Source organism: Ixodes scapularis, unplaced genomic scaffold, assembly GCF_016920785.2.
Source record: "Ixodes scapularis isolate PalLabHiFi unplaced genomic scaffold, ASM1692078v2 PGA_scaffold10__122_contigs__length_95168666, whole genome shotgun sequence".
Classification (NCBI taxonomy): domain Eukaryota; kingdom Metazoa; phylum Arthropoda; class Arachnida; order Ixodida; family Ixodidae; genus Ixodes; species Ixodes scapularis.
In genome coordinates, this window is record NW_024609836.1 from 72,410,088 (window position 1) to 72,481,232 (window position 71,145).

General features: G+C 45.4%; 3 protein-coding genes and 1 long non-coding RNA gene across 7 annotated transcripts; 1 reads left to right on the forward strand and 3 right to left on the reverse strand.

Annotated features, from left to right (window-relative positions):
• Positions 1-3,851: 3,851 nt before the first annotated feature.
• Positions 3,852-28,563, reverse strand: LOC8052911 (protein farnesyltransferase subunit beta). Its single transcript, XM_029974162.4, has 12 exons — positions 28,387-28,563; positions 28,068-28,135; positions 26,512-26,587; positions 25,235-25,326; positions 24,571-24,620; positions 22,578-22,674; positions 22,005-22,088; positions 20,664-20,750; positions 18,419-18,548; positions 16,909-17,153; positions 14,525-14,639; positions 3,852-8,944 (listed from the first exon to the last, which is right to left on the reverse strand). The coding sequence occupies exons 1-12, from the start codon at positions 28,495-28,497 to the stop codon at positions 8,843-8,845; spliced, it is 1,257 nt and encodes a 418-aa protein (XP_029830022.2). The 5' UTR covers positions 28,498-28,563; the 3' UTR covers positions 3,852-8,842.
• Positions 28,564-31,699: 3,136 nt separating this feature from the next.
• Positions 31,700-34,340, reverse strand: LOC8052702 (trafficking protein particle complex subunit 2). The gene is made up of 4 exons (XM_002399586.4): positions 34,050-34,340; positions 33,837-33,981; positions 32,699-32,784; positions 31,700-32,121 (listed from the first exon to the last, which is right to left on the reverse strand). Exons 1-4 carry the CDS (start codon positions 34,140-34,142, stop codon positions 32,023-32,025), a joined length of 423 nt encoding a protein of 140 aa, XP_002399629.1. The 5' UTR covers positions 34,143-34,340; the 3' UTR covers positions 31,700-32,022.
• Positions 34,341-34,625: 285 nt separating this feature from the next.
• Positions 34,626-59,081, forward strand: LOC8052703 (integral membrane protein GPR180). Of its 4 annotated transcripts, none has more exons than XM_042288682.1 (7): positions 34,626-35,315; positions 42,514-42,688; positions 47,026-47,259; positions 51,572-51,709; positions 53,679-53,934; positions 55,492-55,830; positions 57,694-59,081. In XM_042288682.1, the coding sequence occupies exons 1-6, from the start codon at positions 34,843-34,845 to the stop codon at positions 55,668-55,670; spliced, it is 1,455 nt and encodes a 484-aa protein (XP_042144616.1). In that variant the 5' UTR covers positions 34,626-34,842; the 3' UTR covers positions 55,671-55,830; positions 57,694-59,081. The 4 variants fall into 4 exon arrangements, with proteins under 4 accessions (XP_042144616.1, XP_042144618.1, XP_042144615.1 ...); XM_042288684.1 differs by having other exon boundaries at positions 55,492-55,814; positions 57,865-59,081; XM_042288681.1 differs by having other exon boundaries at positions 34,664-35,315; positions 57,865-59,081.
• On the reverse strand, positions 39,338-40,578 carry LOC115309609. Its single transcript, XR_003916726.4, has 2 exons — positions 40,365-40,578; positions 39,338-39,428 (listed from the first exon to the last, which is right to left on the reverse strand). It is a non-coding gene; the product is annotated as an uncharacterized LOC115309609 (long non-coding RNA).
• Positions 59,082-71,145: the final 12,064 nt, after the last annotated feature.

The following is a 71,145-nucleotide window of genomic DNA, read 5'->3' on the forward strand; positions in this document are numbered from 1 at the left end:
TTCTATATCAACAAGCAAGTGGAGAGCAGAAGAGTATGCACTTGAGCTAGTTGGTGATTCAATATGTTAAAGTAACTAGCCCACCTTAATATTTTGGTGATTCATAGTCGAGAGGGTAAAATCACTAATAAACAAAACAAAAACAACAACGGAAATTAACAAAGAAACCGCAACGCGCTATATACTTGCAACTAAAGTTTACTCACGGAAAAAAAAAAAAAAAAAAAAAAAAAAATATATATATATATATATATATATATATATATATATATATATATATATATATATATATATATATCGTGAAATCAAGACATGTGATGGCAGAAATGTGACATTATCAAACCAATGATTATCTACCTGCTATCTACTTTTCGAAAGATATTAAAGACGCCACTTCAGAGTCAAACAGGGGGAAAGCAAGTGTGCCCCGCGTCTGACAGATGCAGAGTTTTATTTTCTTCACGAATAGCCACAAAGATGGTATTTATAGTGCGTGTTTGCTTCAATAAACCTTCATTCGAGGGTGCACTTGGTCCGTCGTTTAGCATGCGGGGACTATTTGTACCGAAGTGACAGACGAAAACACGCTCTCCTCTTACGCAGACAGCTGAAAATGCTCTCTATGCTTCATAAGACACCTTATTCACTGGTTCCAAAACGCTAAGGAATTTTCGTTCGGTGTGTTACTCAGTTTAATACGAAACGGGGGCCTATGCGGACTCTACGGTGCGTGCTCGCACCTTTACCGTTCATTCGGTCCATATGTTCCGAAATAGCGGCTCCCACGTCGCTATTAACAAACGCACAAAAGCAATGAGACGTTTCAAGACGGAGTAAACTGTCGTTTTACTCCCCCCCCCCCCCCCCCCCCCCCCCGCCCTAAAAAAAAAAAAAATAGAAGCATATGAGTTAGCGCCAATCCGTCGTATTAGCGTCGATGCGCTGATGCATAAAAAGAGATAATTAAAAACAAAACAGCGCAAAGACGAGGAAGTAAAAGGTAACCGAGAGGACAGTCTGGTCGGTTACCTTTTACTTTGTCCTCGTCTTTGCGCTGTTTTGTTTTTAATTATGTCTGCATACCAATTAGCCCAAACTTCTACGTTAATCAATCATACAAGGAGCACTATGGACAATACAAGGGAACACGACACACGATACTTGAAGTTAATTGTACTTAAAACACTACTTCAATTACGTTTAGAAAACGTGTTTGAAGTATACTTTCTCCGAGTATGTACTTGTACTTTACTTTGAAGTCTATTTTCTGGTACTTTCCGAGTAAAGTACAACTCTGAACTTCAAAATGCAATGCCCAAATTTGGTCTTGTTAAACTTGTATCACAAAATCACACTTTGTCAACTCTAAAGATATACTGGGAGGGATATTCTACTCCTACCAGAACGCAAGCAAAAACGCCTGTATACCAGTAAAAAAAAAGGGGAAAAAAAAGAAAAGGACAATTGATGATGAAAGGGCATCATAAAGAGAACATACTTGTACTTTACTTTAAAACTATATTGTATTTATAGTATTTCACTTCAAGTAGATTGCTCCCGGTTTACTAATACATCCCTTGAAGTATCGCCTCTAATATATACTTCCTACTTTACTTCAGATACTTTTACTTTACCCAACACTGGTTCTTGATATACTTTCCACGGGTCTCTGTCGTCGGTTTCAAAATTCTCAACGTTCAATTTCGCAGACTCCCAGACGCTACAAGAACACCAAAATACAAAATGAAAACGAGCAATAACTAACCTATAATACATGCAAGGACGAAGTCCAGCCGGAGGTCAGCCCCCGTGGGAGGTACTAATGTGTCGGAGCAGATAGCCGTTCCGAATATGCGACATATTCCCCGTGTCACCTTATACGACGGGACGCAGTGGACGGTACACCAGCCATCACAGCCAATCCGTCGCTGTGGACGTACCACGTGACCACGCACCCCGCACATCTCTGTTCCCCCTCCCGAAGATCACGTGACGCCCGCCCAGCATCGGAAAGGCTTTGATACGGCTCGTAGCGTCCTCGACAGTCCATCGTAAGGTAACACGTAGTCTCCACAGACCGCTGCCGTCGTCGCAGTTGGTCGTTGGGACAAGCGGTTGCGGAGTTGGACGGCGCGCCGTGCGGAGCTGCGCAGCCCACGTGTACGTGCTGGGTGTGGGGGGCAACCTTTTCTGGGCCGAAACGGGAGCAAAGTGGCGTTGCGACACTCCTCCTCGCGTTGCCCTTGTGTCTGGAAAACAAGAGGTTGGCGCGGAGTGATTCACGCTTATTTCCAAGGGCAGGTGACACGGCCTGCTGCCTGGTAAACGCGCGGCGCGCGCTTGAGGTTTGTTTTTGACCGCTGTCGCCGTTGTCTTTGAGCTAAACTCTTTAATAGCGAGTTTTGACAATGCACCAAAATTCGCCTCTTGAACTTAGCGTTAGGGAGGAGGAGGGGGAGAGGGTGACGCGTGCGACGCTCCCATTGGTCTGAAACGCTGACGTCAGGACGCATCAACCTCTCCTTCTCTCCACAGCTCTGACAAACGGACAGACACCGTCGTGTTTTCGTTAAAACGAGCCCTTTGGTTTTCGTCAAAGTCACGCGCACAGCCGGCGCGCAGCCAGAGAAGAGAAGGCACCGCGGAACACCTCATAGATAACAAAGCCGTAGTGTTGAATGAGATAGCGTCATCAGAGAAGGCCAACGCTGGACACAGATGGGAAACGAGTGCTGCGTCAGCTCTCGGCTTCGAGTCAAGTTTGAGCCGAACGTTGACGTAATTGTCGTGTCCAATCTGTGCCAAGCGTTGGCCTCCTCTGATGGCGCCATCTCATCCAGCACTACGGCTTTGTCATCTACATGAGGTGTTGCGCCGCTACGCGGTGGGGTGCGGGCGTGCTCAGTTGCCGCTCTGTCGTCGCCGGTTGTTCTTCGCTCTGGGTCTCCATATAGTGGCGGTGCGTGGGCTGTGATGTGTGTGTGTAGTTACAAGGATGGACGCGGTTTCCTCCAGCAGTGATATAGATGCGGTTCCTTTCACAAGGGCGTCGACGTACTCTGACAAACAGAGTTCAGAAAAGGGGGTGAAACAAATTAGAGAAAGATGCATTGGTGGATTCTTAGGGAATCCGTTAGCATACCCTTGGGAAACGCCACACACGTCCGCGTTGGGGAAACGCTAACTCTAAACCCGTAACGTGGCCAAAATAAGGCAGCAAAACACAGAGAAGCAAGAGAAAAGTGAAGGGGTCAGTGTTAGCTTTTCCCAAGGGCACGCTAACGGATTCTCTAAGAATCCACCAATGGATCTTCCTGTCTTTCTTTTTTTTTTTTATCGGTTTAGAATTATTTTTGAAAGGGGAATTTGCTTTAGGATATTTACGCTTTGGGGCCAATTCGGACGGCATGGCGGACACTAGCAAAGAGGCGAAATGGGTTAATTGCTGATATCATTGTTGATATTATTATCAACACTGAAGTAAGATCAATCGCGGATCAAGAAATTCTCAGTGTTGGTTTAAATAAAGTGAATGAGTGGTGCGAGGAGTGGCAAATGTCTCCAGACTTCAATAAAGAAGTAGAGGGGTGGCAGAATAGAGGAATGGGTGGCACTTTTTGTTACAGTCCGTTGCAACTCAAGAAGGTAGGGAGAGGGGAAGACGGGCCAGGGAGAAGGAAGCAGATGGAACGCTTAAGGTGGTTTCCCCTCTCTTCTACAGCGTTCCGTCTGCTTTCTCCTCCCCGGCCCGTCTTACCTCGCCCTACCTTCTTGACTTGAAACGGAATATACATAGTTCACGGAGTGCAAAAACCGCAAACAACAAAAAAGGAAGGAAATAAACTGACGAATTAATTTTAGTTTTTATTGCAAACATGAATTATAAAGAAAATAAAAGGCGACGAAAACGGCACTTTGATCCGAAAACTTGGATGTTCATGGAGCTTCATCAAGTCTGATAAGGGGAAGAAAAAATAAACCCAATATGGACAAACTTGTTTTCTTTCTTTAAGTCACTAGCACACCACCTTCGCACTCACACAAAATTCGAGCAAATCTGCCCAATCTAAAAGAACAATATCAGGTCTCTCGTTAACAAAAGGCACGTTGGCCAAAACAAGAACTGATTTTCCCGAATAGTCGTGACCTGGCTTTAATCAATGAAGCTAACTCCGATTTGGCCTGGAAAAGTGAGGCATACCACAGTCGAAGAGAGTTGGCCGGCTGCCAAGCCCTTAAATCAATTGTGCCTTAAAACACAATTAAAAAAAAAAGAAAACAACTAAACGAGAAAGAAACGATACACAAGGAGAACTATCTCTAAACTTGCCAATAAGTTGACTCCTTCATTCTCCAGTGTCAATAAACGTCTTTTTACTCACTCACGTGGCGACGCTACACAGGGCCACTGTAACAGGGCGTCGCGTGCCTGGCTGGAAGGCTAAGACTGGAGTCAGTGTCAACTGCATTACTCATAAAACGCAATTCTGCATATGACGGTCTGATCAATAGATCAAAATTCTTCTTTTTTTTTTTTTTTTTGCTGTTTTTGTAGCAAAATTTTAGGAAAACTCGATGATGACATTGGTCGTTCGAGACTGACAAAACTTTCAAAATTCCAGAATTAGAAAGAAGATATATTTAGGAAGCACACAAGAGTTAGATCAGGCGAGACCAACATTTTTTTTGGCAATAGCACCTTTGATATATAAAAAAAAAATTATTTCTCCATCCGAATGTTATGTGAAACAAATACTATATGGAGCAAACCTGGCCTCTAGGTTTTGGTGCCTATTGCCATATATTCAGTGTTGGGAAGAACTTTAAGTATAATGTACACAAAGTACTAACTTCAGGTAGGTCTAGAAAACTTGAACTTTACATTATCTGAGTGTGTACTTGTACTTATTTTTCCTGGTAATTTCCGAGGAAAGTACAACTCGCGACTTCAGAGTACATTCCCCGAATTTGGTCTGGTTAAATTTGTATCACTAAACGATACTTCGTCAATTCTGAAGAAATACTGGGAGGCATATTCTACTCTCACTAGAAGCGCGACTCTCTCAGGGTGAAGTAATGGCGGCTATAAGACTGATACAAATAAGTGCCTTACTAGTTGACTTTGCCAGTGAGAGTGAAACAACTATACTCTGGCCACTTCACTTTATCCAATATTCGCCACCATTTCCAAAAATAACTGATGCACCTCAGTTACCCCTAAAACAATGCATACAAAAATCTTTCAGCCTTTCCACTCTGTGAAGAAGGAAGACCAGCAAAGCAGTACTATGGTGGGACGACCTCAAGGACGACGCTTAGAGGACGACGTCTAGGATGACCTCAAGGACAACTTCTAGGATGACCTCAAGAGCGACGTCTAGGACGACCTAAAGGACGACCTCGAGGACGACGCTTAGAGGACGACGTCTAGGATGACCTCAAGGACAACTTCTAGGATGACCTCAAGAGCGACGTCTAGGACGACCTAAAGGACGACCTCGAGGACGACGCCTAGGACAACCACAGGGACGACATTGAGAACGACCTCAAGGACGACGTTTATGAAGACCTCAAGGAAGACCTCTAGGACGACCTCGAGGACGACGCCTAGAGAAATTCAGCCTTTTCACCCAGGTAAAAACCAGAGTGAAAAGGCTGGAGAGGTTGCCGCCATCTATGAGCGAGGCCGGTAAGCCGGTTGCCTGGTTGCCGCCGTCGCTCATAGATGGCGGTAGCTGTCCAGAGTATTGTGTAGACATTTGTTTGGTACCGGACACGATCCTGGGGAACCTAGCCCTTAACAGCTCCGCTGCAAAAAAAAAAAGATAGGACAGGGGTTTTAAACTTATTTGAGTGCAGAGGCCAGCAGATAGCCTACCCCAAAAGGTTGAGGGACAATGTAAGGGAGGGGAGACAATATTTTGCTATTTTGAAAAAACAAAACAAAAAAACATTAGTGGTGTTTTATGTTGCAAAGCAGCCGACTGTCCAAGAGACACCACAGAGATTTCCTGGACAGTACCTTGTGCTCTCTGTATTTTGTAAGCTCACCATTTTACTATATTTAGCACACAATCCTTGCCCTGTCGCACAATTCACTAAACTCAACAGGCATAGAAATAAAAAAAAAAAACTCTGCATACGGCAGTTTTTGCTTTCCTGACGTCTTTTTATAGCCACATTATAAGAAAATACTTGCATTTTAAAAGCATTTTTGGACAGCTAGAAACCTAAACTAATATAGCTTTGACTTTACCAGTTCCTCCTGTCGAGCGAGAGTTTGTGCAGCTGAGGTGCCTCTTTGATCAAAGAGCTCACGCTTGCAGCCTAGTAGTGGTATTGCCGTGCCAGTTGATTTACACGAGAAAGGACTAATAATCAAATATTTAGACAAAGCAATACCCACAAGAAAACAGAATAATGCGAAACATAACCAAGTTATACGAGCAGAGCTCCTTTTGAAGTGGAAATGAATCGACGATATTAAACTATTGTTTTTCACACATGTTGCGCTCAAGGCATGTAAAGGGAACTCACAGCTGCGGAAACCGCGTGGGCCATGTTCTAAACCTGGGGTCTCAAACATGCGGCCTGTGGGCCACGTGTTTGAGACCCCAGTTATAGGGGAATAAAAGGGCATCATGAAAGATTGTTAAAAAGTTCTTGTACTTCAGTTAAATACCTCGTATTTATAGTACTTCACTGCAAGTACACTGCACTCAGTGTACTTACTACTTTACTTGAGGTACATAACCTTTAACTTACTTTGCACTTTATTTCGAGTACTTTTTAGATGTACTTTACCCAACACTGCATATATGGCATTGAAAAGAGCTGCATTATTTGGTATGGGCTGGATTGTTCACGCAGAAAAAATGGTATAGGTTGGCTTGATCATACAGTAAAAAGGGAAAGCATTTTTACTGCATGAACTAAGACAAAAAAAAAAGTGAAACCGTTTACAACTCCCTGTAACGCCAAATTAGAGCGCAGCTCTTGAGGAGGAGGAGGGAAGGGTACTAAGGTGCACGTGTTCTCAAGGGGGAGGGGTGGGGGTCACGTGACCTCCTCCCCCCCCCCCCCCGAGGTCACATGACCCTCCCACGTGACCTTGGGGAGGGTGGTCACGTGATTTGGGGGGGGGGAGGTCACGTGACCCCCCCAGTGACGTGACCCCCAGAGAAATTTTTCCGCTACATTTAGCGGGGAAATTTTTTCGCTACATTTAGCGGGAAAACCTTTCCGCTAGATTTAGCGGGGAAATTCACCCATAATGCATCGCGCGGTTACGCTGACGGCGACAGCGACACCGCTCAAGCTGGAAACGGACGCATAAGAGCTGCGCTCTAAAAATACAGAAAGGGACCATATTGACAAAACAATAAATGGAGAACTGCCATGACGAATGACCAAAAAAAGAGGAGTCAGTTTTTTTTGCGAAAAATTTTCACTATAACAGTATCTTCACTACATTATAGTACCTCTAATTCAGCTGTGCTTCATTGCAGCCCCCAATCATTTTTTTTAACCTTGCCACAAGGATCGCGAGAACGTCCAAAAATACAAGCTGCTCCCGACCCCCCCCCTCCCCCCCCAAGAAAAAAAAAAGAAAAGGGATCAAGCAGTTGAAATATAAAGATTCCAAGAAAACACCACTCAGTATAGTACCTTGAGGTTTACAAGGCAATACCGAAATGGTGGCAATGTGGTGAGTACAAACCAAGTTCGAGAAATCAAGCAACGAGTTGTAGTGCCCAAATTTTAGTAGCTGTTATACATTAACTTTACGGGGTAAGCAATATTCTATTGAACACACCCAAAAACTTTTGGCATAAACAAAAAAAGAAACGGCCGGTTGCTTGTATCTATATTCTCAGTCTATCGGGCTTTACTATTGAGAGGTTGTGCTCTAAACAAATGAATGAACACAGAAGTCCCAGGCATCAGGCAGTGGCGTAGCTAGGGTCAGCACAGCTGTACCACCCCGAGCGCTGCACTCAAATGGTCTGCCGCGCCCCCCCCTTCTAGCGACGCCACTGGTCTCAGGTCCATTTAAGTTAGTACTCATCACAAAGAAGCTCAAACTGAGGCTATGCGACAGCTTGAATCTTCCGTGTAGCTCAGCCTGAGAAAAGCAGAAAGAGACGCAAATGCATTGCGATTGCTAACATTAAGCCAGTTCAATAACCAACGTAGCAGACCACAGAAAAGAGGTGGAAAAAAAAAGTTTGTTCATTCAGCAGCCAGAAAAAAGACAATTACAGACTTCTCACAAGTTCAGTTTCAAATATACTGGCAAGCCCCATCCAAAAACCAGAAGCCTTGCAAGCCACATCTAATGTGGGTTGTGCAGAACTCAAGCGCAACACCGATAACGAAGAGCTTTCAACACTGCACAACAAGGGCCCTTACAAATTCCTTCGAAAGCTTGTCAAGTTTAGAAACACTTCGACGAAAGTGACCTTTTTTTTTTCCAACGTTATGACGCAAAACGTTTATATACCTTGGCCACCATTTACCATCCGACGCATGTCGACGCAAGTCACTTTCTCCAAACATTACAAAACGTGGTGCAGGTTTAGCAAAACAAACGCCTCGATTCACAGTCGCTGTCGCACCCAATGTTCCGTCACCAGGACTAGGACTTCTATTTGCCAGCACCGGTGCAAACAATCCCTAAAAGAAAAAAAGCATGTTTGTGCAGTGGTGGCAACTTTCTTCCGTCTTAGTAGCTAGAGTGTCAAGAAATGCCTGCAAACAAAGCCTTCCCTCCAGAAAAGGGATGCGCATGCACACAAATAAAAAAAGTCAGCACAGGCGAGGAAGGACAAGTCCAGCAAACTCAGGAATCACAAGTGTCTTCGGGCACGGGGAGGGCACTGAAGTGTTTGAGGGCCGCCATGGCATTCTCCATGCCGATGTTGTACACTGGATGCACAGTGACCTGGAAGCATTGAGTAAATAAGGGCTCAAATTTCACAACAGTCATTTCGATGAACCAGTTTACGATTCAAAACAGATATCCAAGGGACAGTGAAGACACGTCTAAATATCCGAGCCACAAGCTCACAGAAACGGCATGCCGCACTTTAATGTCTCTTGATTCAAGGCTCTTGGCCCACTTTACAACCCATGTTAGAATTAGTGAACTTTAGAGTAAAGAAAGGAAGGGAAAGAAGATTACAAAAAAAAACAAAAAAACATAACCGAGATTGCAGAAGGATGCAAACGAGATCTGAACCGAGGCAAAACGGACGATCGAGCGTGACAGGTCCTCGATTGTTGTAGATAGTTGTAATAGTTATAAATAAATTATGGCAGTTGCTTAAGAATGTTACCTTCATCTGTTTAGAAGCAACAAAAGCCTACATTTGCTGCTGAACAGGACAAAGCAGAACTTACTTTTCTGTAATTTAGTAATAGCTATGGTCATATTTCGATTACGGGCTACAAATATCTCATGGGAACATGCCAGCTAAAGGCTGGCTACACCTGCATTAACCGAAATGACAGCGACACTGGAAAAACCGCAACATGTCACAGCTTGACAAAGCTACTTCTTGCATTTTTTGTCACATTTTGTGAACTTGCATTCATCCTGGGAACTTAGTCAGTCGTGTCATTTCTGTTGCTCTGAACTGCCACAAGATGAATATTTAGTTTATAAAAAAATTCAAGTAAATACCTTGTCAGCTATCACATCACATTTGTGCCCAAATGTCTGCCACAAAATGAATAAATTCTTGACTTTGAGGGCTATATCTTTTAGATTGCTTTCAGTCTAAAACTTAGACCAGTGGGGGGCTGAGAGAAACCACATAATGGGCTGCAAAATGGGTTGTGTTTTAGTCGTGCGAATCAAGCATTTTGAGTTTGAAGCAGCAAATAGTGGTTTTGGCACAATATTTTCAAAATGAAAATCAAATAATTTCCCAGTCTCACTACATTGCATCATGCTTAAACGAAAATTCAGCTGAACTCGTGAAGGTTTTTCCCAACCTTTCCCTTGTCCACTTCTTAAGTCAGTTAATTTTAATATAACTATGTGAATTGTGACAATTAAATGACAGCTTTGTTGCAGCTATCCTAATCGAGGCAATTTATAAATCTGCTAGCAACATGCAAGTATTCTTTCTTCTCTTTCAAGGTTACAAAAACAAAAATAAAAAGCACGAATGATGAACACGGGCTGTCAAGGCATCGCTGCCTAACGTATATACTCTTGCATATTCGCGGCCGATTAGCCCCGTTGAGTGCGCTCCTCTCCGAGCACCTGTGCACTGCGGGGAAGCAATTCCCGCGGAGTCCGCGATCTCCGCGGGTGCTGCCGCTCCGCAGTGCACAGGGGCTCGGTGAGAAGCGCACTTAACGGGGCAAACTGGCCGCGATCAACACTCGTAAAAGTACGAATATCGCAGTTCACCTCGAAGTGATCGCGTGTTACACGCAACTACTATTCGAAAATTTGAATATTCGCACAGCACTAGTTGTGTGCTAAATTAATGGTGAATTAAGGCAGGTTCACACATCTGAGTGTGATCGGCCGCATTGACACAGCTTACGACGAGAGAATGCACTAACGCCACCTATCGCGTGGCCCTAGAACACTTCCAGTCTTAGTAATGTAACTTAACTGGAGACAAGTGTGTTTTCACATCGTAAGAGGCCACAAGCAATTGCAATCAGTTGATCACATTCAAACGAAAATAAGTGAACCAGCTTTTGGCCTTGTACTATTTGAGTGTGTTGGTGCTTTTTAAACATTTAGAAAGTGGAGACACATAAGGGACGATACAGACAGGACAATCTTTGTCCTGTCTGTATCGTCCCTTATGTGTCTCCAGCTATTAGTGTTCTGAACAAACACGAAAAAAGTTAAATGCCGCCTTAATGTCTCCCCTGACAAAGTCAACAAGATAAAACCCGAATAATGGAGAATTATCTGGGAAAGAACTTCCAGATGCTTTCAATAAATATTTCGTGAACATTGTAAATCACAATGTAATGGATAATGATCTTTCCAACATTCCATCCAACCGAAATTCTATTTTTCTTAACCCTGTTGACGGAAATGAAGTACTTACTGCAATTATAAATCTAAGCAATAGCATGGCTAAAGATAATGGTGGTTTTCAGATGAAACCAATTATGCACACTGCAGACTTTCTTGCCCCTTACGTAACGCATATATTTAACCTTTGCCTTAAGCCGTTTTTCCTCGTAAAATGCTGGTTGCCCATATAACTATGTTGCATAAAAAAAGGTGATAAAAATGGCATGTGCAACTATCGCCCCGTATCAATACTTCAACCTTTTTTCAAAAGCACCGGAAATAATTATTTTAAACTGGTTTAGTGACTTTGAGCAGAAGCATAATCTCCTAACTGAATCCCAATTTGGTTTCTGTAAAGGGCTCGGCACAGAATCCGCTTTGCTTGCGCAGAAGGAACTAATCCTGACTGCACATGGAAAAGAAAAATTGGTACTGGGTATCTTCGCGAATTTAACTCAAGCATTCGGTCAAGCAAAACATATACTGCTGGTTCAAAGACTTCAACACTAGGGTTTCCATGGGAAGGCTGCATCCTTGATCATGTCTTAACTACACCGTCAAATCCAAGATCTGTATCGATGACTTCTTCGATCCAGTTCCTGTTTCTTGCGGCATACCACAGGGCAGTATTTGGGGCCCCTTTCTTTTCAACATGTACAGCTGCAACGGAAAAAGAATAACACAAGTGACCGACGACCGGAGCGGCAAAATCGCGATACGCGGCGCTATTGTTCCCGAGCGCGCCGATAGCGAGAGTGCCAGTCACGTTCCATGTCTTAATGCGGGGGTGGCTATCAGAAAGCAGCCCATCCTAAAACCCTAAAACCCAGATATTGAAAGCTATATTATCCCTCAATTTTCTGCCGGCCGCCCCCGCGTTGAGATACGGAACGTGACTGGCACTCTCGCTATCAGTGCGATCGGGAGCAATAGCGCCGTGTGTCGCGATTTTGCCGCTCCAGTGATCGCTCACTTGTGCTACTCTTTTTCCGTTGCAGCTGTACATAAATGACATTGTATCAGTTGGATCTAACATTAAATTGATTATTTATGCCAACGATACCAGCATATTTATAAGTGGAAAATGATCTAATAAAATAGTCGGGGAAGCCAGCTTAATGTTACAAAAATTAAAAGAGTGGACATGCCCAAAGAACTTTAAAACAAATACAAACAAAACAAAAGCAGTCTTATTTTGTAGCAAAGACAAGAATGCTGTACCAAGCCAGCCAATATTGATTCGACTCCTATTGCACTTGTATCCAGTTTTACGATACAGTAATCCCTCCTTACATCGAAGTCAACGGAATGGCAAAAAAATTCAGTACTATAAGGGTTATTTTGATAAAAGCGATAGAGCTAAAAGAAACAGCGCCAGCAGTCTTGAAGGTGAACGGGAACACTACGGAACGCTCTTACCATATATTTAATCATACAAACCTTGGTTATGAACATCTCAAGGCAGCTTTACCAACTAAAACAATATTTAAGAGGAGTTTGCCGATAATTTGATCCAGGCATCAGTTCTCGAACTGCTCCAGGCATCACAAGAACACTGTCACTGCTGCTGCACTACACTTTGTTTCGAAGCAGCCATATGATGTTTTGTGTTTCTACAGTCGTCGGTATTTCCCAAGGTGCCTCTCCGATGTCGCTTCTTGTTCACCCTGGCCACAAGCAAGGTTCATGATCGCAGCATCCAGGGCAGGAGAAACAACGGGAACGACTACATCAACAAGCACGAACGAATCAAAGTTATCCTCGGTGCCTTTGCCAACATGTTTTCACGCAGTCCTGTAGATTGCTGAAGCTCTGGGAATCGTGCGCCGGCTCGGCAAGCATGCTCGCGAGAGAAAACCTGACGTGTGTAAAGCAGTTTGCAATCTTTTACCTTCGGGTCGCATCCCGTCCCGTTCAGTGTGCCTTGCTTGTTCCGCAAAATGCTGGACAGTGTGGAACAGCCAATGCCAGAATGTGAATTCTTTGGCGATTTCGGACTTGAACTGACCCGTTTTCTCAACCTCGCACAACTACTTTCGGTAACACTCCCACTTCCCGATACGACGCACGTGTGCGAGTAGTACGCTGCAAGCGCACCCGCGGAGGCGCGCTCACCCGGGGGCTTCCGAAGGAATGATCTCCTCCGGGCTCCATTGCTCCCTCGACCCGACTGCGACAGGAGTCGGGCAGCATCAACCGCAGGTGTCGTGAGTAGCGTCGGAACATGGACGCTGCTCCCATTGCTCCCTGCCCGCGCCGGCGCATCGACATCGGAAGCGGCGCTCTGCCGTCCCTCACCTGTTTGCTTCGTTTTCTTGTTTGCCTCGGTGGAGAAGGGGGAGGGAATGCAAGGGTCTCCGTGCACCTCTGTGTAGGCTTGCAAGCTTTCGGCACCTCGGCCTTTGTAATAAGCGCGGTCGGCCGCCGATGCACTTGGAATAATCCGGTTCAAAGTGCGGGCAATTCGGTCGGGACCACGTTGAACTTCGATAAAGGCGATAATTTGAAAAATGCGCTTTCGTTATAACGAGGGATTACTCTACTAGGAGTTTTTTTTTGGGAAACTGTCGTGGGATGCACATATTGATTCCCTAGCCGCAAAACTATCCCAAATATTTGGACTTGTCTATTCTAATCGACACCTACTGCCACAAAATATTATATCAATTTATAACAGTTTTGGTCTCATACTGTCATTTAGTCTGGTCATCCACAACATACAAATATGACATAAAATTCACGTTCTGCAGAAACGGTTCCTAAGAGTTGCAGAAAATGTTCCTTCTAACTTTCACACACAAGAAATTGTTAGTAAAATATAATGTATTACCAATCCCAAAATTTAACAACTATCAGTTTTGTAAGGAATTTAAACTCGAGGTCACAACTAAATCATTGTTTTTAAAAGAACTAGCTAACATGCAAAGTAATACTACTGCCTACACAATGCGCCATAGTGAGCCTTGGAAAGTTAGCACTCGTAGAACAATCTACGGGCAAGATATGTCAAATAACAAACTGCCAAGATTACTAAATAGATTAAATGACGAAAATATTTATCCGATAGAAATCACGTTCAAGACATTTTGTAGTTATTTCAGCCCCCAAGCTACTTTTCCTATGTAAAAAAAAAAAAGAAGCTGCGTAATAGTAAATCTTGAGTGTTGCTTGCGATATGCACTCTCTTCTCTTTTTCTCTCACTTGACTATGCCTTAACAGATATCTTTTGCTCGAGTGGCTGTCTGTGTCCATTGCTGCTTCCTTCTCTCTCTTTTTTTTCTTCTTTCTATTAATGCTTGAAATTGTGTTGCATGCTGAATTGTTTAGAGCTGCCGAAATGCCAATGCTGGGGCCTGAGGCTTTGTCAAGCTGTCCTTGTGACAGCTTTATCCACGAGCCTCCAGTATACTGTACGTTGTACCTGAGGATAGATAAATGCCAGTGTCGACCAAGACAAAGTGTGCGCTCACCAGCTCGTTCCTAGGGTCGCCAACAACCCGGGTGGTGCCTAGGATTCCCCCGCCAAAGTGCTGCGCGACGCTCAGCCCGCTGAGGAGGTAACAGGTGTGGTAGTAGTCCCTGTGCCTTTGGAGAGAAAAAATAAGGAGGGAAAACTTTTATTGTCGAAAATGAAAACTTTGCAAAACACTTCCTGGTCAACTCCAAAGGGAGTTGCCCGATTATAACTGCACACTGTACGCCCGCAAATCATTAGTAAAAAGATGAGTTGGTAAATTTTCGAGTGCAGGCTTCGAAGCTAAGGACACTGCAAACAGGTGGAAAAGGTTTGAACACGGAGTGGACAGGTGGGAAAAACGCGAGGGGCCGTGGTTTTAACGTATCTGATGTATCGGTCCCTTTCTGTAACATTCGTAGTATAACTAATAAGCGCGATACACTGACCTCAGCTATAGATATTCAATTTCGCGATCACGAGATCTTTGAGGCAGCACAGTTTTTCTGTTTATCGCTGCGACCGCACAACGCGTCAAGGAGGTGGCATTCTTTTGGCCATTTCTAAATAATTGCCTTCCCAGTGCATTTACATCCCAAGCAACCTGGAAACAGTATGGGCTATTATCAAAATAAATCAGGAAAATTATCATCATACTGCTAGGGTTACTTCAATGAAACCTCCTTACTCTAACATAGTATCAAACACTGCCGCAGAACTCCTGGCGTCTGCATACTAAAAGATCAGCTAATAACCCCACCATCTTTTATTTCTTGTCGCCTCTATCATCTTTACAAGGTTGGCGTCCCACTTTGCCGCTATAACATATTTTATGCATCCTTCATCACAAGAGTGTAAAATGACTGGAATAATTTACCTTCATCAGTCACATAAATTTTTGACAGTGCTCTTTTTTGCTCAAGTGTTAGTAATCACATGTTTCCAAACATTTAACCTTTGTTCATGTTGTTTTTATTGTTTAATTTTTTTTTCACCACTCACCTCTGTAATGCCTTTGGCACTAGGGGTACAATAAATAAATAAATAAAATATGCAGGAAAACTGGCGCCGAATGACATCCCCGCTCCAGGCCAAAACTGATACTGTCTAAGAAACTGACCCAGTTTGCTTGCATTCTAGAACTTATTCATGCACACCATTGCTTTACCTTGGCAGTCCTTATCCGCCGAAGAAAAGCAGAATGATTGTGTGCAGAAGGCAGGTCATCCTCTAGCAGGACATCCACAAGTAGCACATCCATGAGTAAAATGATCACTAGAAGTATGTTTATTAGCAGAATTTTGAATAGCAGGACATCCACTGATTGGGTGTCCTCTAGCAGCATTACCACTAGTGGGATGTCCCAATAGCAGGATGTTCCCTAGCAGGACATCTGATAGCAGGATATCCCCAAGCAAGACATCCTACTCCGTTTCACGATAACTTGGCGAACTGTGGAGGCTAGGGCCCCGCGACCCAATAAGAGCTTCGGAGCGAGGCACATGACCCGACGCCACGGGGCATTCGTGTCACCACGTCAAATGCGAGGTGCACGGCATGGAGGAATGGCTGTCGTCTGCTAGGCAAGAGTCGTCTGCTCCGAAACCAACCAACTTCGGATGAGCGTCCACCACAGCAACATATACGTCCGCTAGAATAGCGAGCACTTTGGGAACAGTTCACGAGACAACCATACGCTCAACTTAGCTGCGAATCTGTGACAGGTGCTAATGCCAGGGCACAATGCAACGCTTTGAGCGAAAACGGCCAATTACGCAGCTGCCGTGGTCGTTGGCAATCGCAACTTATAGCGCTGTGATCGCCAATGACCAGAGGAAAAAAATCGAACGGATAAGCTCGATTTTTTTGGTTTAAATACAATTGAAACTCATAAATTTGTGATTATTTATTCTTTATATCTTCTCGTTAAGATGGAATTGCGGAGGGCTCTGTTGCTCTGGCGATAACGAGGCCCCGGTGGCCTTGTCCATGGAGTGTTATCACGTGTTTTGCTCCGGCGCCCTTATTGGGTTGCGGCGGCCGCAGCCTCCACGATTCGCCAAGTTATCGTGGAACGGAGTATAGCAGGATGTCTAGTAGAAGCATGTGGGTAGGATGACCACTAAAAGTATGCCTATATTAGCAGGATGTCTGATAACAGGATGTCCACTAGCAGGATTACTCCACTAGTAGCATGGACATGAGTAGGATGACCACTAGAAATATGTCAAATAGCAGCATGTCTATTAGCAGCATGTCCTCTGGCAGGAGGTCTACCAGAAGAACCTCAACAAGCAGGATATAGAGTAGTAAGATGTTTTCTGGCAGGATGAACATTACCAGGTACGTCTGCAAGACTCTGCCCACCAGCTTGTGTCTAAACACAGCGTCGCCACTCACTTCCCAGGCTTGTCCACAAGCCCGCCGTGCTTGTCCTGGCAGCAGACGAGGATGTACTCCTGGAGGGCGTCCTGGTCGAAGAGCCAGCTCTCCATCGACAGGGCCTCGTTGCCCATCGCAAACAGAACCTTGTGCAGCAGGGGAAACACCCCGCCCTGCCAGAAGGAGTAGCAGCCGTCCACCAGCTTGTTGGTGCGGCCCTGGAAGCCGCCCTCGAACCGCATCTGCCGGTTCGTCAGCCAACGCTGCACAGAGGTAGAAAGAATGAGAGAAGGGACTGGATCATGCCTCAATGCTCGCTCTGCTATCGCAGACGGCAGGGTATTGGATCTACTCTGCGGTTCGGTTCTCACCAATGGACACAGTCTTATGAAATGACAACTGGTTGTGTTATCATGTTTTTGTTGTTACAGTGTTTTGTGATGCTTAAGGCTTGGAACCCAGCCCTAAAACACATTCTGCATTAAAAGAGGAATACAAATGATCAATGGTGACTGTTGGGCGGGATGGTGCTGAATCTTTGAAAACATGGCCGCGCTAAAGGGACATTAAAATATTTTTTTAAATTTTTTTGCCAGACGATTTATTATGGTGCCAGGAGACTACCTAATCAATATTTTTTGCTACAGTGTCGCATGCGTTTCTAATAAAGTAGAGAAACACAACTGCTCGAAACCAAAACTGGAGTGGGGAGGAAGAAGAAATATAGAGAAGAAAGATACCAAAAGCAACGTGGCTGTGCAACTTTTTTATTTTAAATCAACGTATTTGCAGCCTTTTAGAAGCCACAAAAGACAGGTATCACATCGTTTGTACATTTCTAGTATTGAGTGTGCGCCTTCAATGACCCACGACTTTGATTTTCTTTGGTAGTTGTGTCTGAACCATAAAAAACGGCACGTGACCATGAAGAAGGGGGTGAGTGCGACTCAAACCGGCCAGTTCTCGATTAGTGTGTTTTCAGGTAGAAAGAAAACGAGCTTCGAGCCCCAAATTGTGTTCTGGGTGGTTGGGCTCTCATGTCATGTACAAATAAAAACCTTGGCGAGCATAAATACCCTGTCAGTGTCCCCTAAGGACACCGACAAGAGAAAAGAACAAGACAACACAATGCAATAAGCGGCGCGACAGCGCACAGCATATATCTTTGTCTACTTCTGAGGATTAAACGGTTGAAATCAGCGCACTGCATTGTCTTTTTCTTCAATCTCGCCTGTGTTTGTAAGCACGACCATGTTTCTAAAAGTGGAAGCTACAGTTGTCGTTACTACGTACATAACTGTTACTATCGTGACACAGTCACGACATCGTAACAGTTGCATTCACATAACTAATGTAACCATCGAGCTACGTTAACTTGCAAAGCAATGCATTACCAAAATCGAAAAATTGAGTTACTTCACAGCTTCTCCAATTGGCGAGCGCCACGAAACACGTCAGACAGCCACGCCCCGTCAAACGACGAGACCCGTCCAAGACGGTTTCCCGAAATGCCGGTGGTGTAACGCACCAAGAGCTTCTTGAGGTCGCAGCTGGTCTCCCTCTCCAGCAGGACGAGGGCGGCATAGCCGCAGAAGGTGTAGCCTCCATGCGCCTCCATCCCGGGCACTCCCCCAAACCCACCCTCGTACGTCTGGCACCTGGAACCGATTTGAAGTTGCCATGTAAGCCAAGCTCGTTTTCTTCGAGCGACGAAACCTCAAGGCTGGTTTACGCATTTGCGTTTGAATGCGACAGAGCGCATCGCGCCTGCTTGTGACCGCTTATGAGTGACACACTGCCACCCGAGCTCACTCTAAGCATTACCGACGACATTGACGATATTAGGCGACCTTGGCGGATGTGATGTTAAAAGTGTGTGTCTGAGTGTGTATGCCATGCGTCTTCAACCTTATCCTTCAGTCGCAAACCCTCATCATCACCATATATGTAGTTATTTATGTTCACCCCGTCTTTGACCCGCTATCACGCGGCACCGTGGACTTCCTCGGCACGGGCCACTGCTTTTGATGTGGCGTCGCAGCTGTCACGAGTCGAAATAAATATGGATACAAATAGAACACGCTTGGGCACTGACATCGTCAATCAAGTAGCACTGGAACACTTCCAACCTGCATATATATCTCCTCATTTTTTATTTGACATTCTTTCACCGTGACCTTGAAACGATTCTAGTGACGTGATTGGTCAGGGTCATTTTAGAGCACCTTTCGGAGCTGCCAAAAGTCCATTTTAGAGCAGAAAAAATAACTTTTGGAATATAAGCATACACTTCAGTTTCCTCCATAGTATGCTAAAAGACTGAAAGAAAAAAAAAAACTGAAAGACAATGTTTACTTTGCCTTCCCACTTTTGTGAAACCTTTTGTTCAGCTGCACGGCGGGTTTGATTCTCTCAAACACAGAAGACGCCGCTTAGTTGTGCTTAAAAGCAATAACACGCCAACAACATGCCAAATGATAAATGAAAGAATAAACTGCAGTGTAGTTATTTTTGGTACAGAATCAAGGACAAAACAAATAATATATTCCACTGAAATAATGTTAATAGAATAATTTAGTGCACCCATTGTGATGTTTATTGAAGTTTTAAAGGTTCTAATAAAACTGCCATTCTTAAATCGGATAAAAAACAAAGCTGTTGTATTTTATTATGGATATCCATCACATTTTATATGTAAAATTTATAAAAAAAAATTGCCATGTGAATGATAAATATAAGCCTTATTGAAAAACAACCCCACCGAGTTTGTGAAGGTTGCTTCCAAGCCCCTATTCACTGCTCCAGATAACTTAGTTTTAGTGTACTTTATTGACTGTGTCATCAAACAGATATGAAGCCATTTAAGGATAATAACTAAACAAGAAAGTTGACATAAAAATAAACCGATGGAGCAGTCCATACAGATCGTTTAGCAATACTCAATTATCTTTGCTAAATCTCGAATTCTACGACGATATCGTCAGAATATTGCAGTTCATAATACGAAATATTAAGAGATCGTGTCAAGTCCCTCCCTGGAAAGTGCTTTCTCCCTAGCACACGAGTGCACTGTGACAAAATAAGACACGCAAAATCGCTATGTCCATTTGGCGATTGTCGCTTCACAGTAGTGCACCAGTGTGCCTTGAAAATCACACTCAACGAAGCTAGCTAACCTGCTAGAACAAACCACACACATTCAAAATATTGCAAAACTTCCAAGTACTGCCAGTGTTTGACAGAGATGAAATCAAACAGTGCAATATTTGACGTTATAATCGAAAGATCTGATAATTTGCACAAGCCTACCATAGCAATCTGGACGTGTCGCAGGGCCTGAGCTATATTTTAAGTAGTTTACCTAAGTGGTATTGACTTTTGGTGCAATGTTGGCACAGATTTCTCAAATTGTGGCAAAATGTAACAGGATGTAGTAGGGTAAGCACTTCGGCACAGTTTGGCGCCAATGACGCAGCAATCACACCACTCTGATTCCGACAATGTTATAAGCGACCGTTTCTGGCATAATATAGCGCATAGATTTGATCCTGAAAATACTACAAAACCTTCGGTCCAGTTATATGTGGGTTGGAGGTGTTCCAGGACAACCCGAAAAATGGCGTAAGTGCGCTCTCTCTTTGTAAGCGGTTACAGGCAGGCACAAGGCACTCGGTCGCCCAGATGCAAATGTGCGAGCCAGCCCCCACAGAACACTCTCGAGAACTTTCGCACTGTCTCTTTCCGGCAAGAGAAAAGCAAGCGGACGGACTCACTTGGCGACCCATTCTGCGGTTCCTTCGAAGAGCGACGCAGTCCAGATGTTGGTCAGTTTTGCCACTGCCAGGGCGCAGTAGGTGCCCCTGAAAGGAACGAAAGAGGCGTCGGCACAAACATACGCGCGGCAAGCTCACTGCTCAAGAGAGCGTTCGAGGCATTTAACAAAAAACAATCAACGATGTTAGAAACAAACAGAGAAGCTCAAAAACTGCTATCCTGTCCAAAGAGAAGGTTCAGACAACTTAAAGTCTTCCGAAGCCCTCCAATGCGGAGCACAAGTGTGTCCGCTCCTTGCGGAGGGGGTTGCGGTGATGTCAGAACGCCACGCTCTTATTTGTTGATTAAAAAAAAGAGAAGTGGGTAGACCTCGAGGCATCTAGCATCGAGGTCTACCCACTGTCCTTTCAATCAAATGGCGTCGTTCTGACATCACCGCAATTCCTGCGCAAGAAGCAGATGACTTGCTCTTCACATAGCCTTAGTTTTGGTTTTGCATTAGTACGCGTCGGCAACAGCTTACAGAATGGCAAAAGGTTGGTGGCGGTGAAATGGCTACAAAGGTCCGTCGGACGACGTCTATACAACCATTGCTGTCCTCTGTGGAATAAAAAAATTTTCCTCTGTAGTCATTGACAAGGCGAGAAAAGCGGAAAGGAGCTTCGCGAGCTCTCTACCTTCGACGACGCTTTGGCGTTCCGTGCACCTTGAGTGAACGTGAGCAGCCAAAGCGCGGCAAAGGCACGGAGTGCATGCTGGAGGCCGAGTGTTCAATCGGTGCGCGTTGTCGCTCTGCTAGTGACTACGGCCGGAAAACGCCGTAAATACACAAATCGGAGAAATATTTAAAAAGCACAGCGTAAACAAAGTCCATTCAAGTGGGCAGTGAACGTTTATCTGAGCAAGCGTAAAGCGACATTTTCTTTGAAAATTTTTAACCCGAAACCGAGGCCCAAAATGTAAAACAGTCGAAGGTACAAATGCATATTGTTACCGAGTTCTTCCGTGAAAAGACACAAGTATCTTGAGAGCTTGACAAACATACTGTTGTAGGGGAGGCAAATTTTCATAGTTTGTTTATTTCTGCAAACTTGTGCTTCTAACAAATAAAACTTCCTTTTTTTTTTTTTTTTTTTTTTTTTTTTTTAGGTTTGGTTTTGCGACTGCATATTCTCGCCAAAATGGGACATGCTCCTTTTTCGAGGCAAAATGATGGGACAGCGGAAATGAACCTATAAAACAAGACTGTCCTGGTCACTTTAGTCTGAACACAATAATTTGTACGCAAAATGAAAGAGGTAGTTAAAAAGTGCTCAACGATGGGCAGCAGCCCGACTCACCTGACATCCGATTCGCCTCCCTCATGCATTATGAAGGAGCCATCTGGTTGCTTGACCCTCTTCAGAAAGCTGTACAGCTTTTTCCTGCAAGAGGTCAAGAAAACTGAATACAAACAGTCGTCCCACTGATCACAAACAGGCACATAAAATATATGAAAGTAAATTAGGTGGAAGTAAACCAATGACAACTGCACTAAGTTTCACTGCAGCAACCAATTGTAAAAAAAAAAGGTTTCATTGCTTTACGCGTTTTGAACGCAAAAAAGTCTAACATGTTCTCACATTTTTCTAAAGAAATTTTGACATTTTTTCTTAAGACGTTCTGGTTTAATCAAGAAGCAGTACCACCCTGCTACAACTGTCATACTCAGTCTTGCAAGTAATGTGTAAGTGACGTTATCATGCAGTCCTGCAAAATGCTTCATTCGCGCCACCCTGAAAAGCACACCCGTGCCTCCAGCCGTGCTGCACAGAACACTCAAGAGCAAGTGTAACTTGTACCGCTGTTTGGCATAACTTTCCATAGAAGAAAGGAAATGACGTTGGGGCAGGAGACTGGCGAGGTGTTCGGACCTGTCAATAACACTGTAGGCCTCTTCCGTCCCAAGGATGCAAAGAGCGTTCACAGCGGCATACGTCGGTGCGAGGTGCGCCTGTTGGCCTGGACCCCCTGCAAATAAAAAATAATGCTTCCTTATGTGTTTATAGCAATATTCTGGTGCACATTCCAGGAACCCAAAATTCATCACATCACCTGTAAGCTGAATGTTGGAGGACGACAGTGACATTCAATGCAGAATTCATTACAGTGAAGTCTATGCAGGAACAGGCTGACACAGATATTGACAGGGAAGTAACGACGCAGCGTCTTGTGTGGCATCATGTGACCCCATCGCGTGACGTGATGCAGCCTGGGTCTACCAGCCAGTGGTTCTCAACCACTGATGTTTTCGCAGACCGTGGATCAGCAGAGATGAGGGAGGATCCCGTTTGAGGTGAGGGGAAGGAAAGGGTATAGATTAATTATGATAATGATTTATTAAATGGATATAGCCAAGGGCCACCGTGAAGTAGACTTCCCTCATTGACATGTACACGAGAAAACTCGCCCGCAAAGTGGAATGTTTCTTCTCGACTTGAAAAAAAGACAAGTTTTATTGCCGGGCTTGGCTGATGATTGTGGACTCCAACAATTCCTTCGCAGGCCCCCAATTGAGAACCACTGTTGCAAGCGATCGTCCTTCCAGAGACACTTTGCGTAATCTGCGACATGCTGCCCCGAAGTTGCGCTCAAAAGAAAGTGAGTCTGAATATATTTTTTTTATTTACACCACCTATTTTAAGTAAATGCATATTTTCTAAACATGGAAATTATCAAAGGACCAACTAATAACATTGTGTCATCTTACTTAGGTCAGACAATAAAAAAAGGTTGGAGAGGAAAGGCGGTCGCTCACTGCAGTGAAGTAGTATACTCATATTTATGTGGTAAGACGTGAGTACACCATTGGGAAAATATCATACAGTATTCAATAATGACAACACCTCCTATAGGTTAAAGTTTTAAACACGAACCTACAAGTGCATGCTCTGAACCACATACTTAGCAGCAACTTGCCACCTGTCGAGAAAAAAAAAAACACACACACACACACACACACACCACGGGAGGAAAGAAGGCTTAATTCTCTTGTGGCCTATACCTTTCGAATTTTCTTTGACCGAAGAATGTTTTCCACTCTTTCCCTGCCAAACAAGAGCACACTTCCCGAGACGATTGATGTCTCTGCATTCTTTACTTTTTCTAGAGACCGCATTTTTGGCGAGATAAGAACGCTCTAGAGTCAATCTTTGGTGAGAATCGGGTCCTTCTTGGTGTAAAGAAGAAGTTTCTCCATAATTAGAACCTTTCTTTCTAAGAGAGTTCTAAGAGAGTAATTCGCTCCAGCAAAACATTTAATGATGCACTTTACACTATAACTCGCTTATTCACTCTGCGGCCACACACGTTTATGAGTCGCCTTGGCAAAAACATAGATCCGGACTCGCGGATATCCGCATCCAATCCGCATTCGCAGCCCCTGGCATCCGCATCCAATCCACAATCCGCCAAATCTGATGAATTTTTATCAGCATCCACCAGTTGACCGCAGACATCCGCGGATAATCCGCGAGTAGTTCGCAAACATGCAGGGCTCTACTCATAAGTAACGCTCACCGGCACACTTACAACGGAAGTAACATTTTGAATGAAGCATTTGAGACGTCCAGTTTAAAGAAAGCACACTCTTTGAAATGACGTAATGAGTCCTTGAGACTCCGCCGTACACCAACATTTTTAAAAACCTTTCCAAAACTGTTTATGACGAGATCACTAGATCAGTGCACCGAAACGTCGTGAAAATACTTTCTCATACAAGCACTTTACACTTCCTCAAACAATTGTTTTACACTTTCTCAAACAGTTGTTTTGACATCGTCGCCACACATAAGGTGGTACTGAAAGCACCACAATCTCTTGGCAGAATTTCAAACGAAAACATGAATGTAAAAAAAAAAAACGCACCACAAAAGCCGCCCTCCGGATGCTGACACCTTCCTAAGAAGTCTGCAATGCTGGAAATGTGCCAAATAAAAATAATTATTAGAAGTAGCCAAACATACTTAAGGCTGGTTCGCACATTTGCATTACAACATGATTGACTGCGTTCTGACTGCTTACGACAAGATAACATGCTGGCGCCATCTATCAGGAGCCCCTGTAACTTTTCCAAATCTGCAAGTAACTAGACCGAAGGTTTTTGCAGTATTTTCAGGTCCAAATATATGCATATTCCATGAGAAATGGTTGTTTGTAACATCGCCAGAAATATATAAAACCCACGGTGAAAAAATAATGTGAAAAAACATGATAAAACCCACTCTTAGTCACACTCAAACAAAAATGTGTGAACAAGCCTTAAATATGAAACGGAGTATATGTTCCTGCCACTTGTCAAATGTTAATGAGCTTGAGCCATTGCGTCCTGAGCCATTATCGCTTTTATTCAATGCAGTCGGTGAGCAAACCCAACACTGCAATCGCTTGCCTGTCGTGGCCTGGCAGTGATTGGTTTCTTGGACATTGGGCCTTTTGATTAGGTTTTCAATCTAGACATAAATTGTAAACATAATCTAATCTCCCAAAACGTGAACAATGTTTGCATGTGCCTACAAGAGACAACATTTACCTGGACTTCATTTCAGCATAGATAGAGGTGTCCAGCAACTCTAAGCTGTGCAGGATCCAGTAGCACAACCAGGGACGGCTTGCATCAAGGTCCTAAATGAGCAGAGAAAAAAAATTGTTTTCTTTAGTCAGCCTATATTTAAAAAACCATGGAGCAATTTTTTTACATCCATGTAGTATAATCATTTCTAGAAGAAATCATCACCATTCGTAACATTACATTTTATGTTCAAGCATTAGCTATCAAAGCCGAAGGTGCCGACAGAATGGTTGGTTATGTTCTCTGGTGTCTGATGATTCTAACAACATCAGAGGCCATAAAGCTCTGAAGAATTTTACGATGCCCACAGGCCCGTGTTGGCAATGCCACAGGGTGCATATCATATTCCGAATATTGATGGAGCTCAGCAATCTCCACTGCCACAGTGATTGGACCCGAGCAGAACTTAAATGACAACCGCCAGACTTATTGAGCACCCGTGCTCAAACTCAAATGCTGACACAGTGCACATGTACAATGTTTGCGCTGCATTCAGCTGTAATGTTTTCACATCATAGTCCAACATCAGTAGGCAGCCCAAAGAAAAACAGCAGGTTCTGTGCATGGGCTGATCTCAAATGCCCATAGAAGTATCTCAACTGACCACATAAAGGGGAAAATTAGAAATGCTTCACGAGGAGTCAAACTGTTTTCACCGCAGTTCTTAGGGTGCAAACAAGTACAAGTGCAGTTGACGAAAAGCCTCACGTGGTGCCCCCTAAACATTGTATGATGATACCAGCAAGCTTTCAAAAGGAAAGAAACAGTTTGTTCTTATCATCAGAACTACTTGTAGAACAGAAACAAAGCTTGCTTATTAATGTTAAGCAACTAGCGTGACATATAGAGGTTACAAGTTTGAACCCAATATCAACTCATGGCACCATTCAAACGCCACCTTATTTTTTAAACGTTGATGAAATAACAAAACTAGATGTAGACTGCGAGGGCTTCGTAAATGTTTTATGTTGACTGGACGTGGTATGGAAAGAAAAGCAAAATAGCGATCCTGACCCTACAGGTTTTTACACCTGTACATACCATTCCAGTAATTGCCTTTTATGTACTCCCATATTTGTTTATCGGGCTGTGAAATGTGTTCTGAGCAAGCGCAATAGGCGCAATAGTCATCTTCTGCAAAACATCAGGCGTCACACATACGTCCAGTCATTCGGCAGTTTTTGCCTAGCCGACAGGCGCTGGAAAAGAGTATACTCTTGTCATCATGCTTCACAAACCTGATAAGGCAGGGGAAGATGACTCAGACCCTTCATGAGGAATGCAATGTGGCGTTCGTGATGAAGAACTGGGCACCTGAAAAAGTCAGGTCATGTTGAAGCAAAACGGAGACAGAGCATGCTGGCAAAAAATTAAAAAAAAAAGATCACAAAAGGAAAGAACAGATTATTCAGGAACAGAAAAGGATGTGACAGGTCCTCCACACGTCACATCTTTCTTGTCCTTGTATGTTCCGTTTTCATCAATCAGACGTTACGTCAGGATGTCCGACAGCACTGAGGCATGCCGAGAAGGAGCAATGGTCAGAGACACTGTGACACGGATAGACCATTTGCTAAATCTCCCAAGCGCCCCGGCCCACACTCGAGGAATCATGGGGACGGTGTTCCTTCAGTTCCCTAGTGATCGGCAATTTCGACCAATCTGATGCTTACACACCTTTGAGTGTAATCCAGAGTCATCCTGAATAAGTGTTGTGTAGAATGCAGAAACCCGTCATATTCCTATTAAAATTTCTCATCAATGTCAGCATTCTTCACATGTGCCTGCAATCCACCCTTCTAGTTAAACTGCAGAAATCTCTTACAATATTATAATTCTCGTGACTGTTGTTTTAGCAGGAATTGCTTAAAAGCTGAGAATTCACAACAACCAAAAACAGTATTTAGCTTGGAGTCAACAGGGCCGTTTACAACATTTATTCAACCTGTTTTTAACAGCTTTTTCGGATGGGCTTTCCCGCCAGAGTTTCTGGAAATAAACTTTATTTTATTTTATTTTTTTTTAGCATTTCTAAGTTAATATCAGTGTCTTTGAAGCTGTACGAGAATTATAATATTGTAAGAGATTTCTGCAGCTCAGTCATTTGAAGGGTGGATTGCATACACTGTATCAAAAACGCTGACATTGACGAGAGAGTTTAAAAGTTACATATGAGCGGTCTCTGCCATTACAAGACGGTTATTCCGGATGATATTCAGGATCACACTCAGAAGTGTGTAAGCATCGTATCGGTCGAAATTACCAATCACTAGGGAACTAAAGGAACATCGTCGCCATGATTCTTAGAGTGCGGGCCAGGCCACTTGGGGAATTTAGCATATGGAACTATTGCTAGAATTGTGCCCGGCTCGAAACGAAAAAGAAACGGAAGAGCAACTCGGACAACCCATACACGTGTCACGCCTGTGGCGGTGTCATGCGCAAGAAAATCGTAGAAATTCGGTTGGCTACTTGTGAACGCGGGCGGCCCGTGTTGCTGGTGTTGCGACGTCAAGTTGCTGGGAGAAATTGCCCGTCAGAAGCGGGCCTTCGCAAGATGATAGAACTACCACAGTTCAATCGGATGAGTCCGTATGATGCCACACGAATACACCAGATGACCTGCAGTCATGCAGTTCTACAGCCTCAGCCAAGTCGTAGAGTACGTGCATTATGTTCTACGCTTTGGGACGGCAATATCTTGTTTGAATTCGAACGTGATCAATTTATAGTGAATACTGGGAAAGGCGCCCTAACCTAGAAAGTACGCCTATAGTGAGCCTTCAAGACTTACCCGTCTTCCAGTTTCGAAGCCGATCTCATGTATCGGAAGCACGAGTCAACAGCGTTCTCCACTTTTTTCTGGAAAGACGCCACAAAATAAGTCGCCGGTAACGCGGTCTCCCGTCTCTCGCGGACGGCATTCCTACGAATGCATCGTTGATTCGAGGTTCAGTCGACCAGGAGGCGATATATCAGTGTTTAACTTATCCAACAAATCGGCTGACAAGCGAAACAAGTTGCCGGTTTATATAACGAGCGACTGAAATGTCGGCGGCTGTCAGCTGATTCGACAAGATGCATTCGTGAGCGAGACGGCTTCAAACGCCTACCTGTTCCTCGGACGAAGCCGTCGGGTGGTCATCATCGTTGAAGCGCTGTTTCTCTATGGAGGGACTGCAGCAACGTAAGGGGCGACCCGTGCAATTGTTAGATTCTGCCATCGGTTGGTCTTTTCAAACGCGCACTCGATGAAACCTCGCTCAAAACAAAACACGGTTGGCGGCCATGTCTTTTGAATTTATGAGTTGGTGGACGTACCACGTAGCCACAACCGATTGTTAGGCGGCAGCTTGCGCCACCTGTCCAATGTGAACTTAATTTTTTTTTTTTTTGTTTAATGTCACAGTGCACTACACTTCACCGTACGATGCTACGAGCCACCGAAGCCAATCCAAGGCCGTGCGAGAGTCACGTGACCTTGGAATGGGGGACACAAAGGCACAGCGTCGTGTGTGTTGGCGATGTAGAAGAGGAAATCGAGGCGGAAAGCGGGATCGGCTAGGATAGCTCGTAGAGTCCGCTGCGTCCGGACCAGGGTGTAAGATACACTATCTTACACCCTGGTCCGGACGTAAGGTAAAACCAACGTTACTAAAACACCCAGTTGGGAAACGCACATGAAACCCGGAACGCTTGCGTCCTCCGAGACCAAACTAAATTAGAGTTCCTGTATAGGCTCCCTACGGGACCAGAGTTGCGCATTTGTTTTCCCCGCGCCGCCACGCCGCTATTCGCCGAGATCCATCACGTGAGGAGCAAAGCATCCGGTGGCGTGCAAGAAAGCCACCTTTACGGTCGCTCCGCCGACGTTTCTCTTGCCCCGGCGTATGTACCCCTGCTTTCGCCCTCCTTCTCCTCCTCTCCTGTTTTCCATGCGCGGCGGCGCGCGCGGCGCCGCTATTCGCCAAATTTAGTCACGTGAGGAGCGAAGCATCCAGCTCGTGCGGGGAAGCCGGCCCTACGGCCACGCTCCGAGGCTGAATGCGCAACTCTGCTGCCGTAGGCAGCTATACAGGAACTCTAAACTAAATACGATAGGAGCGCCACCCTTTAGCAGCGGGTGCAACTGCTAGATCGGGGATCACGGGATATGGATGCCATGTTACTGATAAATTTTCCTGGGAGTCTATGGGGCGAAGCATCGTTTTATTTCCTAACTCAGGTCCCAAGAGCTCATTAACATGCTTGGATAATTTACGCAAGGTATAAATGGTTACTTTTCTATAACCACCAGTTTTGTTGCGATAGGTTAAGTATTTGTTTAACGCTGAAAATGGTAAATTCCGCCATCTTGGACGTTGCTGCTTGTCTGGCAATCCTGCCTTCTCCTCTCAACGTTTGCGATTCCCGCAGTGAGAAAAAAGCAGAAAAGGCTACACCAAGGCGTTTGTTGCTTGCAATGAGAGGCGAGAGGAAAAGCGCATGAGGCAACAGAGGGACGTCTGCTCTCAAGCAGGCGACATTGGCGCATATCCTTTTCTAATCCTCTCCCTCATGCGCTGCCATTAAATTGCAAACACTCTCAAAGATTTTAAATGCTCCCACCCTTACTAGAGCCTTCTTAATGCAGCTTGACCTGAACCAAAACGTGCAGCCATGCGGTTCCTGGAGTGGCCGTTGCGATAGTCTTTAGTTCGGTTCTCGAGTATGGATCGGAGCCACTTTTTCAAAGCCCTATGGCAGCTTCCCAACCAAGTTTTTTCAGTAACGTTGGGTGAAACGGTGTATAGACGAGGACAAAATGGGAGACACAGATATCGACAAACACAAGCGCTGACTTAGAACTGTTGGCGGATCGGTGGCCGAGTGGGCTAGAGCGCACAAGCTCAGAGCACATGGAGCAAAAGCTTGCGCTGCAGAACCCAGGATTCTGGGTTCAATCCCTGCCGGTTTCGTTCTGAATGAGCATCATACCGGCGTGCGGTCGTGCATCACTACTTTGTGACGCACATAAAAAAACCCAGGCTAGCGGTTGTACTGCACTGGCTAAATTTCTCAACTACAGCTGGGGTACTTGTCGCCCGTTGAGGCAGAACAAGTTCTAGGCTGTATAAACATACACACCACCCAATTTCTTTTTTTTCCAGCTCTTTTGCGTTTCGTTTTACTTCCTCATGACACTAGTTTAAATACCAGATCGGTTACAAATGAAAAAAAGAAAAAACAAAATTCTTTTCACAAGCCACTGTGATCATCGTGCTAAATATTCTTTTTCCGATTAAGGATGGGCTACTCACACAATTATCTCCTAGGCATGCGATTGTCTCTGCCACTATTATTTCTCTAGTGATCTGGTTTCACTGATCTTCCCCACTCTGCGAATGCGGCCACCGGACGGCCGTCTTGAGACATGGAAAATCGACCTTGTGGAGCGTCGCGGAGGCTGGGCGGCAACGTGCTAAAGGCACGTTTTCTGCTCTTTCGTCGTCATTTGCTGAAGATGTTTTCTAAAACCTTGTGTAAATGGTGGGAATTGCCTTTAAACACGTTAAACTTTTTATGAAAGCGCAGCACCGCAGGAGGAAGGCACAACTCGTCGAACGCAAGACTCGCCAGTCTCGCAGCGTGATCAAAACTTTCTTGGCACGCTGAAATGGTGCATCTCTGTGCCTTCGCACACTTGGATACTGACCAGGAATCCGAAAACTAACGCCAGAAACAAAAAGAGGACGATTGTTTTGCTGTGCAGACTCGCAACGTAGATGACAGAGGCTCACCAAACACAGCCAGAACCAATATCATACGGTGACAGTATGATAAATGGGCAACGTGACGTGCCACTAAACCTCACGCGGCAACAACACATCAAAGAAAGCACGGCCTGCGTACGCTTGTCACCGGATTAACTGCTCGACTGCAATCGTTTGGCCTCTTTGGCCCGGTGCATACTACATCTTTGTGATGGCTGCTCAATTTTTGGCCATGACTGCACGGTAGTGTGGCTGGTCAAAGTCAAGATCGCTCTCCTCTAATCCTTTTTGCCGCACAATTAATAGTGTAGTTGGCAAAGAGTAATATGAATCAAACCCCAAATTTACGGTAACCATTTTTTTTTTGTTACTTCACCTTGTGACTTAGGTTAGGCTGCACCTCATACCCAGAAATATAATGCCAAGTCACTGGGCTACTGTGCATACTCAAAACGCATTCCACAGCCCAGAAGATGGCAGTATGCAAAAGGCAACCCTTGGAATGGTCCATATGTGATACAAGTTAGAACTCCGAGTGCTCCAAGGACCAAGTGTCAGTCGAGCTGGTCGACTTTGGCCTGAGGAAACCACAACGTCCTAGGTTACATAATATACAAGTTAAACCCTATCTAATCTTCATCATGCACAAGTTTCCATTAAAAAGAAGCAAACAAAGGACTTTTTTTTTATTTGGACAACTCAAGTTATTATATCCAAGTGCTCACAAAGATTGCCTACACACACCCCAACGACCCCATGCACCGTGGCACAGTTCTGAAAATGCAACTTCACATACAGCCATAATTCAATTCACAAATAATTAATTTCAGACAAGAAATGAGGCTTTGCCCATGACGCGGCAATGACAATGGTATTTGGCTCTGCCAGGAAGCGGCAGGGAAAGTTCCTAGAACCCGCTCCTCCAAGATGCAATGCTGCCCAGAGCACTGAACCCAATGCACCGTAGATCCAACACATAGAAATTGGGGCTTCCAATCATCCAGTAAGGTACTTCCGGCCATAAAACCTGGCCTTCTCGTCGAACGCTGCTGACTTGATGGGTGTGTTGTGGTCATAAAAGGGGTTGAGAGCGTACTGAAAAAAAAAAAAATGAAAGACGTTTACTACTTTCTGTAATGTCGAATTAGAGCGCAGCTCTTGAGGGGGAGGAGGAGAGAGTACAGAGAGGAGGGTATGCCCCTCCTCTTCCTCCCCCTCTCTCATGACGTCACTCGTGACTCTGGTAACGTCACTTGTCACGTCACTCGTACCCTAGTGACGCTCGTGACGTCACTCGTGAAGGTCTCGTGAAGGTCGTGACCCTCGTCGTGACATTCACGAGTGACCTTCATGGCGTCCCTCATGACCCTAGTGACGTCACACGTGACGTCACTAGGGTCACGCACATGCCGAAGCCCCAGACAAAGCCAGGGAGCTGGCACTGCAGAAACACGTTTGAAACATGCCCCATTGCAACTTGCATTGCAGTACACTCAGGACCCACCCAAAGCACCCAAAGAAGATCTCTGAAGCAAGACATAAAAGAGTATAAAAATATAAAATCTTGTTGCTGATGGCACTTAGTAATAACCTGGACCCCTTTTTAGTGTGTCGCAGTGCATGTAGCAAACTTCATTGATCCCAATTAGTAAAAAAAGTAAAGGTCAAGTACCTTTACGTAGAACTCATACATTTCCGTGCAAAAGTTCTTGATCCCGTCTTCGTTCTTGACATCATGTAAAACCAGAAATCGCATGCCTAACAGGTTAAGGAAAATTGGTGCACGAGTTGGGTTACCTCGCACTAAGGACGAGCCAACCAACAGTTTGATTAATGTCTATGAGCCGGCGTAAATGCTAAGAGTCGCCAACATCGGTTAGGTCACCGTGCTAAAAGTTTCGCTGTTGGTTGCATGAGCCTGAAGTGTAATGCAATCATGGTGAATAAATGAACAACACAAAGATGAGGAAAGTGAAAGACATTGCGCCCAGCTGCTCATCTCAATAAATCACCAAGTCTTGAGCTGAATCGATAATGCCTCACTGACCTGCTTTTATTGTACTATACTGTCGCACAATTACGAGCTGCAATGGTTACAATCTGCATGGTTGTTTGCTTATGAAGTGAGTCTCCAAGTGGGCTGCTCTATGCCAGAGATTTTAGAAGTTTGAACACTTAAACAGGAACATGAAGAAACTGTATTGCAGTGGAAGCACTGAACAGAGAAATAAGTCAGTGATTCTAACATATGACGCATAGTGCAATGCACTTGCACAGCCCCTTACTACAAGCTATACTGTCTAAGCCTTACTCTGCAGCAAAGGGCCAAACATAGGGCCTCCATGAGTGCATCAGAGAGGAAAAGCACATGACAGCTGCTTGCGTGACAAGCACACTCCACAGTACTATATCACATGGCACACTGACATTCTGGTTGGTTCTCCACACCATAGCTTTTGCCTTTTGCCAGGTAGCGCCAAAACGAAGTATGGCATTGTATTGTCAGAAATGTGTGCAGCCAGAAACATGTGCAGTTGTGAAAACGGAAGTGCAAACTAGAGGCCAAAACACACGAGCATAGCGAGATATGTATGTTCTAGCTCCTCTGTTCTCATGTGGTCTCATTCTCATAAACCCGGGCAATTTTCCCAAGGCTACGAGCAAGGCGAATACGGTTGGCTGTGACATGGTGTCACGTGACACTGTGCCGCCACGTGAAGCCGTGACGTCATGCGGTGCGACCAACACCAACACGAGCAAGCAAGGTCCGTGGAGGACTCCAGTGTAAAACTATCACTTTAAAAGGATACGGTTGGCTGTGACGAACGCCGAGACGAACCACTCGTTGAACTTGTCTACAACTTTGAGGTACATGTTGTTCGTCGTCCATACGCACTCGTCCACAAGGTCCAGCGCTGCGTGAGCAATGAACTGGCTGAGGTAGCGGTGGTCTTCCTGCAAGTTGCCAAAACCAAACCGCATCAAATGCCAGCTCTTTCCACGGGAGCGGCGTAGTTGTTTACCTTGTTCGCCTGCTTGTTGGATGGGTGGAACTCGATCTCGTACACTGGATTGTCGAAATGCCCCACGATAACAAAATAGTACGTTCCCGACATCTCGATCTTGTGAAAATGCAGGTAAACCCGCTTGTTTTTTACGACCCGCAACCTTACATACCCGGTATATATCTGTATATATATATATAAAGAAAAAGGTTTACGTATTTAACTCTCAGTTTTCCTGGAATTCGTGAGTTTAGTTGATGACGCCTACCAGATGAGAGAACATATCTGGCCTCTCGTCCTCCACCAAAATCAGCGTCCAAATCCAGTGTAAATCTAGTAGAATCCAAGTGAATCCAATATGAGTGTTCAAATATTTGTAATAGGGCGGTAACTTGCGCCGCCTGCTTATGCTGGTTTTTATTTATACTTTCGTTTTCTACAAGTTGCATTTAATATTTTGTTTTAAGAATATCATGTCCGCTTGATTATTTTTGTATAACAAAAAAAAAAATCAAAACCCGCACTATTCTTAAGATTTTTCTTGTTGGCTGTGTTGGCTCCTGATATCTAGTCTAGACAGATGGCGCGATAGCCGTCCAAATAAAAATTGAAGCAAAACAGCTGCCGTTTACGATTCGCCATCCATTAACTACCGCGGGGTCCGGAGGAAGGGGAGTCGGGGGAGTTTCCGAGGCTGTTTTTTCGCCGCGGTGCTCACGAGGATACAGGATACTGCGACGGCGTCGCAAAGAACCGGCAACTCCCGTCTTCACCATGATGTGACCCAGCGAGACAGCACGGCGACTCCGCGATGCAACTGTACCCCGTGTTCCTCCTGTCCATCGCGGCAGCATGGACCGCCGACGCGCTCCACCTCCAAGGGACCTTCCGCACCAGCCAATATTTCAGCTTCCTCGCCAAATTCGGTTTCCGCAAGACCGACCGCCACGACCACGAGAACACCCTGGGCTACATCTACGGCAACGTGACGACGGCCACCAAAGACCTGACCCACAGGGGCACCCTAGTCGTGGTGGACCGCTCGGATTTTTTGTCTTACTACGGGAACCGCACCGAGCCCGACCGGCAGTCGGCGTGTCAGCTCATGTTTTCGGGCATCAACCGCGTCGCCTTCGACAGTAGCTGCAATCCCAACGGCACGCAGGACTTTCTCCGAAACATTCCCTGCACCCCGGGCAAGCTGTGCGAGGACGAGGACAAGCCGAACCGGGTTGTCAAGGGAAATCAGTTCACGTACACCGTGCGTGATCTCCATCAAGCTCGGTAAGCTCGCCCACCTTCGTCGGTTTGCGTCCTGTCATTCACATATTGCAGTGGATTACGGGCGTGATGCGGCTTAATTAGCGTGCGCGGCTGAAACCGCTTTAGGAGCGTGGCCCAATCCGATGTAGCAGTTGTTTTCAACGTCGCGTGCCGTAATCGTACACGTCCAGGTACGCAACCGCCGCTTCCTGCAGACGCGGCGCGGCAAAGAAGTTTTGTTTTCGCTCGGAATGAAAGGAGAATCCAGTTTTCGTTGTTCAATATGGTGTTAATTGCTAGGCAAATTGGGTGTGAGATGCGTGTCAAACGTTTGGAAGCACTGCAGACTTCTGCTGCGCGGTTCCCGACCCGCACAGAGATGCATGTTTGACCCGCGATAAACCAGTAGGTATCGATGATACCGCGACAAGCGCAAGCAAGCCATCGACTTTTTTGTTTTATTATTTTAGTATTGGAAGGACTGTCATCAGTGGCGGATTCAAAGGAGTTCCGCTAACACCCCCCTCCTTTCTCTTTGGAAACACCTACATCCGCCGATTTGCCCCAGAGTTAAAGATCTATGCCCACCAGTAGCCTTTCGAAGTAAAATGCGAAAGAGCGCCGAAGTCGTGTTCTCCTTACAGTGCCGCGTAGCCTACACTGTACTTGGGGATAGATTCTGGGTCAGTGAGATTCGGTGCGATCCTGTATAAGTAGCGTATGGACGAGAGTATTTTTACCCCCGAACTACGTGACCCTGTATTTTTAGCTCCAGTCGAAGAAAGATATCGTAGGAAACCGAACGACCACGAAGTCTTTTTAGCTCGGCGGTAGGGCTCAATAACCTCCCTTGGAGAGAAAACGCTGCCAAGTTTAGCTTTGCTCTTTCGTTTTTTTTTTTTTTTTTTTTTGTTTTTTAAAATTGTTTTTACAATTTCGTTTTTCTATCCCCCCCCCCCCCCCCCCTTTTCCTCTCCCCGTGAGTTAAATAAATAAATACACCGCGTGTAAAAAAAAAAAAAAAAAAGTAAGGTAAACTTTATTTTAAATCGTTCACAAAAAAAAAAAAATAATTTTTAATTTTTCTTTTATTGCCATGGTTTTGTGCTGTTTACTGCACTGTATATCAACGCTACGCGTTTTCGGCATTCCGCCGAAAGGTGACGTCACGCCACTGACATTACAACGCTCGACACAACCTTGATGTCGCGTCAAATATGTCACCTGTTACCTGGTGTCAACTGATATCATGACGTGACATTGTCATGTCACATTGTACAGTGATGCCTCGCGGCTTAAAGGGATGCTGAACCGAAATCTGGATTCCCCAAAACACGCGGCAAAAGCGTGCAACGGGATGCTACAAACACCAAAACATCACTCATACAGCGATATCTCGAACGGATTACCGTATTTTTTAAAAAAAAGAGGCGCATTTGGCAGGAATGTTGACGTCATGTTTTTCCGAGAAGGAGAGGGAACGGCCTCTTGACGTCACGCGCCTCGTCGGCCTGGTTCAATCTCGACTTCTTTTTCCGAAAATACGGCTGTCCATTTGAGATATCGCCTTGCTAGTAGTGTTGTAGGGATTCTAGCGTCCCGCCTATATCTCCAGCATTGTTTGTTTGAAATCCAAATTTCGGTTCACCATCCCTTTAATGAAGTCAAATGACAATGTGAGTCAGATGATGTCATGACGTCATGTGACACTGTGATGTCACATAACATTCAGACTTCACGCGATATGGTGAGAATGGAAACAATAAAAATAAAGCATTTTCGCTAATTATGCTAGAAAGATTCTCTGGTGATAAAACAAATAAAGCTAGATGGGTGTTAAGTCGGCGAAACCACGGGCAAGAAATTAGGTAGAGCTACTCACTTAAATCTTGAATGCATGATTTTGGAAGTGTTTTTCAGTGACCACAAGGCGGTGCTAGTTTGTGTCCAATATCATTGCATAAGTAAGACGTTCAGGCAGCCACATGACAGGGAACGGTTCATGCATACTCATGCAGTTTCGTCGTTCCCTGGATTTCAAACTTGGGCATGCGATTTTCGAAGTGTTCAATTATCTGCAGTCTTAGTTTGTGTCGAATAATATTGTTTAACTGGTTCATGAAATGCTCTGTACTTAATACAGCCTCATTGGTCCCAGAGCACTATGGAACTTTCGTCCAGTGTGTTACTCGGTTTAATATGAAACACGTATGCGGACCCCACGGTGCGCACTTGCATTTTTACCATTCGTCAGTCTTGAATAGTAACGCGTTACTAGTAACGCGTTACTGTAACTTCGTTACTTTTTCGGTAACTTGTAACTGTAACGAGTTACTTTTTAAAAATGTAACTTGTAACTGTAGTTCTATTACTTTTTTCTGAAGTAACGACGAAAGTAACGACGTTACTTTTGTCGTTACTTTCCAGTGTTTTATTAATAATATATCACTGAACGAGGGTGCAATTTAGCCATTCCTTGCACTTTCCAAATCGTCTATTCCGACATTTCAAGTGTCAAGTTGGCCTTGCACAAAGTTGTGAATACGTTCTTTCTCACTAGTCACGACCCGAATATAGCCGCGTGTAGATTTTATGAAAAAATATCTAGTTATCTTTACGCACGCGCTTGTACTTTGTGACTGAACACTTACATATTAGTGTCTTGAAGCACCATCTATTTTGTGGTTTTTCTTTTTTTCTGTGCAAACGATTTTTAATCGGGTGAATCAACCGTGAAACAACAATACACGTGGGGACACTGCGCATGTCTCGTATTTTGATTAGCGCTACTACTCCGCACTGCGCATGTTTCGTATTACCGTATTCGTATTATTAGTTTCGTACTCTGGCGTGGAAACTTTCAAACACTAACTTCGAGAAGCGACTGCTGCTAAGTTACGATATGAAGTAAAACGAGTACTTTTTAATTTTATGGAATAAAACGTTGTGAATGGCGTTTTCTAGTTTTTTCTAATTTTTTTGTTATAGAAAAGTAACTGAAAAGTAACGTCGTTACTTTTTAAAAGTAACTGTAACTGTAACGAGTTACTCTTTTGTTGTGGTAACTGTAACGGTAACTTCGCTACTTTTTTGTGAAAGTAACTGTAACTGTAACGAATTACTTTTTAAAAGTAACTTACCCAAGACTGCCATTCGTTCAGTCCATCTGTTCCGAAATGACATCTTAGTGGCTCTGACGTCACACCTCAGCTGTCGCTGTGTTTCACCTTACAGATAGCACAAGTGTTTACCAATTTTTTTTTTTATTTGAGCGTGTTGGAAAGGTCTAGTTTCCACACAAAAGAATGCCCTGAATTTTCCATACCTGACTGAACCTGAGCTTTCCAGAATGGTTCCAGACACACACCAACACAATGCTGTGTTCTGAGGCTTCTCATTTCATTTTCCAAACACAAAATTTATGTATTTATTTTTATTTATTTCCCCCCCCTGACATTTCCCTTTCCTGAAATTTTTTGTGTGCCTCCTTTCAAGATTTGTTGATGTCTTTGGGGGGGGGGGGGGGGGTTCATTTTTGTTTGTTGTTAGTTGAAAGCCCAGTTAAAAATAACCATTGGGTCCAATTAGTTATTGACAATTAGAACCAATGGGGAATCCTATCTGTGATTTCGGACTCCTAGTTAGAAAAAGTCAATTGGTTCCAATTAGTTGTTGACAATTAGAACCAATGGGGAATCCTATCTGTGATTTCGGACTCCTAGTTAGAAAAAGTCAATTGGTTCTAATTAGGTATCGACAATTAGAACCAATGGGGAATCCTATCTGTGATTTCGGACTCCTAGTTAGAAAAAGTCGATTGGTTTCAATTGTCGAAATCTAATTGAACATCGCCAATTCGAACCAGTTCGGCATTGTCAATAGGATGCAACCAATTGGAAAAAACCTATTTCTGTTTTCGGACTCCCAATAGGAAAAAAGCAATTGGTCCAACTGTTCAAATCATATTGACAAATACGAATTGGGACAACCATCAGTGTTTGGATATCCCAAACTAGAAAAAGTTGCAACTAGATCTAAAGGTGGATAATCACACAGTCTTTATTTAACTTATTAGAAATGATTTCTTGCTTCTAGGCATCGTCGTTTTCTTCCAGGATAGCAGCTGCAGCTTCCCTAAAATAAAGGATAAATATGCATTAAATGACCTTATGGGATTATAAATGTTTAAATCAAGCTTAGAAACATACTAAACTTTTTTTTTTTTCGCTGCAAAGAAATTAGTTGCAGTGGTATAAACCTGCAGGCCTTGCATTAAAAGGCAAACATCCCTGGGTGACTGAAACACTCTGGTCAAAATTAGGAGATGAAGCTTTTGCCGAGACTGGGCTAAATTTGCACTGGGATGGTCTAAAACTACTAAGTTTCCTATGAGCCTGTAAGACATATTCTCTGCTATAAAGAGAAAAAACAGTCAAATCAAAGGCATCTCTGTAAAGCTGGCCAGTGCACCTGAAATATGCTTAAAGTGTGCAGGGGTGAAAAAATAAGTGTCTTTCATATCTCGAAAAGAAATCATGCAGTGCAGGCTGTGTTCCAAATCTTACTCGAATGGATCAGAGGCAACGCAAGACGCGGGTAGGTTTTTGAACTTACCCTGAGTGAGACAGAGTAAATTTTGAAACATAGCTGCAAATAGTCCGCCGGATGAGATGCAAAATTTTCGGCACCTACTGTTATTTTATTACAAGTCATCAACTTCCAGAAGTAATGACCCGACATCACCGACCGACCGACCCCCCCACCCCACTTATCGAAAATTCCCCCGAAATTGCTTAATTTTGAATCCCAAAGCTTCAATTTTTGAAACTGTGCCCAGTCAGTGTTTTCAGCAATTCATAGTTCAGTTTTGAGATGCTTAAAATGCACTTAACTTTCCTCGCGGATACCCAACAACTTCCGAACTGATAGCTGCCCGGAAAATTTTCTTCTCTAAAGCTATATATTCACGCTCGCATCGTTCACTGAAGATCAAACAACGAGTGTCTCAGCAGATCTAACAATCCGAAATCCCAAAACTGCAGTGCAGCAAGGACAAAGAAAATTTCTTACCTTGCTCCCATAAACGTTTGTTGCCACTCATTCGCGCTCTAACAAGCTGGCAGGTCAAATGGTCAAATGAAGTAATTATCACCGCACCATTGAGCACTCTGCAGCAGTAAAACACAATAGAACTTTCTTGAATCATTGCCATAACCATGCTACGAATGCCGTACACGCCATCGGCGCCATGTGCTTCATGCTTCCTCCGTCCTCGAGGCGCCATCTTTGCTGCCCAGTGTACACCGACGCTGCCGGCAATTCCGACTAATTCTAGAAAGAGATTTCTTTTTTTTTTTCTTTTTTTTTTTTTATTAAATAGCGTACGAATTTTTTTTCCTCTTTCAAATTGCGATGTTGAAAAAAATTTTTGCAACGCAATACTGAAAAAAAAAAAAATAATTGCGATCTTTGGAAACTTTGTGGTGAGCAAAGAGATAATGGCAAGTTCTGTCCCAGTGCCAATTGAATTTTATTGTTCCCAATCGGAGATCAATAAAATTCAATTGGAAACATTGAAAACATAAAGTTGGAAACATTGAATCCAATCAGAGTGACCAATTAGGTGACCCAGTGCCAAATGAATTTTATTGATCCTAATTGGGATAACCAGTTGGAAACACTGAATCCAATTGAGTGACCAATTAGGTGGCCCAGTGCCAACTGAATTTTACCAGTTGGAAACATTGAATCCAATTAGAGTGACCAATTAGGTGGCTGAGTGCCAATTGAATTTAGTTGGTCCTAATTGGGGTAACCAGTTGGAAACATTGAATCCAATTAGAGTGACCAATTAGGTGGCCCAGTGCCAGTTGAATTTTGTTGTTCCTAGTTGGTGTAACCAATTGGAAACATTGAAACTAATTAGAATGACCAGTTGGATGACCCAGAACCAATTGAATTCCATTGACTCCAGTTGGTTCCAATTGAATATCCTAATTGGAGTCAATGGTTATTTTTAACTGGGAGATGTCGTGTTCTATTTGTTCATTCTTTTGTGTGTAAGTTCTTTAAAATAGAGATGTTTTGGGCAAGTTCATAAATGAGGCATGGTCAGAAGGGAGTGAGAAAGTTTGGCGCGATTGAGCGTCTCGTGACAGATATTTTATTGATTATTTCATTCAGTTTAAAATAAGGATTGTGGCTTTGCAATATTAGTGAACTTTAATATATTTCATTCAATTTTTACATTCAAATGTGTTGAATAAAAATTCCAAGCTAGGAATCCTGTTCAATGCAAACAACTTGCAGTCTTTCTCAAGGTACCTAAGCATCACTGTTCTCCTATGAGCGTCCATGGGACATCCCTGGATCGCTAGAGCATCCTCAGGATGTGCTGCTACGGTGTCTTTGTTTCTGCAGGTCATGATTTTAGAAGCACTTCTAAAACAAAAACTGCTTGCACACAGTAAAAACTTGATTCCATTTGACTTTCGTTGTTTTAAATAACATGCTTTTATAAGGGCAGAGCACAAAGTCTTACTTCATGTATTGCCTCCTGAAAAGATTCAAGACTTGAGAGCATGAGGTAGCTAATTTTGGACTTTGTGTTGTTGCATTAGGAACAATCCAACAAGCAATGCGTCGCCTAAAAAATTATATATTCAAAGACCCCGAAATTATTGTGACAAACTTCCATTCTTTTTTTTTAATATTGTGGAAGTCTTGGCGTGATATTGCGATGTATAGTGACTTGATGGGGCGTCCACTTTATCTCCTTCCAGCACCACATCACCTTATTTCCAGTGTGAGCCAATATCATCCACTTGCGGACATTAACAGCTCGGCAACCGTCCATGCCTGCATATACCGTAAAATACTGAGCGAGCGCCCACGCAAAAGTTAAGATACCATCAAGAGCAGAAGGGGCATATGGTAGGGTAGGCTCTTGTTTGACCCGACAGAATGGTATAGGAGCAGCACAGGGATCTGGTAACTTGACTAGCTTGACGATAGCAGCGTGCGTGGAGGAACACTCTGGTCAGCTCGGTGGGCTCGGAGGTTTTGCTGGGGTACAAGAGCTCGACATGTTCCTTGCCTATACTTCGGATGTTTCAAAAGCAGGTGGTGGGCACTCATTGCGACGTGGGTGCATGCAAGGCGTTTTGCGATGCATGAAACGTGCATCACGAGTTGTTCTGTTCCCTCTGCATCGCCCCAGGTTCTGGTACATCAGCATGGTGTCTTGTTACCGAGTGGGCGAGGGCAAGGACTGCAAGTGGAAGGACTCGGTCGAGGAGGACATAGCCATCAACTACGACATCTGGCTCGTCAATGGGAACCCGGCGGCTTCCTCCCACAACTTCTTCGAGTACCAGTTTTCCTTTGAGCAACAGGTGCGTGGGGTTCTCTTTGCGTTTGCTGGACGCATCTTGTGAGTGAAGAGGCAGACACAGGAACTCCTAGGGTCACCTGACAGCTTAAGAAATTCGGGGCGCGGCGACTGACGAGCACGAGCGCGAACGTAATATCTTGCGTTTCTGAAACTGTCTGCAACTAAAGTGGAGCGGTTAGTTTGTGTGCTGACCTTAAAGGGGCGGTGCAACAATTTGCGGACTTTGGCTAATTAATTGTGGGAATTGATCCCGGCCACATATAAAACGAAGTACCGAAAAATATTCTTTCCTGCTTGCCCTAGTTTTCCTTAAAAAAAAATAAAAGAAATTGGTATCTCTGGCACCCCTCAACTCAACATTGAAGCGGCACCAGTTTCGCCTGTGACGTCATTCGGAGTGGCGTTGGTTTCCGGTTGGGTGCTTCTGGCTTCCGTTTCCCCAGCGCTCGCCGGCTCGCCAGGCTCGCCGCTCTCCCGTCGATCCCCGACCAACATGGCGGCATGGGCGGACGGCCTGAGCGACGTCGAGCGCAAGATACTTGCGTATAGTAAGTCAGTTGGACTTGTGCGGCGGGCAGTCGAAGTCGAGGTCGAGACACCAAGAACAATAACGATACCACGATACTACGGACCACGACCAACGCACTCCGTCGAGCGAGGGAAAGACAAAACGTCCGGGTTGCTCGTGTAGCCGCTGTAGGCGCCTCGGGCGTCGACGGATTACGCAGCGAAATAAAGGTATTTTGGGGTATGGTGGCACTTTTTCTCTTACTTATGCCGAAGTAAACAATATAAAAAATACAAGCTGCACATTCTTCTAGTGTTAAAATCATTGCACCGCCCCTTTAAGTCTTGTTATTGAAATATATTATTTCAAGGCCACAATGGAAAAGCATTTCATAAAAAAGACGAGAAAATATATGCAGATCAGAGGTGTTCCATTACTCAATTGGCAAGCCTGCCTTCCACTGACGTCATGGCACTGAAATGTGCAGGTATATGTGAGTATTAATATTTGCTTATTTTTTGTTTACTGATTTCACAATAACTATTCTGAATTTCGCAATACTAAATAGCTACCAGAAAGGGTAAAGGCCAGGGATTCAGAAAATATAGTCGGTTGAGGTAGCTCAAGAAATCGCCGGAGTAGCCCTTTAAGGCGATTCCTTGGTCTTTTAGAAAACGGGCTCTTTTGTTTCCTATGGGACTTTGCCTTACTTACTCCATTGAAGAATTTTAGTGCAAACAACTTGTCACTGTGTTGACGATGCAAAAGTGGCTCCAGCCACCAGACGATTTTGCTAAGAATGGGAGAGAGAAAGAATGTGTGACTTGGGTACAAACGACCATGTTTGGTCAATCGTCTGGGATATCTCTGCTGCATGTTACAAGTATAAAATTAGACTCTGAAGATCATTTCACTGCCCTGGGATGGCAAAAGGTTTTCAAAGCCGGGCAGCGTCGCAGCTGGGGACAAAATGTTTGGCCTGTTTGACAATACAGCAGTAAACTACCTGGGTTGGTAGCATCTGATCTGGTATCACATACATGCACACAAAAAGCTAGTAAGTGCAGCTGTGCCAGATAATATGATGGTGTTATCAGCACTTTTATAAAAGGCTCGAGTTTGACCCATGCTGGAACAACAGCAACGAACTATGGAGTTCATTCTGCTATGTCTACACACACTGGGGTAAAAAAAGGCTTCTGTGCCAAGGTGTGATAGACAATACAAAGGTATTATCACCGCTTGTGATAAAATACTTGACCTGCCTGAAACACGAGCTCAAGCTGGCCAAGTTGATGTGTTAACACAGAGGTTCGGGCGAGTTGGTTGCTGTTGCAACCGCTCTTACCATTCAACTCGGCCCATTCAAAACTTGTTAAAAGAAGCATCGTGCGGTTATGCCTCAAAAACTCGCTCATAAAATCCTGCTCGCATTCCATTCCAGCGAGCTTTGACGGGCAAGTCTCAAGACTAAAGCGCGCAGGATACCCAAACTCGTTATTAACATCAGTGGCCGAAAAGCTCATCAACGAAAGCAGGCAAGACCTATGCACACAACAAAAGCAAAGAGACAAAACAAAGAAGCCCATCATTGTGCCATATATTCATAATTTTTCTCACGGACTGAAGAAAATAGCTAACCGAGTAAACTTGGAAGTCATCTTCTCAGCTCCTAACAAACTTCACAGCTTATGCAAGAAGGTAAATACTCCACCAATAACAACAGTTGGCTGCAAAAAAAAAGCACAAGAACACCTTTGTCCCTTGTACAGAAAAGGTGGTCTACTCCTTTCCCCTCTCTTGTGGAAAGCTGTACATAGGTCAAACCGGAAGGTGTCTGAACGATCGCCTTCGAGAGCATAACAACACATTCGCCAACAAAAGCTCCGGTCATCTAGGCATTCACTGTCGGGACTGTGGGTACTCAGTGCAGCTGACCAACTGCGGCGTGCTTTGCAAGCACCATAATAAGCTCACAAGAGAAATTATCGAGGCAGAGAACATTGCGAAACATAACAGCACATGCGTTAGTACTCCGTCTTTAACCTTGTCACAAAAAGAATTAGACTACCTAGCTTTACATTAATTTCAATTTAGTTCACTATTTAGCATCATATCGAAAGAAAAGAAAAAAAAGACCAGTTATTCTCCCTGGCCCTTGCATATAGCACAAATAGAAGAAGAGAAAGTGTAAATATAGAGAGTTGTCAGTCAGCGCTGGGTAAGTGTTTCTTTCTTTTGTGTGTATGTTGATTTGAATGACTGTTCTGCAGGTGCGCTGTTCCCCCTGTACATCACGAGTTGATATGGTTTCATTCTGATACGTTAGACACACAAACCATGTTCCAACAGTGATAATACAGAGGCATTATCACTAGTCCTTAAAATGAAATTCTTTACCTTCTGGAAAAGTAAAAACCTAGTTCAAAGTTGATAACAGGTCCTTCGGGTTATAAGAAAACAATGTAAAACTTGCAGTCTGAGGGATAGGGACTTCTGCATGTATCTGTGAAAATTATCTCTACGTGCTGCAACTGGATCTGAAAATTAATAACAAGACTGCAAATTGTTTTTACTTGGTGTCCCAATTTTTTGTGATTTGTATATGGTGGATATGGTTTCATGGTTTCTCAATCGCAACTTCCTCTGTGCTTGTGTACAGTATTCTTTTATTCCATTAATAAAGGAATTTTGTGATTTGTGAAATTTGCATGATATTGGGGATTGCAAAAATTTTGAGGGTATAGCTGCTTACTGGTGTACCGAGACGACTCCATCAGTTTATGGGTAAGCTAAATTGTAAAAATGCTCACCATTTTCCTTTATTAAATAACTAGGTAGGCTTCAGAAACATTTTGTGACAAGGAAACCATCACTCTCATAGTTTTAAGCTCACAAAGCCATTAACATTGATGTTTAAATTGAACACATCACAAGTGGCGGGTTAGGTGAAGCTCATTGCCTTTGTAAGGTGAACAATGAAATCATTTTTTTAAGCCATGGGGATAATTGCTTTGGCTTCCACAATAGCACCAACAAATAGTATTGTGTGATTTTTTTTCATGCTCTACGAAATAGAAGCTTGTTGCAATACCGAAAATCAGTTTCACAACCAAAATGTTGTGCCAAAAAAACTTTCTCGGGGACAGTCTATCTTGAGACATCCACATTCTATTCAAACACTTAAAAAAAAAAAAAATGAAAAACAATGGGTGAGAGGATGGGGAGTTTAACGTCCCTTTAAAGGGTCGAACGTCACTTGTTTTTTTCCTCTCGTTGCTCTGACCACCATGTGGAAGAAAAGCTTGTGCGCACAATATGGCCTACGAACGACCAGGGCACATCCAAAGCGGTACTTAGTGGAAGTATGGTGTCCGGAATGCATATCCGACTGGTGCATTTGCCGCAACCTCAAAAGTGGTCCTCGATTTTCGCTCGACGACGACGTGGAAGTGCCATGCCGTTGCCTGTCGCTATCTTCGCGACGACACAGCAGCAGAGATGAATGCGGCAGATGCCAGTACTGTTGCAGGTCGCTCTTCATATTGTCAGTAGCAACACCTAGCTTCACTAGCTAGGAGTTGCAACGCTGCGATGACGGTGATACTTGCCTTCCCTCATACCATTGTGCCGGAACTTCTACGACCAGCCAACCATGTTCCTTACCGTCATTTGTACTGCGCATCCTGTATGAACAGTGAGGCACACGCACTGAACGGACAAGTTGAAGACTCATTCTAGCAGGCACGAGAATAATTGAATCCTTTCGTGGGCCTTTTGAGCAAAGCTTGTGTTGACCCGGTTCCTTTCGTCCCACCCGCCGTCTGCAGGGCAGCCTGGAGCGGGTGCTGCTGTTCTTTGTGCTGTACCTGGTGCTGGCCTGCCTGCAAGTGTACGCCGCCCTGCAGCAGAAGCACCTGGTCACCCGGCTGTTCACGGCGGCCCTCACCCTGCAGCTGCTCTCCTTCCTCTGGACCATCACCCACCTGGCCTTCTTCGCCTGGGACGGGGTGGGCGTGCCCACGCTGGGCATCGTCGGGGACGTCACCTACATGCTCTCGCAGGTGAGCCCGCCGTCGCGCTTGTCCCACGCGGTTTTCGGCGAGAGGGGATCGCTGCATTACGAAAATTGGGGCGCTCGCAGTCGCATTTGGCCACTCGCAAGTAGCATTTGATCTGTTCCATTCAATGGCAATGGCAATCAAAAGCCTATGTGCATTTTAGATTTGACAGTGTTAAGTTTGTCCGAATTGCCTGCACCTCCTGCACTAGTTGCACTCAGGGCACACCATTTTTTTTTTATTTACGAGTGCACTCTGTCTTGTTCTTCATAATAACACTGGTTCATTATTAGGAAACTAAAGCGTCTTTCACACACTGTAGCTGCTTTCACAAACTCTACATGCTGTGTAGCATTGCTACTCTGGGCACGAATCTCATTGCAAACTCTTTTATAGGGCTGGCTGTACTACGAAGGCGACAGAATGCGGTAGCGTAAATTTTGTGTCGTGTCGCGTTGTAACTTGCCTGGGGCAGGTCTGATAGAATTTATTGGGGTTAAGGTCTGCAGTAGTTTGCCTCTCAAGATAAAGCAGTCCAGTAGCAGCGGAAGGATGGACAAATATAATTCCTTTAGCTGACTTCTACTCCTACTGTTTTACGTCATTGTGTATTCAAAACGTTAGTTCTTTCCTGGAGTTCGATTTTTATTTTGTGTTTAATTTGTTAACTTGTGCTCTTTCGGTAGTTCCTTTGTTCATTAAAATCCCCTCTCAAATAGACTCAGATTCTGAGAAAATTAATAAAACACTTTGTTTTTCCTAGCTTGTAGGTGTATGACAAACAAACAGAAGTGTATGTTGCAGAAAGTGTAAACTAACAAAACAAGGGATGATATGCACACCTTTTTCCCTCTAGGTGCATGTGTCAATTCTTGTCTCATTTTTTTATTCTTTCCTCATACCCTGTTGGTGTGCGTATTGCAGTATAAATGTTTTGATTATGCCTCGACTGTTGCCATAATTGAGTTTTACGGGCATGGTGGCTTCTAAGCTGCAAGCCTAACATTTGTAAGTTATCTTAAGCTTCCAGACAAAGGGTAATAAAAGCAAGATAAAAAATGTCTAGCTTCTTTTGACTAATTGACTTGTGCCTTCTTTGTACGACTCAGTGCCTGCAAACCCTAGCATTAGTATTTTTTTTATTGTCGCGACGTAGTGGCTGGCTATATAGTTATAATAATAAGTTTTATTTCCATGAAGCATGGTGGACCGAAGGATAAAAGCTTCAAAAGAAGCTTGACCAGTTCTTGGCCCCGTAGGAACTTCTTGGGTCGAGAGGCAATTTTATAAAAAAAAAAAGCATATCAGAATTTTTAAGGTTAGTTAAAGTTTTATGAAGATTAAAAAAATTCTAAAAAAGACCATTGCTAAACGGTAGGTGGGTGTGATTTAAAAGGGGACACTGGCTAGAGATTTAACTTCTGAACTACTCAAGTGATCGGAATGAAATTTGCAGGTGAGATTTAACATCAGATGTATGTGTATTGTGTAAACTTTCAGCTCTCTAGGACAATTTGACATATGTGCATAAATGTGTCACTCTTCGTTAAGAAATCTATTATATGCAAATGAAATCATTAAAGGGGTACTCCGCCGATTTCTTCGTGGTCCCCGATTTGCTTGAAATTTTGCTAAACTCGCCAAACAACATCGCCAAAATAGTATCCCAAATATTAGGTCAAAATAATTTTTTTTCACAAAGTTATTGAATTTACAATATTGGTCCTCATCGTTTTTTTCAAACTGAAAGTCTCTATTGGCAACAATGAAAAAGTGACTTCAGTGGAAGTGCAGGGGTTCACTCTTTGGACTGTAGAATTTGTTCTCAACTGATTCGAAGCAGTTTCATGGTGTCAAATGAATGCTTTGGAAGCTCGCTCCAGTCCCCGCGCTCCAGCACGGAACAAATGATTGGTATATTCTGTTTTTTAGACTGCTTGCCCAACTGGCAAGCTTACCTTCCACTGACGTCACGGCCCTGAAAAGGGCGGGTATATTTGAATTTTTGTTTTTGCATCATTTTCATGTGCCGATTTCACAATAACTATTATGAATTTCACGATACTAAATAGCATATCAGAAAGGGTAGAAGCCGGGGAGTCAGAAAATATATAGTCGGTTACAAGTCAAGAAGGTAGGAGAAGCTCCTCCCACAAGCGTAATGCGCCCGTTTCAAATCTCTCCGCAGTCGAAAGAAGAGTTCACTGGAAACGCTCCTTGTTCCGCTTCAATGGATTCCCACTTGTCTCCGATCCCACTTTTTAAGAAAGCGACCTTTGTATTCATCGGAGTGGGAACCGAGCCCCTGAAAGCAGCCTTTGTATCCATCGGGGGGGGAAGCTAATCCCCGAAAGTCGTATTTGTTTCCGTCGGTGGGGGAGAACTCTAATCTCCCTCTCGTGGCTTCCACAATGCTAAGTAAAAGTCGAAAGATAAAGCAAATATGTACAGAAAGGCAAGACCCCCCTCGCGCGTTGGCCGCGACGTCACGGAAACGGTGGGACGCTATTGGATGCGGAGGTGGCGGAGGGATATCTGATTCCCTTTGAGGGGCATTTGCCGCTACCTTCTTAACCTGTAACTGACTATAGTTAGTTGAGGTAGCTCAAAAATCGGCGGAGTACCCCTTTAAGCACCATTTTGACTGCTTGAATATAAAGTGGGCGATGTGGGCCTTTGGGCTATCTAGTTTTTGTAACTGAAATGTAAATATTTCAGGAAGAGTTTTTACCTCAAAATGTGAGATGCATAACTGTCCTATGTAAATTTTTGAAAACATTGTTTTTTTCTCAATGAGGACCTCAACTTAAAACAATATAAAGGAGATAGCCCTATTCCCCAGTAAATTTCAGTTAATAAACATTTTGATTGTGGTATCGAAATACTTTTACTTTTGAACAAAAGATTCCTTCATTTGAATTTTACAGCAAAAACGAACTGAGAAAAATGCATTCAAACATTGAACTCCCTTACTTTGTTACTGCCTCACAATCTGTTGAGAATATTTTGCATCAAGGTAACTATTTGGCATATGGTTATCAATTTTAGTGTAAGGCTGTATAATTAGTTTCTAAAACGGAAAACCTCAAATTTGACAAGTGAAGTTTTTTTATAAGAATTTGAAATTTAGGCCCATGTCCGTTAAGCATAAAAAGTTTAGTGAAGATTTACGAGTTGTATTCCTTTGGTGATAAATCGCAAGTGGGGCGTGTCAATCATTAAATGATGTGTTGGCTGTGTGCGCAAGCATGCATTCGCACTTAATACATTTCCCACTATTTCTACATGCTTCATGAATATAAAGAGTACTCCTGAGACTGCCAGTTGGCCGAAGAAAGAAATGTGTGAACACGTTAGTGCTATGTGTATGCAGTCGAAATTATGCAGAAGCCATTTTTGCCTAGTCTGTACATAGTGAGGATATGTTTTTATGTTCATTAGTTTGGTCTAATTTTGTTTGCGCAGACACAGATATACAGACCAAGCAAAAAAAATAGTGTGCTATTTTTCCTCTGTATTTAGGGGGAAAAATGCCCTGGTAGATTTAGCTCAATGCTCCAAAGACCAAGGCCAGCCCTGTAACACAATCTGCATTTAAAAAAGAAAAACAATCAACTTTTTGCTACAGTGTAGGAAGAAGTGAAAGCAATATAGCTGTTATTGTGCATTGTGACACCCACTTTTATGCATATCCGCTCTTTCATTACTGTGTCACACACAACACAGCGGCGTGGTCAGTGAAGTATGTAAGGAAGGGAACATACTGCAGACACGAGTGGATTGCTTCACATCCGGTAGCAGATGCAAACCGAGATCTACGGTGAAGAACACGCAGCGGCGTCCCCCACCAACCGTAGAAGACACTGCCGCCTGGTAAGAGCCGAGTGCACGCGCTTTGCCTGGCACCATAGGCGGTGTACGCACGAGAGCACGTGAATAGGAGTTATCTGAACGCCGACGTCACGAATGCAGCTGGGAAGTTCCCATAACAGCCATCGCCGCGATAACCATTCCGCGTTCCCCGTCGATCGCAGCCTCGGCGATTCCGAGGAAAAGCGCCAACCTACAGGTCCCAACGCAGCGGGTCCGAATTCAGGCCGAGGCGCCCACAATCTGACGGAAGCACTTTGCAAAGAAGGGGTGGGCCGTGTTACCGGGACACCGGTTGCACGGGAGAAACGCCCCAGGTGGTCAACATTAATCCCCTGTCCTCCGCCGGGGCGTGCCAGATGCCCTTCGTTGATTTGGCACGTAAAAGCCCCGAATTTGACTCTGGCGTTTCCCGTCGGCTGGGGGCCCCGGCCCGTCTTTGCAGTCCCTGTTCATGCTGCTGCTGCTGCTGCTGGCCAAAGGCTGGGCCATCACACGCACGGAGCTGACCTGGAAGCCCGTGCTCTTCTGCATCTGGCTGGTCTACAGCTGCATCCAGATCCTCCTCTACGTCTGGAACATGGTGGGCCCCGTCGCTCGAACCCGGTGTTCCGAGTCGTCGCCAGTACCGTAGAGTAACTAATGTCGAGCAGTTAATAGTTATTGAGATTAGTTGCATTTTCAGTGACTAAACACTTTAACAACACAACAGGCCAGTTCTTGATCGGCGGTTTTCGGGCAGAAAGAAAATTATTTTGAGTTGCAAATCGTGTTCTGGGTAGTTGGGCTCTCGTATGTCATGTACAAATAAAAACCTTGGCAAGCATAAATACCTGCGGTACGTTTCGAGTGACCGCAACATAACTTAGTTGCAGCGTTGGTGACAGATTTTAATGAGTTGCAATTGCGAGCGTGCCACCTTAATTTAATTGCTGTTCGCGAGTAGCTTTTACGCCTCTGGTCGTCAAACACCTGCGCGACGCAGCTGTCGCACGTCTTGTTTTTTTCGTGGAGCTGGTGTATTGTTGCTGCACCGGTATTCTGCAACAGGTGTCGGAGACGTGCGCGACATTATGAGACAGCTGTCGGTTTGCGGCGCAGGCTTCTCTGCTCCCTTTGTTCGAGTTCGAGCGACCGGGGGAGGATGTCGACACGGTTTGCCCACGTGTGTGTCGGGCTCCCATTGCTTTTTTTTTTTTTTTTCTCTAGAGAAAAAAAAAAAAAGCTAAGAAAAAAGGAATTAATAGCCCACATCACCGTCGGAGCAATGTTTACACGAGCGTCATTCCCTCTATTATAGCAGTGATGCCACTCGTGTAAACGTCGAAGTAACGGTGATGTGGTGACTGTCTAATTGATTCGTCGAAAATCTGACAATAATAGCATGGGGATGAGTTGGATTCTATGTCTTCGGAGCTTATTTTTGGTGGAATTTTGAGCATGGGCAAAGCCAGGGGAGGGGCTTATGGGGCTCCCGTGGACAAATTGTAACGGTTACAAGTAATTTTATTACTTCAAAAAGTAATCGGATTACTCTTATGATTACTGCCTAATAAAAGTAATCAACTGATTACAAAATTACTCCAAAAAGTAATCGATTACAAGTAATTTGATTACTTGTAATGCGTACAGTACAATTCTGGGCGCTCGTGACATTTATAAATTTCAGTGAAAAAACACTTATCAACTTACAACACAGTCTTGTTTTTGTTTTTTGCTGACAAGTAAAATTTGTTGTAATAAATACTGCAGACATCCACAATGCCATGTCTTGGCTTGGCAATGAACCTCTTGGCGAATATGTGCTGCCACCTAGACACGCGACTGGGTTCGAGGCTAACTGGGGAGAAAAAAACACACGCACAAGGCCTCTCCCACCCGTTCCACACCCAAAACGTCAGCTAACCCAGGCGCTGTGACCTAGATACGGCTCCCCCAAACTCGCCTTTGTCCCCATCGTGCGTAATCTTCCGCCCCGAAGTCGACACAACGAAACCATCTTCCCTTTCTGCTCAGCCAGAAGGAAGAGAGAGGGTATTGGAACCATTTACTCTCGAACCAATGTTTCTACAAAAGGTCCATTATTAGGCCCAAGTGGATTTCATAGAAACGTCAGCTTTTCTGTTTCATCTTTTGATCTAAGCAACGTTGCACTCACAAACGTTTGCATTCTATCACCACTGCCGGTGTCACATTTACATGGGAGTTACAGCTTTCTGCTCTGCATAGTTCATATACCGTAGAATACAGAGCAACCGCCCATAGCACACTAAGCGCCCATACCCAAATTTGTAAGATTTGAGAAAATATGCACAGTACATTGATATGTAGAATTGATGACCGGACAAGTGCCCATCTACCATTTTTTCATGATTATCTCAAAATTTTGAGTGGGCGCTTGCCTGGTATTTTACGGTATGTGGGCCAGAAAACTGCATCTCACTCCACACACACGTCCGGTGTAGGAGTTCTGGAAAGGCCATTATCCTAAATTTATACCACAGTTTAAATCCTCAATTACTGAGCTGGCGGTTGTCTCTGGTTGCTTGCAGACGGAGGTGGATGTGATAGAGGAGATTGACGAGTACCAGACGTACCCGGGCTGGATCTCGCTGTGTTTCCGCCTGGTGGTAACGGCCTGGTTCCTGACAGAACTGCGGTCGACAATGATAGACGAGAACGACCACCGCAAGCTGCGCTTCTACCTCCACTTTGGGGCGGGGCTCCTCTGCTGGTTCGTCTACCTGCCCGTCGTTGCACTCATTGCCCTCCAGGTGTCGGCCCTCTGGCGGCAGAAGTTCATCCTCGGTGAGCAGAACTGTCCTTCGTTTTGTTTTTCTTATCAGACACCCGTTTTTTTTTGGGGGGGGGGGGGGGTTCTTTTTTTGCAAGATTTTTGGCTCGGAATTGAGAGGTGTTAGGCATAAATATAGGAATTATGTTTGAGGAGACTTTGAAGGCTGTTGTCAGTTTGTCACAAACACTAGTTTGTTATGAAAAGGCATGTCTTGATGCTATCTGATGAACTTGGAGACTCGCGGAATGTGTTGCAGACCAGCTGGGCACATTGTATTGTTGGAGCTATTATTTGCTAGAATTCTCTTTAGATCTTTTCTGATGACTAGGATCTGTTAGCCTGTTTTATCATGCTGCGTTTATGGAACCACACGCAGAATGTGCCCCGCTTTGAGTTTATCGTACATTATAGAGACATGCTGCACCTCCTCCTCATTGTGACATTGCAAATCGAAAGCTTCCGCCTTTGATTTACAAAGCCACAATGGAGGTTCTCAGTGGAGGCTCGCCTTCATTCTGCTGCTGAGTCTTGCGTTTGTGGTAGGCCCTTCAGCATTCGGCATTACAGTCTAAGCTCGTTATAACAGACCTCGATTTTGTTCAAGATTTTGGTCTGCTGTAAAAGGAGTATGTTGTATGCAGATATGAAGTTGAGTCAATGGTACATAGAGGGAAACCAACCGAAGTTCAGAAATCGGTATGTTATATCCAAATGTCTGTTGTAACCAGGTCTGTTGTAATGAGCTTAGACTGTAGTCTGCTTCACGGGAGCCACTTGAATGCACCAAGTGTGTCCCGCCGCTTCATCGTATATATTCGAAATGCACTTCGAACTTTGACGCTATGATGTCATGCGACGTCATGATCTTGCGCGACGTCATAATCTCGCGTGATGTCAAGTGACATTACGACTGAAGTGGATCCCGAATTTATCATCAACAATGAGGTGGTGGTTCAGCGTCACTCGGGCATAACTCTCGGGCGTGACTCTCAGGTGCGACTCTCAAGCGCGACTCTGGAGCGTAACTGGAGCATTAAGCGCGATTTAAACAAGCTCGGTTTTTTTCGCGCTTAGGCCGTGCGCTTCCCAGAAATTGCGTGTTTCGTGTTTTTGCTGTTTCCGGGGCACTTTCCGAGTCACAACCATGTACGTTGGTTAGGACGGTGCGGATTCGGGCAAGCGGAGAGCATCTACACCAGACGACGAAAAAACGCAGAGCTAGAACTAGTGCCCTCTACCGATTGGCCGGGAGAGGAGTGCCCTACTATGTCATAGCGCGTTTTCGTGCGCCTTCAGAAAAAGTTGAAATCACGAAATGCGCAATTTCCGGAAGCCGCACGGCCTATGGCGCACAAAGATTCATTAATTTGGATCGCGCTTGACTCTTCAGCATAACTTATGAGCATAACACTCGAGCATGATGTGTCGCTTCTCTCACGTAACCCAGCCCTCTAACACATTCTGCGTTAAACTCTGTGGTCCTGTTTATCTCCACGCACACATTCGTCCTTTCCACTCGCATGCTGCACTCGTCGTCCGCGACAGAGCCATTTTTCGCGTCCCCGCAGGCATCAGCTCGTGCGCCGACTTCCTGGCGTATGCCATCATCGCCCATCTGCTGTGGCCTACCCGGAGCCAGCAGTACTTCCAGCTCCAGTCGGAGCTGGACCCCGGCGACGAACTGGAGGAGCTCAACGAGGCGCCCCACAACGTGCAGCCACCGCCCCCGCGGCTCCGAAAGGTCTAGACCGTTCCGGCCGGGGAATGCACCTTCCTCCCGTCCCCCTCCTCGCACCGCGGGGCACGCCCTCTCCTCCTGCACCTCCTCCTCCTGTGCGGGGCCCACGCCCCCGGACGCTCGGGCTTTGCCACGTGCCTCGTCGTAATCTCAGTGAGATGCCGCCTCAGTATGTCCGCTTCCCTTCGGCATGCACTATACAGAGCTGGTAGTCAATTTACTCGTTCTCGTCGAGAAAAAAAAAAAAAGAATGAATTCGGTGGTGCGAAATGTGCGTTGCAAAAGGTACTCGCGCAGCAGTAAGACCGCCGTAACGACTGCTGATGTGGCGTCGCTGCGAGCCATGTATAGTCTGTTACGGGTGAAACAAAAGAAAAGTGGAACAAGCTCTTTCCACAAAGCCCTCCACACTTTTCACTTTAGCGAAGCAAATGCTGGAGTGGATAAGAGGAAGCTGCCGATGGAGGCAAGCAGAGAGCTTTGTGGGGTTGGCTCGTCCCTCTTTTCTGAACCTGTGACAGGCTACAGTCTCTTTTCCCGCCTGTCAGATTCGAGACGCCGTAACTTACCTTCTTTCGTCTCGCCGAGGTGCCCAGCCACTGGTACGGGTGCTAATTAGTTTACACGAACGCTGCCTCGGGCAGAACGCTGCAGCGTCTAAAAGGTCGACAACCCATCGCGCTACCGCTGTAATGGAGTGAAGCAAACGGAATAGAAGGAAATCAAATTGCAAGGTCAGCGCCTATGCGCAGCCATGGAAAGGCTTCCGTAATGCACACGCGCGGTACATTCTTGGTTGCACTCGTTCACTCTTCGTTCTTGGGGGACGACCAACATCTACGGATGGCGATGGGCTAAGATTGCAATCGAAGCTCCGCCTCCAACACGCTCCTGTCGCCTACGTCAAGCTTTGGTTGCGTGCAAGATGAAGTGTCATTGAAGGCGGAAAGCTTGCTCCGGGGGCGGAACATCTACTGCATCCTTAGCCTGTCACTGACTTCAGACAGCGGGGCTCTAGGGCTGGATGTAATGCGTCGCCCATCGGAGGTGCCGGCACGGGACGCTGGTCAGCCGCTAGCGCTGTGTCAGCGTTCGGCGTCGACTTGCAATTTCGCAAATTGAGCTTCCCCTCCGGATGTGGCAATTATGTCCGACGTGTGCCCAGCGCAGAAAATCCAGGACTATGGCACTGTTGTCTAGGACATGTTTAAACAACAGTGGGAAGTTGTCAATTTACAACCAGCAGATCGTGTTGCCTTTTGTGTGCATGTGCAATCGCATTTCATGATCTGGTATTTTTTCATCCTTTATTTTTTCAGTTTTGTTTTCGCATGTGTGCTGACCGAAGATGCGTTTTTCTTCGAGGATGTTATTTTGCAATTGTGTCAATTTTTTTTGTTCATCGCTCTAACCTTGTTTCTTTCTTTACGTCAAAATCTGAGTTGCTGCCATATTTAAAAAAAAGAAAAAAATTTAATTGGCACTTGGGGTTACGCTTTTTCAAATTTTTATTGCATTCACAAATGCCCGTTTAGGTTCTTTCTGTAAATGCTGCGACGATGGTGGCGCAATGCCAAGGTCAAAAACTTTGCACCGATTATCGTGGTATGCACAAATTGCCAAGGAGTTGTATGCCGTGCATACATTCATTGCAATTCATTAATTGTATTGACCTTATAGTTATACTGCAGTTTATAGACAATGGCATTGCTCTGTCATGGCTTGCCATTGGTGCATGGGGTAAAATTAGATTGTATTGATTGAGTAGCCTGTTTTCTTGATTTACTGCATGTGTTACTTTCAATGGCACATACAGCATTGCTTGAGTTTTACTGCATTGTGGATTTTGGAATTTGTTGGCCGGTGTGCTCATGCCCCTGTTCCTTCTTATTACCCTCTCACCTATGCTGTCTAAGCGACTGTTTCATTCAAAATCGATCACTACTTTGTTTGAAAACATGAATGCATTTCTGCCATATGTCCTGTTCTAAAAAGGGCGTGTTCCTTATTTGCTGCATTTCCTTCTTTACAGGGCATAGAACGTACGTAAGTTGCTTGGGCAGGGCTCGAGATGTTTTCTTCGTATTTTCATTCATGTTTTGCCTTGGCGTCGGAGCCCCTAGTTTGGTTTCCGACCTCTGAGCAGGCGTTGCAGTGTGTGTCGGCGGCCAGCCACTGACTCTCCACATTTACATCCTTTCAGCAAACTAACGGGATTCACGGAATCATCCTTTGCTAGGGACAGCCCCCCCCCGCTCCGTGCCAACAGTTCTGCACCATGCTTCTTTGTTACTGTTTTTTTGTTTTCTTTTGCGGCTACCAGCACCATTTTGGCGAGGATTTTATTCTCTCCCCACATACGTCGAATAGCACTGTACTTACGCGACCAAGTCGATCCGGGAGACAAGAACGGATTGCCATTGCAAGACGAGGTGAAGAGAGCCTTCGGCAAAAGGGCCACAAGATGCGTTGAGAAATGTCGCGCTGTCAAGCAGTGGCGTAGCTAGGCCATCTTGCAGCCGGTGCCCTTTTGTCTTTTGTAACTCCCCCCTCCCCCCCCCCCCCCCCCCCTTCACTCTCCGAGATCACAACCGACCAGTAAAGCGGGGAAGGGGGGGGGGCCGTTAGAGGTGGGACCCCCCCATGTGACTGGGCCCCCGGCTGCTACGCCACTGCTCTCAAGTATTAACTACTAGTCGAACGTCTCTGTATTTACAAAACAATATACGCGGAAGAGCTGTGATGTTTTAGTTTCTCTTTCTGTGTGTGATCGGATGCGGAAGTCTGCATGTTCTCGTGCAACAAGAATGCCATTCCATTATACTTTGTGTGCTTTTTGCAGCTGAGTAGTTTAGTTGTTGCTCCTAGCTGGCGAGCGCTTTGCTTAGACAATTGCTCGTGCGCTGGCTAGGCCTTAGTGAGACAATCAAGGATTGGAGTTAGTGATCGGTGTACTTTTTCTTAGACTAACCTTTGCATCATCTCTGCCTCCGGTTTGCCTGGGTATTGCATAGTAGTAGTGTTCAAGTGTTTCTGCTCCATAGCTCTACAGCTATACAGCCTCTGCTCTATGGCTGGTTTAGGAGTGAAAAACTTGGATGGTGTAGAGATGAGTTAGTGATTTGCTCATGTCGATCAGCTTTTTGGGTCCGTCATGCAAACTTTGGCCGTTGCTGCTTCCAAAGCGAATCTTCCACCGTGTTGGATATGATGCTCTTTTACTAAGAAAAATATTTCTCTATTTTTAATGAGTAACCACCGTATGTTTTTCTCGTAAGCATTATATGCTCATGTTTTGCTGGTACTTCAGGCCTTGTAATATTTATAAATTATTACACTCGTTGGTTTATGACACTCTTTCTTTCCTGTTTCAATGTCATTGTTTAGTATCATGTAAATAAAATTTAGTGACAAGCCTGATCAAGACTGCTTTTACTTTACTCGTCGGTAGATGGTTAAACTGGTTGCACAAATTTAATTTTGCTAAATATCTTTTTTGGGCACCTGGTATGACATCTGTAGCAAATACTTTACGAGGGGGAATACAGGACACTCCCCGCGAATACAATGGCCTCGGGGACGACAGGTTTTGCGCGCTTTGAATGGGTGGATGTGTCATGGCGTTGCGGTTTTTCCCTTCAGGATCGGATGGTGACTAGCGCCGTCTCTCGGTGCGGGATATTTTACTACCGGCCGAACTTCTTTCGGTGTGTGCACGCTCTTCGGTCGCGGCGGCGTAGGTCGTCTGTTGAATTTAAAAACCAGCGGACACTTCATTGGTGACTTATTTAAAGGGCGCGTATACGTAGGATGACCTCTATGTCTACGTTGTGTTACATAAACCGCACGCCCATCAGCGAGTATCGAAATTTGTACGGGCGGTTTTGAAAGATGTTCCAATAAGTGTGGTTAGTCGTAATCGCACTTCAAAGCGGTACGTTGCAACTAATATTAAGGAACCATGTCGACACGAGAAGCACGTTTAGCAGGCACAGCAATGTATTGTCATATACTTCACAGCAAAGTGTTTGCTACTATGATTATCGCTAAGATGCCTGAGAAGGCACTTTGAGTAAAGACCCTTTTTTCGCGAGCTCGGTATGTCGAGCATTTTTCGAAGTGGTGGTTTCGGGAACGTCTGACTGGCGCAAAATTCTGATATCAGGAGTGGGGTTCTGTGTATTAGATATGAGACGGTTCAATCGTGTGATCCTTTTCTCGCTATTTTCAAAATGCGAGTAGGTGGTGCTTTGCAGCAGCCCAAGGCAACAGAAATAAAAATATTCAGAAAGATGGGAATATTTTTTTATTACTACGTGTATAGTCAAAATTTTTCCTAATACACCATGCTGGCCTTGAACAAAGTTGGTTTGGATTATTTTAGTATTTCTACAATGATAATTGAAGGTGCGAACTCAGATTCCACTCATAAATGTCATTCGACAATTCTTTTTTGTTGAACAATATTTATTGCACATTGAGCAAATACGTACAACTTTGCATTCTAAAAAAAAAAAAAAAAAAAATCTCTGTTTACACAGACAATAACGCTTTGAACAAATTTATACAGCTCAGCATTCAACAGACACGGATCATATATATGTTTTACACACAAATTTTGAATTAGGTCAGCATGAGAAACGCGACGCCGAAGTTGTTTGCTTACGTGATTTGATCTGGAGGGAACCGAAAGAATGACAAGTTTTTGCCCTGCAAGGTCCGGTTCTTGCAGCGGAGAACGGAGCACAAGGTCCCTCCTGCCATTTTCACGGATTCTTTACAGCGGCGAACGCGTCATACTAGGTGCACTACAAAAGGACACTGTAGCGTGTCATCCGTCGAGAAGGACGCTGGCATCAACATGCAGTGACAGGTCGTGCAATGGTGGCCGCTGATAGTCGTCGCGCCCGGCCTAGCCAACAGGCCTAGCCCGGCGCCCGCGTGTTCGCCCGCCCGCGTTTGGCATCGTCGGTGACGCATATCAGGTCACGTGTTCTGGTGGGAGGAGGAAATGTGAGAGGAGGGGAGAGGAAATAGAGAGAGGGACACACCCAAATTATCCCGCGCCACCAGGGGAGGAATCGGCGCGGCCATCGCTCCGTCTAATGCAAATGAGCGGAGTGTCCTGTATTCCCCCTCGTAAAGTATTTGTCTGTAGTACAAGGTACAAGAAGGTAGTGAAACGAATCTCCTCCAAACCCTTCACTATACACGTTTGCAAGTCCGGTCTCAGGGCGCCGCCATCTTCCTCAGTGGGGTGCGCTCTCGGGAGCGGCCATAATCCGATTACGACGCCTTAGCAAGGCTTCGTAATCGGATTATGGCTCGTCCAAGCGCACCCCAGACAGGCAAGATGGCAGCGCCCTGAAGCCGGACTTGCAACATAAAAACAGGACAAGCTCCTCCCATTAAGCCCTCCCCCTTTCAATTTAAGTGGAGAGGTCGCTGGAGAGGAGAGGGCCACCAATCATGACAAGTGAAGAGCTTTGTGGGAGGGGTTTTGTCCAGTGTTGACAGACCAATCCAGAAGAGGGCTTCTGGCCGTTGCCCTTTTTAGTATTTGTGCCTTTGGTGCGTGCTTGCTTTGCCCACTTTCGGAAGCGACGAACATGTGCGTACTGTGGGCTGCGGATTTGTAAACATTGGAATGGTGCACAGTTATCTAATTCAAGCCATTATCATTAACTGTTGTCTCAATCAAAAGATGTGCAATTTTCTTTTTTAATGGGAAAGTGGGGCCAGTCTTAGTCCGCCTTCGATAACTGGCACGTTCCATATGTATTTGAGAGCTCAGTCGGCCGCCAGTTTCTTATTGAAAATGGCAGAAAATCACTTGTAATTTTTAATAAGATAATAGTTTGTTCTGAAGCTTTGAGATCTGGTCCGGACCGATAGCGTGATATTTGGACGGACAATGGGCGTTCGACAGTGCATAGTTTATTTCTGCGCTTAAAAAATACACTTTTTGGGGGGAGGGGGGGACTTTGTATGTTACAAAGCGAAATCTATCGTGAAAATGCTCCTTTGATGAAAGTTCAAACTTTCTACAAGCAGACGCCATTCTTTTTTTTTCTTGATGGTTTACAGTTGGTTTTTTAATGTTACAATATTTTTATTGGTGCTGGTTGTTTTAATATGTCTGCGTGCGCAATGCAGGCCAACTCGTCTTCACCTCGCGAACCGTAGTAAAAACTTAAAGGACGCTTAAGCTTCGCCTTTAAGGGTCACTGCAAAGAAAAAAAGTATTTTTTAACAGCCTAATTGGGACAAGCGTGTCACAAAACAATTTTTCCCACAAAAACAAAATATTTTTACACCAAATGTTTATTGCGCCGGACTGATTTTAGGTTGCGGCTATTTCGTCCGTTTTAAATCGCATCCCACAAAGTTGGTATTATATGTCACGGAGTGGCTGCTATGCGTCACGGAGTGACGTATAGCAGTGGCTGGTATACGTCACGGAGTGACGTATACCAGCCACTCGGTGCACGTCGAAAGAGCGGTAGTTTCAAATGTAGAGAGGTTGCGACTCCGACTAAATACGTCCTGTGACCTAAATATTGCTGAAAAAAAAAAGAAAAAAAGTTTTTTCGCTGAAGATTTTTTTTGTGACATGCATGTCCCAACTAGGCTGTTTAAAAAAACGTGTTTTTCTTTGCAGTTATCCTTTAAGAGTGGAACGCAATAGCGAAACATGTGAACACAAACTCCCACTTGTTCCCAAGCCGTGCAAGCGTGCCTCACGTGGCCTAGTCTGTAGCCAAATAAGGCACGCTTGCACAGCTTGGAATTGGGAACAAGCGGGAGTTTGTGTTCACATGTTTCGCTATACCGACTAGGCAATTAAAGCCGTGCAAGCGTGCGTTACGTAACCTTAATAGCGGAAAAAAAAAAAAAAAAAAAAAGCTTAGTCGGTTACGTGTTTGGCTCGCAACCAGAAAGGTGTGGGTTCGAATCCCGCCTAATATTTAAATTTTTCTTTAAAAAAACATTTTTTTAACAGCCTGGATACAAAAAAAAAAAAAGAAGTTATAAAATAAATTGACAAAAAAAATTGAAGCTATATTTATGGTGCGAAACGAATTTGTAGTTGGCAGTGCTTGGGACCCGCGGAAAAGTGTCCTTTATGGTCATGTGACTGGCCGCTATAGTCACGTGGTGTTTGCGCTCTTTCGGGAGCTTCGGCTCCGGCATAAAGCAGGGAACACATGAGCGACAAAAATGGGCGTCGTGCGGTGATTCCCATTGCAACAGCCCAGTACGCTGTCACTGAGCTGCCAAGCCTCCACGCAAGGATTTGCTATTGAGCAGGAGATCGAACTATAGGGGACGCTCTGACCCGTTTGTTTTCCCCGCGCTCGGTGTTTACTCAACACAAGGCCTGTGCACATGCAGACAGGCCTTATGGGCATGTCTATGTCATCTACAATAGAGCGCAGGGCAGAGTTTAATGTAAAAAAACACTAACGTTAAGTGCCGGATCTATCCCGATAGTAGTCGTTAGAGAATGCGAGCTTGACCCACTTCGGCTTTTGTGCTGAGCTGGGACCGTGCATGCTGCATTGTTCATGCAGGCCGTAGTGGAAACAAAAGAGCCCCTCCTCCCCCTCACCTCACAAATTCAGTTGGCGCCGTAAATATAACTCCAATTTTTTTCCCCTTTTGTTGCAATTTTTTTTATGACACCCTTTTCCCATCGAGGCTGTTAAAAAAATGTTTCCTTTGCATATGTATTTTAAGGCAAATTAATCACTTTATAAAGTGAAATAATTTGAGACATGCTGTGACCTTTATTTCGCATTACACGTATTTTTTTTTTTTTTTCAATCACTTCCGTTTCCACGTGTGACCACGTTTTACGTGAGCGTTGTGGATTGTTTGAAATTCCCGCGCGAGTTCATTTGGCAGTGGCGTCATGACTCTATCGACCAATCCTGGATTTTAGCGCACGCCAAAAATGTCCGGCTCCTCGCGGAGCATCACTAATTTCCCCCTTTATCTAGAGAATTAAGATGTACACGCTTCAAACGCCAAAAGCATCGCTTCTTCCTCCGACAACCACGTCTGGTAAGAATTACTTCGCGCGGATAGTATGAATGAACAACGCGCAAAACTTTCTTGTTTCTTGAGGTGAAAACGAGCAAAGTTTTATTGCACCGTATTTCTTCTACCCTGGGCTATTTATCACCTGTCCTTGTACGTGTTTCAGTGCGCGTTTTTAACTTTTTAAATAAATCAGGGTGTCGAACCGGAACCGAACCGAACCGAAAACCGGAACCGAACCGGTATTTTTTCCGGAACTGAACCCGAACCCGAACCGTTATATTGTTATCGCGATAAACCCGAACCGGAACTGAACCGGAAAAAAAAAAAAAATAACGGTTACCGGCTCATGTCAAAACGGTTCGGCCACGCGCTGTTGACAATGAATGTGCTATCAATACAATTTGTTTTTTAAGTGCCGTCAACTGACACACACCTCGCTTACATATTTTTCTTCTCCACTCAGTCTTAGGAATATAAACGCTGCGTCCATGAATCTTCACAAACGCTGCGTCCATGAATCTTCACAAACGCTGCATCCATGAATCTTGACATAAAAACCAGTATTGCGCTGGTCGCGGCTTGCACGGAAGAAAGAGAATTAAAAGGCTGTGCAAAAAAAAAATCGCGTCACGGGATTTCATTTTCTTACAATCTCGTAAATCCTAAATGCTGCTGTGTGCTCATTTCATAACACGTTTCTAGAACGCGCGAGTTCTTGAAGCTTGCTTCCATCGGAATGAGAAAAGAAAAGGCCGTGGAGTTTGATCCGGTTTCGTATAGGCACTTAGGAGCTAACATATTTGTGAGATAGCGAACACTTCTATTTTAATATTTATCCAATTACGTCCTTCTGGCGTTGCGTTCGGTGAAGTGTTTTTCATATTCCGTATAGATCTTGTTTAATGAAAACTTCTTTAAGGGTCGAATTTGAGTTACCGAAGGCTAGTTCAAATAAAGAAAGCTGTATTTTCTCCCCACTGTTCCTTCAATTGCTTACACGCCGAGGTGGCGGGATAGTTAGCGAGTTCTACTTGTAAGTGGGTTTGTAAGGAGGTCGCGGATTTTACAGCTACTGCGTCGGACCGAATTAGATGAAGTCCGAATGCGTAAACGTCGGTGAGGTAACCTTTGAGTGCACATAAAGAAACCATTCCTGGTAGAAATCCCTGAGCCTTACACTACGATGTATCCCGTTTCGTATGTGCTGATTTCAGATGTTTTATTTGTAATTTATTTTGACGTTGCAATTTGTCATTTATAATTTCCGAACCGGTTCAGCCCCCCGAACCGGTTCGCGGATCGAATTAATCGAACCGGAACTGAACCGGAACAAAATAAATTTACCTGAACCTGATCCGTAACCGAACCCGTATTTTTTTCGGTTCGACACACTGAAATACATATAGACATTTTGCGAAAATCCCAAACATCCGCGCGCGAAGTCCTGCACAATCCTTACCCCCCCCCCCCCCCCCCCCCCCCCCGCATTAACTATCACGTGACATTGAAGAACGAGAAAGAAAAAGGGCAGTCGGGCAACGTATTTACTCGCGTGCCCTCGCCCGCATTCCCTCGGTGCCTCCGTCGTCTGCTACAACCGGTTCTGTACCTCGACCTCCCAGCAGTCCTTCCAGTTGATTATCTAATATAATCGTTTAAGCCGTAATTTAAATCGCACTTGGATGCGGAGCGCAAGTTCACCTGCTTTCTTTTGCAGGAGTTGTGGTGACCAGGGTGTAAGATAGACAGGTGGGGAAACGGCCCATAGAAGCCTACCGCAGCGCCGTGACCGGATTGTGTACTCGTCTGCTAGCGGGTACCTCCCACTTGCGACAGATGGCGCTGCGGCGAGAGGAAACCTCGAGATGGCGCTGCGGCGAGGGGAAGCATGGCGAGCATGAAGCATGGCGAGCATGAAGGTTCAAGATCTCAAAAAGGAGCTCAAGGCACGTGGACTTTCTACTGCCGGGAACAAAACCGAACTCATAGAACGTTTACAAGCCATCGGGGACGCTCCCAAGAATATCCTGTTGGATCTACAGTCTGGTGTTTCCTCCGAGGAACTCCTGGCAAGCACCGCAGCGGCCGAGGAGGATGAAGTGTTCTCTGGGCGACAGCTGATTCCTCCAACGGCGAGCCAGGACGATGCCGAAGAGTATGTTGACTGTGCTGATGAGTCTCCAGCCACGGGGACCACATTTGATCCCGAAGGGCTCCAGGATGGGCTGGAATCCCAGACAACTGAACAGTTTTCGCCTAGTGGAACGCTCCTGGACACAGTACAGATCGCCGGGGTCCCGGAAATCAGGCGTCAGGACTGTGACGCAGGGAGCACACAAGGCCCGTCTGAGGTGGGTGAAGGTCTTGTCCTATCCCAGAACTGTGGGGGGTTGGCCCTTGAAGACTATGCGACGACAAATAGGGCGTCAAATGAGAGCTCCATTGAGAGGTGCAAGATCTGCAACTATATGGAAGCGTCATTGTCAACTCATCGGAAGAAGATCGAAGAACTTGAGATCCAGGTGACTAGCCTAACAGAGCGCTTACAGCAAACAGGGCTTGATAAAAACAAGGTCGACCAACTGCTCCAGATGATGGGAAGTGCTGAGCGGGAACGGAGAGAAAATGCGGCAGAAAGGGAAGCGTTGAAGGAACTGCTCACCCGATGCGAATTGCTAGAGAAAGAATGGTCGGGGCTGCTTGTGAAGGCACCAGGCCAAAGAAACGCACCAGAGCACGAAGGACCACCGTCTAGAGGACGAGAAAATGCACCGCCTACGGAAGAAAAAAATCGGCCGAGTGTCCCACATGAAGCTGTTGATAACAACCATGACAAACAGGAATGCTTGGCCGACACACTGGAAGACTGCTCAAGGGGAAGTGGCTGGGTGGGAGAGAGCAGGAAGTCGGAGGGCTGCAACAGAGCACAAGACCAGCGGCGGGGCGCACCGACGATCGAAATAAAAGAGAGTGGAAGTCCCTCGAGCACGGTAGACGACGATAAGCTAGCAGACAGTGTGGTCGATTCCGTCAAGCTACTAGCAGGTTCAGATGACAACAGGGATGAGGGTCCAGGGGAGAAGGACACCAGTACTCCCGCAAAAAGCAAGGTTAGTGCTAAGTCAGTGGTACGACCGCCATGGGGAGTGAAGAAAGAGGTCCTGATCGTAGGAGACAGTAACGTTGGGAGGTTTGCCCCGGCTTTCTCCGAACAGATGGGTGGCGGTCAAAACTTCGACGTCCTACTCAACCGAAAGGCGACGGTCGAAATAGCGCACCGGATGATTGCAGACTACGAAGCGACGGCGCGGAGAATCCCCAGGATGTATATATTGCACGTTGGAATGCAGGACCTGTTACAAGGGCAGCAGCCAGACGACATAATAGAATCCCTGGAGAAGAAGTGGTGCTTCAGAGAAGTTGCCCTGACAGTCTGTTCTGTCCCCGAAGTCACGAGCAGAGGAAAGGAGACCCAAGCAGCGGCTATGATGCTGAACTCTAGGCTTAGAAAAATGTGCAAGAAGATCCATGCCAAGTACGTGGACCTGAGCAGGAATTTGGTAAATGACGGTTTTATGGAAAAGGACGGGCTCCGGTACAGCAACCAAGGCATCAACATGGTGACTGGCCGCTTAGTAGGACTCGCCAACCGTTTTTTAGGCAGGCAAGGAAAGGACAGACGAATGAATGCACAACAGAACTGCGAGCAGGGTGGACTTGTAAATCCTGCCCAACAACGGCCAATACACGAACCCATGAACCAGACAGCTGGCACAGAGTGTGGGCAGACCAGGACTGCCCCACTGCTAGTGGGTCACGTGCCGTGCGGAGAGCTGTGGCAACAACGACTGTCGCAGGGAGCATACGTCCGACGCCAACAGGGTGGAGAAGAGAAAGACCAATCCACGCCACAGGGGACCACCATGCAGGAGCGGCACGCCCACAGTGGTTGGCAACCGTCGATGAGGGGAGGAACACCGGCGTACCCAGAGCGGGGTTGGGTCCACCCGGGGCTGATGCGGCATCCGACCGGAATCGGCCTGTCAATAGGAGACGCTTCCAGGAGGATCCAAGAAGACCCAACTCTTCAATATCACCGCGAGGACATCACTGCAGAACTGACGCCAGTCCTGGATGGACGAACCCCCGTGTACCCGCCGCCGCTTGTCCGACACCCTATGCACATGAGCCCTCCAGCAATGCCTCCTTTGTGGCTCACCGGCCTGGTAGCGGAGACGGTGCGCCAGCAGCTGGGCATCGGGGTTCATGGACCCATGAAGTAGTAGAGCGGCAACGCGGCTCCAACAAAGGCGCACTGAAACGTGGAGCTGCGAGGAGGAAACGGAAGAAGCATCACAGGAGCATGACAGTGACAGTAGGGTTTCTCAACCTGCAAGGAGCACGACGGGAGCAAAAGTGGGAGGAACTCTTTAACCAGTTGGAGTCTGAAGGAATGACCATCTTTGGGGTGGCCGAAACGCACCTTAGAGACCTAGAGGAGCCCCCGGTACGCCCGGGTTGGCACTGGGCTGGGTGCAACCGTCAAGAGGGTCAACGAAGAGGTGGTGGTGTTGGGGTTCTATGGCGGGACACGACAGTGTGGCTCAGGACGCTCGACGAGTGCAGAGATCACATCTGGGTGGAGGGAGAGTTGCTACAAACCCAAGTGTCTGTGTGTATTGTCTATCTCTCGGTGGGGAGTGCGCGCGACGAGGAGAACGAAGCTACGATTGCGTGTGTCACCAAAGATATTAAGGCACTGGAGAAAGGCAGGAATGTCTTAATCATGGGGGACTTTAACGGCCATCTCCATGAACTTGATGGATGGGAAGATGCTAACGGGCGTCGGCTACTGAATCTAGCAGACGAGTTTCAACTTGAACTAGTTAACTTACGAGCATCATGCAGGGGTCAATACACGTGGTGTGCCAGAGGAAGCAGAACCTGCATAGATTACGCGTTGGTGTCTTCGCGCCTTGGTAAGAGCCTAGTTGGTGTTTCCATCGACGAGGAAGGCGAGCACAGCGTCGGCAGCGACCACAATTGCCTGCGACTGGACTTCAGTAAAAACACATGGACAAAGGCGAAAACCCGTCCTCAGTACAAGAGACGAACACATCTGGCTCAGAAGGAGGTGCAAAGGGTCACGAAGAAATTTGAAAGAAGCAACATAAGGATACAAGCGTCCGGTTACAGACAGTACATCACAGAGCTCAAGCGTCTCATCAAGCAACATGCATCCAGGCAGCCCAGTGGACGGAGAGTGAGGAAGAGGTGGTGGGACACAGAGGTTAAAGAAGCTATACTGGCTAGACAGAAAGCCAACAGGGAACATCGACAATCGCTCCGAACTGAATCTGGGAGTGAGGTTGCTAGAAGATGGACCATGTACCACGACTGCAAGTGCTATGCTAAACGACTAACCCAAGAGAAGATGAGAACAGCGGATCTGGAGACCGTCCGAGATATTAGATCTAGCGGAAGGGACGCAGCGAGAAAGTTCTGGAAGTACCTTGGATCGCTGGAGGGAAAGGACCAAGATGTTACCGTAATTGACGAGAGCACGGGGAATTCGCCAGAAGACCTTGGAACCCACCTCACCAAGTACCTGACGGAGACATTTGCTCCTGAGGAGGTGTCCACACCACAAGAAGGCCGACTTGCCCCGGATCAATCGGACTCCAACCTAGAGGGGGACATCGGCCGAGTGATGGTTGTGCGTGCACTGACACGCTTGAAAGGGGCTACCTCCCAGGGATTGGACGGGGTCCCGGCGAGCGTTCTCAAGTCCTTGGGAAAAGATGCAGTGGAGCAGCTGGCGGATATTTTTGGAGCAATCTTAAGGGGAGAGGAACCTGTGCCCCAAGACTGGAGGGTCGGCCGCGTGGTTCTGATCCCGAAAAGAGGGGGCGACAAACAGTTCCTCAAGGATTATCGGCCCCTGACCGTGACCTCTACGGTATACCGGACCTTCGCCCACATTATCAAGGAACATATGGCAGCATGGGCTGAAGAGAACGAACTGCTCACCGAACTTCAGGGCGGATTTCGGAGGGGTCGAAGGTTGGAAGACAACTTGTTCACCCTCACGCAGTGTATTGAAATTGCCCGAAAACAGGAAAGAAGACTGCTGTGCTGCTTTCTAGATGTGGCAAAAGCATATGACAGTGTGCCGCACGCTCAACTCGTGCGACGTTTGGAGGAGCTCCACCTTCCTCATCGGTGGCTAGCTGTCATACGGCGCCTATACTCACGCAATACAGTAATGACGCAACTGAAGGGAGTCGACTCAGAGCAAGTCACAGTCACGAGGGGTCTCCGACAGGGGTGCCCACTCTCCCCGCTTCTTTATATTCTGTATGTGTCAGGGTTGGAGGAACGCCTGATCCAGTCGGAGGTGGGTTTTTCCCTGACACATATGGAAGGAGGCGCAGAGGTGAAGTGGATGCTGCCGGGCCTCACCTATGCGGACGATATTGTATTGACGGCGGAGACGGTGGAGGACCTGCAGCGTCTAATATGTATATGTGAGACGGAGGCGGCTACATTGCCCTATTGAAAAAACCAGCTTAAGCTGGTCCCAGCTTCAAGCTGGGTTATTGCCCCAGCATGCCCAGCTTGGCATGCTGGTCATGCTGGTTGATCTGGTCATACTGGTCATGATGGTTGATCTGGTCCCAGCTTCAAGCTGGGTTATTGCCCCAGCATGCCCAGTTTGGCATGCTGGTCATGCTGTTAAACTGGTCATGCTGGTGAACTTCCCAACCAGTTTAACCTGTTTAAATTAATACACAGAATAAAAAAGCCAAGCTCGTCAGAAAAGCCAACTCGGCATCCAATTTATTATTTTCGTACTTGCGGCAGCCTCACATGAACTCAAATGCTACACATCCTCGGCGCTGACACAGTACTAACCGACGCACAGATTCTCGGTGCAAATTGTCTACAATGTTAATAAAACCAGATTGCTTATCTCTCAACACGAAAAAAATACTAGACACAGGCCAAAAACAGGCAATAGCAGACGAAAATACTACACGGACGAGAGAAGCGAACCTGGGTCCCGCCAGCGATGGGGGCGAAGCGGCAACTTGCGTGGTCGGCAGAGGCGAGGAAATCCGTGTGGCTTGGATGGCATTGGCGATACTCCTCGGCACCGCCGTCATTCTTGGGCACACACACGTTCGAAGACACGAAGCGACGCCGCAGTCGGGACGTCTGACATCTTCCCGCACTGAACGGACTGCCGCTCGCTGTCTTCTCAAAACCCGCTTCGCTTGCACCGTCGTTCAACTAGTCTCCAAACAACGCGCACACAGCCGTCCCTTCGATCTGCCCTCTGCCCAAGCTATCCAAACGCGTCTTCGATTCTCCGTTTCTACCACTCTCTCTCTCTCTCTCTCTTTTCTCGCACACAAAGGTAGCTTGCAGCGCGCCT

Bases quoted from the DNA above. Each gene is read 5' to 3' on its own strand.
- LOC8052702 (XM_002399586.4), bottom strand. From the start codon at position 34,142: ATGTCGGGAACGTACTATTTTGTTATCGTGGGGCATTTCGACAATCCA. The intron at 32,785-33,836 runs GTATCCTTTTAA...TTAACCTGTTAG, and splicing joins GGCGTTCGTCACAGCCAACC to GCATGCGATTTCTGGTTTTA. The intron at 32,122-32,698 runs GTACTTGACCTT...TTTTTTTTTCAG, and splicing joins TGTATGAGTTCTACGTAAAG to TACGCTCTCAACCCCTTTTA.
- LOC8052703 (XM_042288682.1), top strand. From the start codon at position 34,843: ATGCAACTGTACCCCGTGTTCCTCCTGTCCATCGCGGCAGCATGGACC. The intron at 35,316-42,513 runs GTAAGCTCGCCC...GCATCGCCCCAG, and splicing joins CGTGATCTCCATCAAGCTCG to GTTCTGGTACATCAGCATGG. The intron at 47,260-51,571 runs GTGAGCCCGCCG...CCGTCTTTGCAG, and splicing joins TCACCTACATGCTCTCGCAG to TCCCTGTTCATGCTGCTGCT.
- LOC8052911 (XM_029974162.4), bottom strand. From the start codon at position 28,497: ATGGCAGAATCTAACAATTGCACGGGTCGCCCCTTACGTTGCTGCAGT. The intron at 25,327-26,511 runs GTTTGTGAAGCA...CTGCTCATTTAG, and splicing joins ATCTTCCCCTGCCTTATCAG to GACCTTGATGCAAGCCGTCC. The intron at 22,089-22,577 runs GTCCGAACACCT...GACCTCTTGCAG, and splicing joins GCCTACAGTGTTATTGACAG to GAAAAAGCTGTACAGCTTTC.